The sequence below is a fragment of the Erpetoichthys calabaricus genome, chromosome 5 (genome assembly GCF_900747795.2).
Source record: "Erpetoichthys calabaricus chromosome 5, fErpCal1.3, whole genome shotgun sequence".
Lineage (NCBI taxonomy): Eukaryota > Metazoa > Chordata > Cladistia > Polypteriformes > Polypteridae > Erpetoichthys > Erpetoichthys calabaricus.
The window spans coordinates 84,951,493-85,023,581 of record NC_041398.2 but is presented as its reverse complement, the minus strand read 5'-3'; the positions used below and the strand labels follow the sequence as shown (position 1 = coordinate 85,023,581).

At 36.0% G+C, this 72,089-nt stretch overlaps 1 protein-coding gene across 2 annotated transcripts; it reads left to right on the top strand.

The window, feature by feature from the left end:
* Window positions 1-16,046: 16,046 nt before the first annotated feature.
* On the top strand, window positions 16,047-51,214 carry cpz (carboxypeptidase Z). Of its 2 annotated transcripts, none has more exons than XM_028801726.2 (11): window positions 16,047-16,245; window positions 18,222-18,266; window positions 20,930-21,304; window positions 24,791-25,006; window positions 28,266-28,492; window positions 30,555-30,716; window positions 35,013-35,171; window positions 37,918-38,053; window positions 40,779-40,918; window positions 50,024-50,123; window positions 50,791-51,214. In XM_028801726.2, exons 1-11 carry the CDS (start codon window positions 16,158-16,160, stop codon window positions 51,141-51,143), a joined length of 2,001 nt encoding a protein of 666 aa, XP_028657559.1. In that variant the 5' UTR covers window positions 16,047-16,157; the 3' UTR covers window positions 51,144-51,214. The 2 variants fall into 2 exon arrangements, with proteins under 2 accessions (XP_028657559.1, XP_051784626.1); XM_051928666.1 differs by having other exon boundaries at window positions 16,051-16,245; window positions 28,266-28,462.
* Window positions 51,215-72,089: the final 20,875 nt, after the last annotated feature.

Here is a 72,089-nt window from a genome sequence, read left to right as displayed (position 1 = left end):
AAGGTAGGAATATGGGACATTCTAAAAATGTGTGTCCTAGTGTGGGAGTTTTCTGACAAAACCATTCACAATTAGAGTCTTGACCTGGCTACATTTTGGAGCTGAGATAAATGCATACAATTTTGAATTAAATTATACCATGTTTTGCACAAATTATTGAGGAAGTTATTTGATGGTAGCTGTCTGGGAAAGTCAGAAGAAACCAGCTATATACAGTATATCCATCATTGCTTGACAGTATACTTTGCATAGCAAAGGGAAGGTTTGGAAAGTCAATCAGATTTTATTCACAAAACCTCTGACTTGGTTGTAGTAATAGAGAATAACATCACAAGGCTGCAAGACTGCAGACGTTGGGGAGAGTCTTGTTGTTAACAAAGCATGAGCTTCACTGATCATTCACTAAGCAGATGCAGAATAAAAATAAAGTATAATTTAAATACCCTGTTTAAACACTCAAAAAGAGAAAGTCAAGCAATATTAATTGACAGATGTTATTACTACCGAGCACCTGTTTTTTTTTTCCTTCGTAATTTCCCTCTTCTTGGATCCCACAAAAATAAAGATTTATCTATTAAAATTATTTTGTGACTCACTTATTCCTGACCAGGAGTGTTAAAGATGGAGTCTATCCTGGCAGCATCAGTTAATTTTTTATATATGAATGTGTTGGTCCTGTTCAATGTGTTAGTTGTAAAAAGTTAGAAGTATACATTACAACATTTTGCATTTGATGCCAAATTATTAAAAGCACATGGATATTAGCTTATTTCTAACCTGGTGATATACAAAACATTATATAAAATATTTCCATCTCCACCTGCTGGCTGTAAAAATTCTGTTGTCAGATTAGACAGCCCAGCACAGAGTGTACTGTACAATGACCTGGGTGGACAGTTGGCTGAGGTCTCCAGGACTCGGAATGTGTCTGACTGTGACTTTGTCTGTTATACTGTAACTAACCACAGACCATCCAGAGGTTTATTTTGTCCAGGGAGGCTGCTGACTGGAGTTTTTGTTATGTCAACTGTCCATAGTTCAACAATGTATATTAATAGATATTGCTGGGTTCTGTTTATGTGAGTCAGTTTTGAACCATTTGTTTCCTGTCTGTTTAAATAAATCTAGGTCTTTTTGTATACTTATTTTATAATTAGTAATTTATAAAGTTTCTATTTGTGTCTACCTGTAAGCTTGTCACAGCACTCTGCACTTGCACCTAGAGCAGTATACAAAATAAACTGAATTGAATTGAATGGAACAGAACAGCAGCGGCACGGTGGTGCAGCGGTAGCGCTGCTGCCTCACAGTAAGGAGATCTGGGTTCACTTCCTGGGTCCTCCCTGCGTGGAGTTTGCATGTTCTCCCTGTGTCTGCGTGGAGGTGCTCCGGTTTCCTCCCACAGTCCAAAGACATGCAGGTTAGGTGCATTGATGATCCTAAATTATCCCTAGTGTGTGCTTGGTGTGTGTGCCCTGTGGTGGGCTGGCACCCTGCCTGGGGATTTGTTCCTGCCTTGTGCCCTGTGCTGGCTGGGATTGGCTCCAGCAGACCCCCCGTGACCCTGTGTTAGGATATAGCGGGTTGGATAATGACTGACTGGAACAGAACAGCATTTTCTGAACAGCAATCAATACTTTTCTAACTTCTTTTCTGCACTACTCAGTTAAACAGTTGCCATATTGTAAGCCATGTTCACCTATTGTGACAGTGTACAAGATGACATTGGCTGCAGGGAATTATAACCATAATAAATAATGAAACTGTTTGAAGAAACAATTACCACTTTTATAAAAGTTTAGGGAAATAAAAAAGGAAAAACAGATTTCTGTTGTACTTTTACAGGATGTTTTAATAAATATGCTGATTTATGAAAAGTTGTTACGCTTAGGCCTAGAGTTATTATTAGTCAATGATATCCTAATAAGATATTTCATTACATATCACAGAAACAAAGTGTCATCCTGTAGGATAACAGCATACTGTGCATTCTCTAAAGACTTCAAAGCATTCAATCCTAAAACCGTAGTGTACCTGAAGCCTCTCATACTAAGAGGATCAGCTCAGTTGAAAAAATGTGTAAATAATCAAAGTCTGTATTTAAAAACTTTTGGGATAGTATTCACCTTGAAAGACAGCATACAGTATACAATATTCCTAGTGTGCAACTTTTAAGGGCATTTTATAAATCAGAAATACTATTTTGTATAGGAATATATGATTTAAACAAATGCTCAGAATATTGGCATTTAGGAATACCTATGAACATGTTTTCCACTTACTTGTTCTCTGATACTTTTTTTGTTATCTAGACACTAATAAAAACTAACTTCAAATATGTAAATAGTTTCTGAGTAAAGTCTAGCCATACTCTTTTATGAACTTGAATGAATTTAAAACACAAACCTATATGTCTATCATTCTTTTTGGCTGGCACGGCTAAAAATATGTGCTTTTGCAACTGATGCTTTTGGGGAGCACAGCTTGGAAATAACAAAATAATAGAAAACATAACTGTCAAGCTACTTTTACTCATTCTTTAACAGTGACAAAATAGTTTCACTTGAAACTAAGATGTACCTATGCACAGTAACGCCAATCTGTCCATTCTGTAACCCTCTTTATTGAAACAAACTTTATGAAATATACAATATTATACAATAGTTTCACCCCCACCTGACATCATTGCAAAAGAAATCTGCATCTTATTCAAAAAGCAACATATTAAAAATGCTGCAGGCCAGACCTTATTTCCCCTTCCACACAAGTTGTCTACAATATTTGCAGACATTTTGCATGGTGCACTGTTCCTGTCTGCTTCAATACCCCCATCATCATTCCAGTAGCAAAAAAATGCAATCCCAGCAATCACACAACACGAGATAAAATCATTGATCATAAAAATATAATGCACACATTTAGAGACTACTATAAATCCTTATATTCTACTGAGTTTAAAGAAGACAACACACAATCTAATGCATTTCTGGATACATTACAGATACCATAAATAGATACTTTTATTGCAGAGGAATTGGATAAACCTCTGGCGCTATCAGAATTACTAGATGCTATAAAGTCACTTCAGAGCGGGAAAGTAGCAGGCCCTGATGGCTACCCTGTTGAATTATATAAGAAATTCTCCACTCAGCTAGCTCCCCTCTTATTAGCAACATTTACATAAGCTAGAGACAATCAAATTCTACCTCAAACTTTTCGCCAAGCATTAATCACCATCTTTCCTAAACAAAATAAGGAGTTATTACAATGCGCATCATACAGACCAATTTCACTGCTGAATAATGATGTTAAGATACTCTCCAACATCCTAGCTAGAAGGCGAAAGTGCTGCCTTCGGTAATATCACAAGATCAAACTGGATTTATTAAAGGGCGACACTTAGCTTCCAATCTTCGACGCCTGTTTAATGTAATATATTCACCTGCAAAGTCAAAACACCCCGGAGATATTATTATCATTGGATGCAGAAAAAGTATTTGATATGATTGAATGGAACTACCTTTTCACTACCTTAGAGAAATTTGGGTTTGGCCTGAACATTTGTGCATGGATCAAACTACTGTATACCAATCCAGAAGCTTCAGTTTGTATTAACAACATTTGTTCAGACTACTTTAAACTAGAACGTGGTACCAGACAAGGATGCTCCTTGTCACCACTGCTGTTTGCAATCGCCATTGAACCACTGGCAGTTCACTGTCAAAATGCTTATCAGATAAAGGGGATTATCATAGAAGGACTTGAACAGAAAATTTCTCTATATGCAGATGATATGGTTTTGTATATATCAGACCCACAAAATACTGTGCCTGCAGTCTTAACAGAACTTACAGAATTTCAAAAGATCTCTGGTCTCAGAATTAATTTGAATAAAAGTATGCTCTTTCCAGTGAATTCTCAAGCATACAATATTAGATTGTACACCTTCCCTTTTACTATTGCAGATCAGTTTAAATACCTAGGGGTAAATATCACATGTAAACTGTTTATCAACAAAATTTCGCCATCTGTATGGAAAAAATTAAGCAAGACTTGCAAAGATGGTCAACCCTTCATCTCATTCTAGCTGGAAGAATTAACGTTGTTAAGATGAATATCCTTCCTAAGCTTCTCTTTTTATTTCAAATCATTCCAATATACATCAATAAATTATTCTTTAAGCAATTAGATTCAACCATAACCTCATTTATTTGGATCTAAAAACATCCACGTATCCAAAGAGTGACTGTACAAAGACCTAAGGCAGAAGGTGGCATGGCTCTTCCTAACTTTCAGTTTTAATACTGGGCAGCAAACATACAAGCTATAAAAACCTGGACACAAATAGATGAACATACACAGGCTTGGTCTGCAATAGAAATAAAATCCTGCAGTACTTCTTTATATTATCTGCTTTGTGCCCCTATTAATGCAAGTTATTGCCAATATACTAACAACCCAATAGTGCTTCACTCACTCAGAATATGGAACCAATGTAGGAAGCATTTTAAGATGGAGAATCTTTTATCCGTGGCACCTCTAAATGAGAATCACCTTTTTCAACCCTCGCAAACATATGCAGTCTTTAATATCTGGAAAACATTTGGGATTAAATTGCTTAGAGATCTTTATATAGACAACATCTTTGCATCCTATGAACAATTACATTCCAAATTTAATTTTCCAGCAACACACTATCTTCAAATTAGAAACTTTGTTAAACAGAGCCTGCCCGATTTTCCCCATCTCCCACCTTCCTCTATGATGGAAAAAATATTGCTCAGTTTCGAGGACTCAGACAGCATTTCTGCAATATATAAAATTATTGTACATTCCCTCCTTTTCAAAGATCTAAGAGGACAATGGGAAAAGGATCTCTCACTCAACATATCAGAAAAGGAGTGGAAGATAGCAATGCAGAGAATTCATTCGAGCTCCATATGCGCAAAGCATACAATTATTCAACACAAAATTATATATCAAGCACATCTTTTTCGCTTAAAATTGTCCAAAATGTTTCCAGGAGCCAGATCCAACTTGTGAATGCTGTAATCAAGCTCCATCCTCACTGGGTCACATGTTTTGGGCCTGCACCAAATTAACATCATTCTGGACAAAAATCTTTAAGTGCCTTTCAGACAGCCTTGGTGTCACAACCCATTAACAGTTGTGTTTGGTGTTCTTCCAGATGGGCTTAAAGTGGAGAAGGACAAACAAACTGTGATTGCCTTCACTACACTATTGTCACACAGACTTATTTTGCTAAACTGGAAGAATTCTAACTCTCCTCTTTTAAGTCAGTGGGTAATTGATGTTTTATATTATTTGAAATTGGAAAAAATCAAATTATCAGTTAGAGGATCTGTGCAGAACTTTTTTCAAAACCTGGCAGGATCTAATCAATAATATTTTAGAATAAGCTCTTAAAACACTGAGGAAGTAGATTCTCTTCCTTTATCTGCCTATTAAACTCAATTTTTTTATTTTTACTAGTTTTAAGTTTTATTCCGTTGGTCATGCTCTCTTTCTCAGGGGTGGGGGTTGATTTGTTTTCAATCCTATTTATTGTAAAAATTGATCTATTTGTATGGAATGATCACAATAAAATCAGTAAAATTAAAAAAAAATGAAAGGTCACAGTTTAGGGAAATAAATGACTACAAGCAGCTTTAACTTTTGTGGTAATGAAGAAGTTGGCATGACAGAATAATTTAAGTTTCTGGGTACTGTGCTGTCACAAAACTGTAATTGGGACAATAACATCATATGCATTATTAAGGAAGCCAATCAGAGAATGTTATTTTTGTGTCAGCTAAGGAAATTCAATCTCCCTCAAGTAATATCGGTCCAGTTCTGCACAACCATCTTTAAGTCCATTCTGACCTGTAAATGTTTGCTTTGTGCTACCTCAGTTCAGGCTATGGACAATCTGCAATGCATTATCAAAGCCTGTGGAATGGTCATAGGCTGTAACTTACCACATACTCAAGTTCTATATGAGTCCAGGGTAGGGAAGAGGGCCGCAAAGATCATTGCTGATCGACTCAACCAGGGCATCACCTGTTCCAAAGACTTACCTCCAGCAAAGGTTTTCATGCAGTGAAAGCTAAAACAACATGTCACCTAAACAGTTACTTTTTTCCACACGCAGTTATTCTTACTAATGAGGTCTGAGCTTCTACTCACTATCTATCTATACCTGCACATTAGACTACCTGGACATTTTATTCCAACTATCTTTTCATTTTTCTTTGTATTGCCTTTGTATGCTGCATCACATTTATCATTTTATATTTTATCATTTTTTATTTTTATCTTCTTAAATTTTTTGTATTATGTGTTGTCCTTGTATGTTGAACCAATAGTATCAAGACAAATTCCTAGTACACATTAGTGTACCTATTACTATAGGTGAATTCTGAATCTGGTTAGAAAAAGTCATTGCCTATTCAAATGATTCTGTTCTTTTTAAAAAAAAAAAACAGAGGGAATATTTTACACACTTGACACTTACACAGTTTCAAGTATTTTAAATGCTACTTTTGGCCTAAAGAACAATATAGGAAGTAGTCAACTATAACAAGTGGAGAGATGGGAAGAAAACTCTTCATTAGCCACTAATATAAATGTGTTATAAGTGTAAGATGCTGATATGAAAAAAAGGAACTCGGACTGCAGTCCAACTGATGAGGAGAGCTCTGAGCAGTATTCTAGTGTAAAGAAAAATCAGCAACAATTTAGAATAGGGACTGCCTATAATGGAGCTTATTAGTCCCCTATACTGTTACGTAATAAGTCCTTAAGAAAGGCTTCTTTTGGTAATAGTAACACTGCACAGCATCAGTAAAGTGTTACTTTTTTGTTGTGCAGTGTGGTATACTGGCAAAATTACTTGTCTTCAATTGGTCTAATTAAGCATTAGTTAAGGATTCACAACCCTTATCATGAAGTATACTGAGAGATATGTTATCATCCATTTAAGCAACCAAAGTACAGTTTTTTAATATGCCACACTGCATACATATAAATAACCACTTTATTAAGGCTTTGCAAACGTTACTAAGACCAAAAGAACCTGTTGTTAATGCCTTGTTACATAACAGTATGTGACTAATAGATGCATTACAAGGAATACCTACTGCACTGAATATATGAATATTCATATTCATACTATAGTTGTAAACCTAATTATTCTATACATTATTGATATTCTGTTTATTGCCTAGCTGTTATGCCATGCGTAAAGGCGATAAGCTTTCCTATTATTTAAATTTCCCCTTATCAGTCAAAAAACTGTTTGATTGATGATCTATTGTAAGCATGTGCCTTTATGCCTGAATGTGTAATGAAGATGACTGGAGTTCCATACTACTGTTCTTATTATAGAGAAAGCTTCAAATGCTTAGTTATATAAATCACACTTCTGCATCAAAAAATATTGAAAGACTGCTTGTTAAGCAGTGAGCGGGTTCTGCACTGACAGGTGAAGACCTAATAAATCACATTCTATGACTATAATGTTTAATCTAAATGAAAACAGTGAAGATAGCTATCTTTGCACATTAGTTACTTTGAAGAATTGCATTTCTAGAAAATATTGGTTTATGTATATGAAGCAAAAATCACTCTTATCTGAAATGCTCACATGCTGGTATCGATTATACCATACATATATTTATTGGCAAACTGGTTCAATCCACTTCAGGGTTGTTGAACCTGCAGTCATTTAAATGAGTAACATTTCATCATATAGACGTTTTATGCATCAGCATATTCTTAAATTGAATATGCAGGCTGTTAAATTTTTTTTATTTACATTGATGCATTTTAAAATTGATATTAATATACTTTGGAAATTGTGGTATGGTTTTCAACAAATTCATAAATTAGACTTTTCAATGCAATTCTTATTTTGTAATATTTACAGTGTTTAAAACATGTTTGAAAACATTTTGGAACAAACAGTCAACAGGCTTGCCTTGTACAAATGGGGTACCTTTTTAAATTTGATAGAGACTGGTTCAGCATTGTGCACTTGCATAACAGACAAACGCATGCTACGCTTTATATATTAGAAAAATATCCAAATAGGATGTTATTTCTGTGCCAATAATGATGCACATATTCCATCATCATGTTATAAGCATTAATAAAATGTAAAATATGGCACATCCCATATCATCAGTTTTTGGTTAAATAGATCTATAGTTTCAGAGCAAAAGCCACTAAAATGACTTTGATATCTTTTATCAAATATATAATATTTTATTATTTTTTTATTTTTATTTTATTTTATATTTGATATTGTCACCCCAAACCCGACACAGACAGACAAAAACACAAGTTCAGCAACATGCAAAGGTTTTTTATTATGGGAAACTCTTGCCAAAATTTTTTCCACAGCACAAATACAACAGTAAAGTACAAAACAACCCACTGCAATACTTTGTCTTCTTTCTCTTTCCATCTCTCTCGTCTCTCTCTCTGCCTCCTCCTTCCTCCAACAATTTTCATCCCCCTTCCTCCCGACTCTGGCTCCTCAAGCAGTGGCAGCTGGCTCGTTTTATATTTCACCCTGGAGCACTTCCGGTGTTCCATAAGACTGGTCTGAAAGCACTTCTGGGTGGCGTGTAAGCCTGACAAGGGCTCTACAGTGCCTGCAGTGTCCCCTGGTGGCAACCCCTGGAACCCAGCCACCAAACTCCAGCTTCCATGAATCCCTGAGGGCCACAATACTCCAGGAATGCTGCCTTCTAGCGATTCGGGGGACATAATGCCCTGAGCACACTTTTTCCTATGATCCTTCAATAAGACAGGCATCCTGGCAGATTTAGGGTGCCAGCCGTCTGCTTACATATATATAATTTAATAGTGTCTGCTTCCCCTCAAGGCAAGGTAAGAGGTAATCTTGACAAATGTGCTGCTGTGTATTAATAGCAAATATACAGTACTAACTGCCTTTTCAGAACTGCAGTACTGACACCAAGAGGATGTGTTTTTTGGTTGTTAAGAGACTTTTGATTTAATTGTACAGTTCATGAGACTGTTACCTGATGTTAATGTCAATCTTTCCCTGCAGTTGTGCACTCTGAATTATTAAAATAACAGTATTTAATTGCAAAAGAAAGAACAATAGCTGTTTTTTTTTTACTGTATGACATTGGAGCACTTCATGCATGCTATACAGTAAGGTATTTGTATCTTTCTACTGTAGTATAAATTGTACTCTAGCTATTAACATTAGTATTTCACTTGTGAGAAACAAGCTATTAGACAGTAGGGAAAGCCACTATATACTGTAAATAAAATATATTATTATTATTATTATTATTATTAAGTATCTTGATCCATCAGTATTTCAGTGTGGTTTCTTCTGGAAGTGACAGTACTAATAGAGGTAGCTTTTTTTTCTGGTTACTTTGATGTTTCTCCTTTGTCCCCCAAAATATGTGTTATGTTAATTGATGATTTTAAACTGACTAGGATCCCATCTTGGGTGGATAATGTGTTACACCTAATACTGCCAAGAGGATAGCCTTCAGTACCATATTACCACGCATCTATAAAAGGAAAAAGTAATTGAAAGTATGTTTAAAGCCAAAAGACAAATAAAATAAAAAGAATAAATATTGTCTTTTAAACCTTCACATTTAGAAGAAGATGATAATATGCATCTACAATTTCTTATTTGTCTGTCAGAATTAACTATAATTTAGTTCATTTTTTGCTTCATAAAATACACAATTTAGTTATAACAAACATATAAGGATTAAAAACTGTAGAAAAATTTTGATTTAATGAAGATCATTTAATTTCATCCATCCAGCCATCCATTATCCAACACGCTATATCCCAATTTCAGGGTCATGGGGGTCTGCTGGAGCCAATCCCAGAAAACACAGGGCGCAAGGCTGGAGACAAACCCCGGGCAGGGCACCAGCCCACTGCAGGGCGCGCACACACACACACACACACACACACACACACACACCAAGCACACACTAGGGACAATTTAGGATCGCCAATGCACCTAACCTGCATGTTTTTGGACTGTGGGAGGAAACCGGAGTACCCAGAGGAAACCCAATGATGACATGGGGAGAACATGCAAACTCCACGCGGAAGGACCCGGGAAGCCAACCCAGGTCTCCTAACTGCGAGGCAGCAGCGCTACCACTGTGCCACCGTGCCACCCTCATTTAATTTCAGTTCAAAATAATTGTTCACACATTTGCAAATATAAGATAATAACAGTAAAATATAATGGTACTCTATCATACAGACCTTACATATGAATACACATACAGAATGTACAGCATAGTAGGTTATTATACTTAAATTCTTCAAAGTCTGAAAAATAAGGCTACTTAAAAAGACACAATAAGCTGAGCCTAGTTGGCAATGATGTAAAAGAGAAACATAGTCAATAAAGAAATTTAAGAAAAAAAAAATTTCAGGTGCTTATATAGTCTTTGAAATTTTAGCTCATCTAAACCAACTGTCAGATCAGGTCATGTTGGGTAGCATGCATTTGTACAGCACATTGCCGCACCCACCACATGATGAAACAGCACGTGATCCTGATTAGCAACCACGCGGTCCAGTCCCACCCTGCAGAAATGACCATCTATCTGCCACAGCCAGGTGATACGTGGGCATCCCCTTGGCCTGGTCCAGCCACTTGGCTCCTCAACAATGAGGATCCTGCAAATCACGGTTGCTGTGCTGTAACTGGCAAATTTGGCAAACTGACACTTCTTCAGAATGCAGGTAATGTTCCTCATTTGGGACTCCATGAGCAACTGCTCATTCAACACAAACTCAAACCAGCAGTATTCAAGGATTTTCTAAAGAGACACAGTACTGAAGGAGTCTAGTCTTCGTCTCAGGTTACTGGATAGCGTCCATGTCTCGCAAACATATAGCAAGAACAGGAAGCACTCTAAAGACTTGGACCTTCCAACTCTAAAGACTTGGACCTTCATCCTTTTGCAAAGATATTGGGAGCACCACACACCCATTTCCAGCAAACTCATGGCCCCCCATGCTCTCCCAATCTGTCTACTGACTTCACAGGTGGAGTCACCACAGACATGAAAGTCACGGCTGAGGTAAGTAAACCTCTTGACAAGGTTGACACTCATCACACTACTGATGACTGTGCCCAAGAGGTCATTAAAGGCCTGGATCTTGGTTTTTATCAGGACACTCGCAAGCCCAGACTCCTCGCTCAGTCTCTCGAGTGCCCTGATCAGAGCCTCCATTGACTCCATGAAGATCATAGCATTTGTCGGCAAAGTCAAGATCAGTGAATCTTTCTTCACCAACAGATGTCCCACAGCCGCTGGACCCCATGACCTTGCCCAATACCCAGTCCATGCAAGCTTTGAACAGAGTAGGAGCAAGAACACACCCCTGACGAATCCCAGAATTAATGGGAAAATCGCAGAGGTTCTACCTCCACTCTGCACAGCACTCACAGTACCAGGGTACAGGTAAGCCATGATATCCAGCAACTTTGAAGGGATCCTGTGACATCTCAGGATGTCCCACAGAGCGGCATGATCAACTGAGTTGAATGCTTTATGAAAATCGACAAAAGCTGCAAAGACACTCTGCCGATATTTGCATCCAGTGCAAACACTGAAAATATAGTAGGGGTAGGAGGGTAAATAAAGATGAAGAAATATCTAGACACTTATTCACTTGCAAGGGTGTAATCAAAGTTGCAGAAAGTATTTCTAAGCTAAAATGTATAAACCCTACTTAACCATGTTAGGCTTCGAAAATCCTCTGACACCAGCTGTCCTAAAATCTACCTATATAATTCTCACTGAATGTTTTGTCAATCTCTTTCTCTCTCAGAGATGATTTACTGATTATAACATTTAAACCAAGGCTAAACACTCACAGTTTTACTTCCTTTATTTAAAAACTATTTTAAAAGCGATTTTACCATACTTTATACTGTATATAATATCTTCAACGACTTCACACTGTTATATAAATTCTTGTGTAAAATAAATTTTCTTTGTACATACATTTGTGTCATAACCTTAAGAATGTCTGAACTTTACCAAGCTCCTAATTTCATATATAAATATTGTACTAATTTTTCCTACTTTCAATTCATTGTTTTTAAAAATGTTATTTTGTGGATTATACATACATACAGTCTTGATTCTTATTGTACATATGCATATTTTTGATCTGATTCAAATTCATGAGGGGCCAGAGCCTATCCTAGCAGCACTACGCAAAAAGCAAGAAATAACTTAAAATAATGTCCTTTTACATTGCTGGATACACTCATACTGGGCTTTTAGGAATTACCAATTACCCTAACATGTACGTATGCTTTTAGGATATAGGAGAAAAACCTATGCTGACAATGGGCAAGCGTGAAAATGCCACAGAGACAAAAAACATGTATGGCACCTGAAACCAAGATGCTGGTTGGGTGAGGTAAAAACACTAAACCAAAGTGATAATCCACAATGATAAAGAACTTCTCCAATTTTTATAAGTGTATACAGTCACAATTATGTGACTTTAAAAAGTGTTGCAGTATTTAAGGCTATTGTGAAATTTGTTAACGTAATAAATAGACCACAACATACTGTGGAAGGGGCTGGTGGACAACCTAGCATCCTAACCAAATCAGCATCTCGGAGAACATGTTTATCACGATAACCACCTTAAACCCTTGAAGATTTAGACACAGCCTGACCCCTTCCAGGGGCAGGAGAAGCACTTTTCATTTTGGAGAAACCATCAGCAGAAACGTGAGCTAGGAGAGCCCACCACTTCTGTCCCAGAGTGGTGGATGTCAAGCCAGTTCAGATGACACTGATCCACCATGATATAGTGACCGAGTGATTAATTTGGGAATGGCCATATCGCCTCCTGAAAGTAAAGCAGGCTGACGTAGAACTGGAGAATCCTGGACTTGGGAATTATTGAGGAGAGTCATGGCACCTGGTGTAGTCCTAATATTTTGGTGCCTAAGTCTGACAGGAGTTGGTGCTTTTGCAATGACTTCCATCGGCTGAACCTAGTCTTCCATTTAGATGCCTATACCATGACTGGAGTGGATGATCTTCTGAAGTGGCTGTGTAATGCCCAGTACCTGTCCACCTTGGATATGATGAAAGACTATTGACAAATTCCCCTGACCAACTTGGTCAAGGAGAAAACTGTGTTTAAAATGCCTAGTGGACACTGGCAGTGTTGTTTCCTACCCTTTGGGCTACACAAAACTCTGGCCATCTTCCAGCATCTGGTGGACAGACTTCTCCAGCCCCATAATGCCTATAGTGCAGCCAATCTAAATTATGTTGTTCTCTGTTTGAGGACCCGAGTAGAACATGTACAGCATGTCTTAGCCATCCTCCATACCATCTATGACGTAGGTGAATAAATCAGTCAAAAAGTGTTATTTCAGGTTTACAGAGGCCAAATATCTGGACTATGGTGAGCGGTGGATGTGTTAAGCCACAGTGCCCCAAGGTTGCTGCCATTAAAAATAAAAAGGCAAGTGCAGGCCTTTTTTGGGTTTGACTGGATACTATTGAAGGTTTGTTCCTCACTTCGCAGAAAGGGGTGCACATCTGATGAACTCTACACGAAAGAAGGCACCTAGCAAAGTGCCACGGACTCCCCAGATGGATCTGCTTTTAATTCTCCAGACCCAGCCTAGGTGATGTGTTGAAAAAGATTTATGAAGGGGTCAAACACCCCATCATGTGCCCATGCCAGAAACTGCTGGACAGGGAGACCAGATATGTGACAGATTAGCATGAGACCCTTGTCATCAATTAGGCAGTGACACAATTCCAATACTACCAGCTAGGTCAGAAGTTCATTTTGGTTACTGACCTCTAACCTCTGCAGTGGTTCCATTCCCATTTGAACACCAACCCTTGGGTGATGCATTGCTTTTTGAGTCTACAGCTCTACATGTTCATATACAACATTGATGAAGGTCGTTCCAGTCTAAAATTTAAAGACATCTTCAAGAGGAGTTTGGTAGGTTAGTAGCAGAAGAAAAATGAGGAATGATTACCCCCTTCCTCAAAGTGTTCCCAAAATAAATGTAAGGAAATAATAATTACATTTACTTGTTTACCTGTTGTACTTTTCAACATCATAAAATAATACACACATCTTACATGAGTATACATACAGTGAATTCAGAAAATATTCAGACCTCTTCCCTTTTTGTACACTTTATTGTGTTGTAGATTTAACTTTAAATGGTTAAATTTGCCATTTTTTTGCTCATCAATTTACACTCAGTAACTGAAAATGTGAAAATAAAAAATGTTTTCTGTAAAGTTTGCAAATTTATTAAAAATCAAAAATTGAAATCTCACATGTAAGAATTCAGACCCATTGCTGTGGTACTCCATATTGTAGCCAGGTGCATCCTGGTTGCTTTAACTATCCTCAAGATGTGACTAGAACTTGACTGGAGTCCTCCAGTTCCAAACTGAATAGACTGGATATGACTTAGAAAAGCATACACCTATGTACAAAGGACGTTCAAAAAGTGTTCGCACTTTTATATTTTCGTTGAAAATGGTGAAGGGGCGAGGAGTATTAGAGCATTAAAAAGTTGGTACAACACTGGGAAATTTGCATCACAAAGGAAGGTGACTATGTGGAATAGTTCTCGTAATTTGTTTTTGAGATTCTAAATAAATAGAGTTAAAAAATGTGCAGAAACCTTTTGAGCGTCACTTGTATATATGATCCCACAACTCACACTGCATGTCAGGACAAAACCCAGGCCATGAAGTTCAATGAGCTCTCTATTGATTTGCACAATAAAATTGTGGTGAAGCAATAGATCAGGACAAGGGTATAAACCACTTCTAAAGCTTTATGTGTTTTCAGGAATGCAGTGGCCTCAATAATTATGAAATGGAAGAAGTTTGCAACTACCAGGGCTTTTACTAGAGGTCGTCGTCTGGCTAAACTGAGTAACCAAGCAAGAAAGGCATTGGTTAGGGAGATTTTTCGTTTTTGATTTTTAATGTATTTGCAAACATTTCTGAAAACATGTTTTCACTTTTTCATTATTGGTTATTAAGTGTAGATTGATGGGCAAAAATGGCAAACCATTTAAAATTAAGTCTACAACACAAAATGTTCAGAAAGTGAAGGGATCTAAATACTTCCTAAATCCACTATGTAAGTGCAGACAACATAGAGTTATTATTTGTGGAAATTAACATTTATGTGTATTGCATATTAAGCATGATAAATACCCCCTTCTTTTGACACCCACTGCATGCCCAACCTACCTGGAAAGAGGTCTCTCTTTGAACTGCCTTTCCCAAGGTTCTTCCATTTTTCCCTGCAAGGTTTTTTTTGGGAGTTTTTCCCTGTCTTCTTAGAGAGTCAAAGCTGGGGGGCTGTCAAGAGGCAGGGCCTGTTAAAGCCCATTGCGGCACTTCTTGTGTGATTTTGAGATATACAAAAATAAATTGTATTGTATTATAGTGTATAAATACATTACAATTTTTTTGATAGCCTGCACATAAACCATAACAAAATGATTTGCCAGAAAATAAGTTGTGCATACCATTTAACATTTTACAAGCACAAAGTTACCACAGAGAGACTGTTATGTGGTTTACTGAAATACTTGTTGATAAAGTGATGGGGTCCTTCCTGCTACTGAGATAACATAAAAATTACGGTCGCAGGGAAACTAATTTTGACTTTAGATAGCGTGGAGGTTCATCGATAGGACACAATAGGCAACACTGTCTCAGTAAAATTTGTATTAAATGTAATGGAATGAAAAAATGTACATTCAGAAGAATATACTGTTTAATTTCTTTCCAAGGCGTTTACATTAAATTTATAGTGACGTACCATTAGCATTTGGATTACTTTATTACAGTTTAAAAAATAGCCCTGCATGTTAAGAAAGAAAGAAAGAAAGAAAGAAAGAAAGAAAGAAAGAAAGAAAGAAAGAAGTCAGCAGTTAATGTAACCTGATCTTGGGCCGTATATCACAGAAGACTCGGGCAGCTCCACAGCGCTGGCATGTCTGAGCGGATAGTTGACTTTCTCCATTAAGTTACTTCAGAGCAAACCGGCTCGAGTGCCACATCACAAAGCGCACTGAATACAGACGAAACGAGATGATGTCCTTTGTGTTGGTGGTTCTTGTTCTTTCCTCGATTGTTTGGTGTGCTCCGCCACCTTGTCACCCGGAAGACGAAGCCTTAGGTAAGAAGTTTAAGTGCCATACTCTAAACTTTTCAGTCGCTTATACTCGAATTCCGAAACAAAGACGCAAACATCAGTGTTGCCGCATCACAAATTGCGCCTGTGTATAGGGGATGCTACAGGATGTCCCGCCATAAGAAAGCAAACACTATAGGAGATGGTGAATATAATATAAACGTAAAATATTTTAGAATTAATTAAGCTTCGAGAAAAGTAACCAAAGTTGACCTTCACGCAGTTGTGTGTCGAAACTTGCAAGTTAGGCGTGTAGCTGGTCATCCATGCCTAGCAAATTTAATTTTCTCTCAGTTAAGCATTCCCGTCGCAAATGAGTAGGCTAGAGATAACTTTAGCTATTTACGATACTTACAATGCCATTATGGGCACGCAACAGCGGAACTAAACGGGCGGTGCAGACACAACTGCATATATAAAACCCCATCCTTCCAAATCGCGATTTTCTTCCTAAGAACAATAAAGTAAAACGACTATACGTGAAGTAAGCATATCATGTTTATTTATTAAAATTAAATTCCAGCAACAGTACCATAGCACGGGATACAGCTGCTCCTTAAAAATGACATAAAGAAAAAATATTTAAAATAATGAAATATAATATTTTATAATAAACAATAAATATTGAAGAATTAATTGAAATCATGTGATTGTGTTTCCGTTAGAAATGCGTTGAAATGTTATATTTATTTTATATTTATATATATAAAAATATTACCAGTAGTTTTACTATTACTATTGAATTTTCCACCGTCTAATTAGTGTCAATGTAAAAAGCGTACTTCAAAATAAATTGGGACTTGAATTTAACAGCGATGTCTTAATTCAGACCAGATCAACGTTTAACAAGTTATCTGACAACAATAAAATTTACGACCGATAAACCCAAGCCGTAGGAACAAGTACGTCTTCAAGTTTAAATTCTTCTTAGCTAACAAAGCATGCAGTCTTTGAACCATTAATCCACATCACGGCGAAGATTTCATTATAAGTACCTCGATTTTATCCAGTCATCAAAGTCGATTTTAATCATACATTATATTTGGTTGTAGGTTCATGTTATGTATTGTATATTCATTATTTAAACCGCTGATTAACATACCGTTTATATATGAGCTCATGTTATGAATCTTGATCGGCTGCAAAGCTTGTCAATTAGCTTAAACTGTCCATTCTGGTTAATGAAAATATGAGCGTTTGCAATATCTTTTACTGCCATCTAGTGTCAAAGTTAAATGCAGCGCCTGAACTTGAAGGCAATTCAATTCAAATCGTTTTAAGCGTGCATTCAGACGAGAGAATCAAATATAAAGTTTTCCCAACTTTTCAGACAGTTAAAACCAAGCTGTTGAATATCCAATGAAATCTGTCGTACTTATTTTTTTTTTCAGACCTTAAATTTTGGGTGTATGAAATTGCCAAGATGATAATACATTATTTTCGAATCTTAGTGGTGCCCTTTCGTTTTATAAACGAGAAATGCACAGGTTAACTTAGAACCAAACTGATGAGTGTTTGCTAAAGAGGTTTACCAAAAGTGTAAACTTTGGGAGACTAAGTTTGATGCCACAAAACAAAATCCTTTTAAAGTTCTAGTAACATTAGTGTTTATGATCAGTTGGTCCAAGAAATGGCAGGAGCTATCCAGATAAAATGCTGAATAGGCCATAATGAAGGTGTTCCCTCAGCTGCCAACTCAGAAGGAAAAAGGAAATGACAAGCTTCAATATATATCTTAACCTTTGGAGGTCTGAGCATGGGGTGATTCTTTTTATTTTATATTATAACTTCTGGGTCCTTAAATTGGATTAAGTGGGCTTGGCAATATTCTGTTATTTTGAGTTAACTAACAGATGCAATACATGTACTGTAAAAAGAACAATTGCTAAAGCTACATTAAATTTTTAGGAAAGATTGCCACTTTAACTATATGGTATCTTACACATTTATTCCCCATATAGGACTGTGTCCGGATAGAGAAGTTCAAGTTCCAGTTCAAGAAAAAGGTACCGTGTTTGCTGTGTACTAATTATATTAACTAACACTGCAAAAGATTAAAAAATACAAATAAAATAAAGTAATCCCTTGTAACAAAAATAGGCACCATATGTTACTCTTTTTGGTTTGTTATTTTAAATTTGTTTGATTTTGTTGAGTAAAATATACAACAACATAATGAAAACATTCTGCAATTAAAAGTCAAGTTCATGTTTTGTTGAATATCTAATTTAAATATATATTTCTTCAAATGTTGTATTAGAATCCTGTATTTGTTTATAGAGTCTGAATTCTAGACTTTGTGGCCAGTGTAAATTTCTGCTATAATTTCCAAAACATTTAATATATACCTCTAACAAATAAAAAATATATACCTGTATATATATATATATATATATATATATATATATATATATATGAGCAAGAACAAAAGCAATGGGAGATGTATGACAACATTTTGGATAATTTAGGTGAAAATGATTAGTGAGCTTGTTGGGCTGAATGGCCTGTTCTCATCATAATTCTTCTAATGTTCTATTATTGCTCTCAGAATTTTCCTTAGTATTTCCTTCCCACCCCATATTGACCATTGAAAAATGTCTGGAGATAAAAGAGTAAACTTTTCTCAGCTCTATTCTAGTGTGAATGCAATTGGTAAAATCTTATTATATTTTGAATGTCAGCTCCATTAAAGGACAATAAATCCCTGGAAACAGACTTTAAGCACACAACAACTCTTTTTCTTTAAATTGGTAATATTTTTACCTGAAATGGTTAAGTATAATCTCATATAATGCCACATTACACACTGCATTTGCACATTCCATTCTTCTCCAAGCAGGTCTTTACCATACAACTTTACTACAATGAAGGCCTTCCTCCCAGCATTATATCTTAAATAAAACATGTTGCTGAGAGTCCTCTTTTCTTAATAAGATACAGTTGTTATACATAGAGTGAAGTTTATTTCAGTCTAGTTAGAAATGATTTGCTAAGAAAAGGGTATCCATTTTTAAATACTGAATCAGGCAGCAACAAGTGTTGGACATCTACATTCAACTATGGTGCAGGCTCCTCCATTATATCTAGGTACTGTTTGACACTAGAACCAATACAAGAGACAGCACCACTCCTGCTCTTTTCCAACTCCAAGTTTAGCTGCTTGTTGTTATCTGCTTCTCGTTGTACCTCAATCTATAGTGTCTCATTGCTTTGCAGATTCCATGGTCACTGCTATGCCATGATTTCTCTGGATAGGAAACCTCCTGTTGTAAGGGATCCTTCCCTTGCATCCCTTTAGTCTCTTAAACCATAGCCAGTGATTTGCCAATATAACCTTCATGAAGCAATGTATCTTACTGGTCAGTCCACTTCTCCACAGTGGTTTTCTCAGCTAAATGTACAACTTCATTTTCCATCAGCTGCAGCCTCTAGTTCTTTTCTTCTGTCAGAAGTGCATCCTTATGTTTTCTCACCTGTCACAAAATTCACTCATCTGTTCTTAAATATACTGCTCCGCTTCCCTTTAGTTATTCCATATCACTTTCCTTCTCAGCAATCACATTATATATTCTGATTTAGGGAAGATTTCTATATTTTGTTTATAGACATAGACATCTTACCTTTATTGAAAAAAGAAATATTAAGACATTTAGAGTATTATTTCCTTTTTTATTTCTGTATTGAGGTTATTTATAGTGATGGAGGTGGAAGCCAAAGAAGAGTATGCATGAATACTATGGGAGGTCTTGTACTTGATTATCTTGTGTTGATTGTAAATAGTAAAGTTAAGATACTAAAGAATAAGATAGTGAAGTGATAATCTAGTCATGGCCATACCAGATGTGACAGACATGTTGGAAAAGACTTGATTTATGGACAAGTTGCCTGAATGTGGGTGCATAAAACATAAATTGTGTGAAGGTTATTCCACAGGGGAAAATGCAAACTTTGTAGAAAGTGCATGAAGAAGCTTTACAATGATGATGTAGTAAGCATAAATTTAGATATTGTCAAAAGAGCTGTTTTGGAGAAAATACAGAAATTGAACTTCTTATGTCACATGTTGAGTGCAGACATAGGTGCAGGCACTGCTATGACAGAGAAGGTGAGAGAAGCATTAACAGAATTACAAGAGCTGTCCCTTTTTTGATTTCTAAAGGAGAGCTTGACATTGAAGGAAAAAGATTATGAAAGCTTTATAAGTAGTAGTGTGCTCAATGGGAGTAAAACCATGGCAGGTAAAGGTGGAACATTAACTAAAGCTAGAAGGAACAAAGATATTACGAATAATCAGATAACATGTAGAGTTTTGGAGAATGACAGAAAGACACACACTGTATTAAGATAAACACTTGATGTGGAGGGGATTGGTGTTGTGCTGTGTAAAAACAGTCTAAGTGGTTTCGGGCATGCCACATGAAAGGTGGAGAAAAGCTGGCTAAAGAGGCACATAATAATGTAGGTGGTGGGAATGAGACTCAGAATGAGGCCAAAGAAGATGTGGTTGAATGTGATGAATCAGGAACAAGTTTTGGAGCAACCAGCTAACTTGGCTAAACTTGGAAAACTGCTGTTAAGTCAATGATAATACATGATAGTTATGTTCTAATGAAGATTATGAATGAGAAACTGATATTAAATCAATTTTTTTTATTACTTTTTTAAACAGCATCTTGTACAGACATTCTGCTGGGTTATTGTGATGACATGTCCTACACGAAGACCATGTTTCCCAATTTGCTGGATAATAAAAACAGAGAAGAAGTGGAACTTAGTGCAGAGTATGTACTTCTAAGTGTTGTACACACTTTGTTACAAGGAGAATGCACCCCTGACATCAGAATGATGGGATGTTCCATTATTGCCCCTCGTTGTGAAAATGATAAAATCCTCAAACCTTGCCGCAGCAGCTGTGAGACACTGCGTAAAAACTGCATGCATGCGTTTGAAGCTATTGATATGTCATGGCCCTATTTTTTGGACTGTGACCGATTTTTTGTTGGTGAAGAGGAAGGATGCTATGACCCGCTGGAAAAACTGAGGGGTAGGTCTTTTTTAGTTAATCCTATGGTGTAAAATTTACTTTAATATAGTTAAGAAAATCATTATATAGTCTAAAATGAAGTACATAATACTATTTTAAGTATTAGAGTTAAAGCCCTTATAGTTAAAAGGATTAATACATTGAAGTCTGTCACAGCAAGAACAGGTTCAACACAAGAAACATTCTAAATGGGTTTTCGCATTTGAAAAATAGTGAGAGCTGCATAGAGATTCGTGATGTTAATGAAAATTCATTTAATATGGCCATATGGCATGGCTAAGTGTATGCCTTGTGTCACCTCTGAATTTCAGAATTACTGTAAATGCACAGACTTCAAAAAACACCTTAAGAGAAATACAAACAGTTAGGCTGCTTTTTGTCCTTATTTCACCGTGATCTTTGGAGTGTACTGCTCACAGCCAAGTATGAAGAAAGTAGGATAAAACTCAGTTTCTGTTGTTTCAGTATCTAGTGAGGATGCCCCAGGATGACTCCCATGGTAAGTGTACCAGGCTTATTGTTAGAGCACATCTTGCTTGCAGGGATTACATTTCTCAGCTGCCTCTGCACTACCGGCTATTTCCAAATAATGCTGTTCAGGCTGTTACAGGGGATTGACAAGGCATGTGTTTTCTGTCCATACTTTAACCACTGCATCCTTCAGCAGGTAAAGGAGGTACACTGGGTGATGAAACAGACCACTGTATGGAGTACTGTGTCCATCACTGTTCATGCAAAGGCATTCTTTCTTCCTGAGGTAGTGTTATTAGTAGTTTCACCGTTTTTTCTTGCTTTTTCCATTTCAGTTGAAAGATGTTAAATTTTTTGCTTTAACCATTGCTATAGTCAGTGTTCTGTGATATTTCCAGAACTACAGTATGACTTTGTGATTGACTTTGAGAGGTTGATGAGTGAAGAGAATGAGTTAGAGAGAGAAGGTTGGATGATGTGGAGCTAGTGAACCAGAAGATGCCATGGATTAACAAGAAGTAGGGGCAGCTATGAAGAGGATGTAGAATGGGAAGGCTCTTGGTCCTCAGAGCATACCCGTAGAAGCATGGGGTTGTTTATAGGAGATGACAGTGGAGTTTGTAACCAGATTGTTTAATGCAGTCTTGGAAAGTGAGATGATTCCTGAGGATTAGAGAAGTGTACTGGTATTGATGAGCTACACTATGAAGTTTTGGGAAAGAATAGTGGAAGCTAGTTTAAGAGAGCTGCACCATGAAGTTTTGGGAAACAGTAGTGGAAGCTAGTTTAAGAAGACAGGTGATCATTAGTGAGCAGCAGTATGGTTTCATGTCAGGAAAGAGCACTACAGATGCAATATTTGCTCTGAAGGTGTTGATGGTGAAGTATAGAGAAGGCCAAAAGGAGTTACATTATGTCTTTGTGGACCTAGAGAAAGCATATGACATGGTGCCTAGAGAGGAGTTGTGGTATTGTAGTAGGAAGTCAGGAGTGGCAGAGAAGTATGTAAGAGTCATCCAGGATATATATGAGGGAAGTGCGACAATGGTGAGGTGCAGGGAGTAGAGCTGGTGGAGAAGGATGAGTTTAAATACTTGGGATCAATAGTACAGAGCAATGAACATTGTGATCTGTAGCAACAGTAGGGAGCATGTTGAGGAGACCCTGGAGAGCTGAAGATATGCTCTAGAGAGGAAAGGAATGAAGGACAGTAGGAACAAGACAGAGTACATGTGTGTAAATGAGAGGGAGGTCAGTGGAATGGTAAGGATGCAGGGAGTAGAGTTGGTGAAGGTGGATAAGTTTCAATACTTGGGATCAACAGTACAGAGTAATGAGGAATATTTGGCGACAGTGGCACTGACAAAAAGACAGGAGATAGCCCTGGCGGTGGCAGAGTTAAAGATGCTAAGATTTGCATTAGGTGTGACAAGGATGGACAGGATTAGGAAAGAGTACATTAGAGGGTCAGCTGAGGTTGGATGGTTTGGAGACAAAGCCAGAGAGGCAAGATTGCGTTGGTTTGGACATGTACAGAGGAAGGATGCTGGGTATATTGGGAGAAAGATGCTAGGGATGGAGCTGCAGGGAAGAGGAAAAGAGGAAGACCTAAGAAGAAGTTTATGGGTGTAGTGAGAGAGAACAATGAAGGTGGTGGGTGTGACAGAGCAAGATGCAGAGGACTGAAGATATGGAAACAGATGATCTGGTGTGTCAACCCTTAATGAGAACAACTAAAAGAAGAAGACATGTTGTGTTCTTTAGAGCAGATTGTTCATAGGTGTGTATAGGTGTGTTTTTAAAATTCCCCATTTTATAAGCACTATATTTTATAGAGCATTGGTTGTCAAGTTCATTCCTGGGAGCTACTGTTGCTTCAAGTTTTTTATTTGAACCAGTTTTCAAAAATCAGTGGGTCAAGCTTGCATTTAATTGATCTAATTCCTGTGTAAACTAACATTTTTCATCTATTATTTAGTGTTCAGAAACATGTGCTAGTATGGTATTTATATTTAGAAGAAATTCTGAAATTTCATGTTTTTTGCAATAGCTTAACTGTCTTTTAGCATTTGTTTTTAATTTCATGGAGTTTGCACCATAATTATATCTAAGTACTGATAAGCAGTACAGACACATGTACAAATGACACTAAATGATATTTCAATGTCTTGTCTATTTGTGTGCTAATTAGTCAGAAAATGATTAAATCCGTGATTACCAAGTTCAGTCTTAGGGACCACCGTAAAAACAAGTGTTCATCCCAACTGACCTCATCTTTTAACTGGGCTTCTGCCTTCATTTAGCAAACTTCTTTGTGTCAATTCAGAAATTGCTGCAGTTTTGCTGGAATGTACAAGCACATGTGTGTGTTACATTGAGGTTAATTATTTTTTTCTTTTTCTTGCCTTTTAAGATCTTGAAGTGTTTTGTTATTGTTTTAGTTATTTAATCCAAAATTAGCAAGAAGAAAACATAGCTAATTATACAGTTAGGTAAATCTTAAGTTAGATTAACATATAATTTATGGAACTAGTTGGAAAGGAAAACCTGCAGCTAAAGTGATACCCGAGGACTGAACATGAGAATTCCTGTTATAGAAAATATCTAGTAATAGTTGCAAGGTTTTTATTGATAAAATTTGACACAGTTACATTATTAGAGTCAAAGAATGTAAAGTTCATAAAGTATTTTTGAAATCTTAATTAGCCTTTCAAATGTTATTAATCTTTACTTTGTTTTGAACTCTTCTTGGTGAGCAGTGTTACTACCTGCAGCAATGTAACAAAAGAGTACATTATTATTCTTTACAGAAAAATGCATCCCTACTTAAAAAAAATCAGGTATAAATATAGACTGGAAAGGAAAGACCGATTCTTTAATTCCCATCAGATTCAGTCTGTGTGGTATTTTCTTTCGCATCCTTAAAACATGTGTATTAGGAACTGCGCCTGGCATTGAGATGGACTTAGTTTGCTATTTTGAAAATCAAGACATTGCTCTGTTTCTTTCTCTTAGGAGGAAATGAGTTTACTGTTGATAACACAACGCCTGGACAGCCTTCCACAATTATACAATTTACTTATCATTCTCATTCACAAATGATGAATGTTTTAAAGAAGACTGCAGCCAGATGCTCTGATATTTCAAGAACATACAGTATTGGTCGTAGTTTTGAAGGGAAAGACCTTTTGGTTATTGAATTCTCTGACAACCCTGGTCAACATGAATTATGTAAGTATTTAATATTAAGGAGCTTGAGTAGAATTAATACTGTATGTTTGTCATTAAAATATTGCTAGGTAAACTATTTATTTTAGACAGAAAATTTACACAATGCATTTTCCTAGACTAAGACTTAGGTTTTATACATCCCTATAAGTCCCAGTAGACATCACTTTTATTTTATTAATTCAGTAATGTCATTGGCTAATGTATGAGTAATTAAATAACTGTCCTCTGAGTGACATATCATGTTATTTTAACATTTTTCTAATTGGAAGACTCCGTGCAACATGGTATTTTGTCAACTAATTTTTTCCTAATAAAACCTCTGTGACTCATAATTCTGATTATTCAAGGAGTAGCACTTGAGTGAAACCTGTTTAGCTTTTTGGCTTATTTTTGTGGAAGTGCTTTATATTAAACAATCTTAAAATGTACTGTATATATAGTTATTGCAGTCATAAATTAAGAAAACTGTTGATAACAATATTCAAAGAGTAAGTACACTCAGGTTCATAAATTTTGGACAGTGACACAATATTCATAATTTTGGCTCTGTACACCACTACAATGGATATGAAATTAAGCAATCATTATGTGATTGAAATGTAGACTTTCAGCTTTAATTTAAGGGGTTTACCAAAAATATTGTATTAGCCATTTAGGAATGTCAGGCATTTTTCTGCATAGCTTCCCCATTTCTAGGGGCTCAAAACCATATGGACATTTGAGTGAAAAGCTATTCCATAGCCAGGTGGGAACAGTTCCCTCATTATTTCATTAAGCAGGTAAAATGTCTGGAATTGATTAAAAGTATGGAATCCGCATTTGGTAGCTGTCACTGTGAACCCTCAATATGAGGTCCAAAAAGCTCCCCATTCAAGTTAAAACAGTCCATCAATAGGTTGAGAAACCAAAACAAAACATTCCAGGAGTGGTCAGATCAACCATTTGGTACATTCTTTAAAGAAGGAACACACTGGTGAAATCATCAACACCAGAATGTCTGGAAAACCACAGAAACCTGCTGTACTGGATGACTGCAGAATTCTGTCCTTGCTGAAGAAGAACCCCTTCATGACATTTAGCCAAACCAAGAACTCTCTCCAGGAGGTAGACCTGTCATTTTCAAAATCTGCAATCAAGAGAAGACTTTGTGAAAGTAAAGACAGAAGGTTTACCACAAGGAGCACACCACTGGTAAACCTCAAGCATAGGATTTTGCCAGAAAACATTTTTAAAACTCTGTCCAGTTCTGGAACAATTTTCTTTGGACAATAGAAACTAAGATTAATATACCAGAATGTTGGAAAAAGAATGCAGAGAACAGAAGAAATGGCTCATGATGCAATGAATACAACATCATCTGTGAAACATGGTTGAGGCAGTTTTATGGCATGATTATGCATGGCTGTAAATGGAAGTCAGTCACTGGTGGTTATTGATGACATGATTGCTGACAGATGTAGCAGGATGAATTCTGAAGTGTATAGGGCTACACTATCTGCTCAGATTCAGCCAAATGCTGCAAAACCTATAGGATGATGCTTCAAAGTACAGATGGGCAATGAGCTAAAACATAGCGTGAAAACAAACCAAATGCTTTTCAAGGCAAAGACATGGAATATTCTTTAATGGATGGATGGATGGATGGTCAAGTCAGTCAACTGACCTCAGCCCAACTGGACATACATTTCACTTGTTGAAGACAAAACTGATAGCAGAAAGTCCAACAAACAAGCAGCACCTGAAGACAGCTGTAGTAAAGGCCTGAAGAAGTATCACTAGTGTGGAAACCTTGGACTTAGCGATGGTCATGGGTTCCAAACTTCAGACTGTAAAGGACTTTCAACCAAATATTGAAAATAAACATTATATTTATGATTATGTTAGTTTGTCCAAATACTTTTGCGTCCCTAAAAAGAGGGGGACCATGTATAAAAATGTCTGTCTTTTCTTAACACTTCATAAACAAAACCCCTTGTATAAAAGTTGAAAATACAGTATATACTTCAATCACATCGATTGCTTTCTTTCAAATCCACTGTGGTGGTGTACAGAGCCAAAATTATGAAATTTGTGTCACTGTCCAAATACTTATGGACCTGAAAGTATACATGAACCAATTCCTTGTTAAATTCTCTGGTACTTGTTACACATGGATACAACCTGCAATTTGCCTCTGTTTATTTATTTAAAGGACAAGTTTGGTATTTTTGACATCAAAATCTTGGTATGTATTCATTTGCCACATGAAATTGCGTTCTAAAGTAAAGTGAATTTTAAAACATTTTAAAAAATAACTAGCCTGCTCTTGTATTTTATAATGTTACTAATGGCTACTGAGGACCCGATGTAAAAATAAGCATTAAAACATACTAGAAAACATTCTTTTTGAAGTAGAAAAAAATTTTAATTAAGGAACTTCTGTTGCCCTCTGTATTTCTGAATTATGCTTGTGATAATAAAAAAAACTGGAAATAATACATTTTATTACAGATTCTCAGTACTGTTTTCTTATGACAAGGGTACATTTCTTGCTCATTTCTCTGCTTGCAGCAGGAGTAATTATTGGAGATATAACAACCCCACCTTCACCAACCTATATTCTGCCTATCATCCTACTTTTGCTTCTGCAATTATGTTTTTTTCAGTGGTTATGCTCTACCATGTAACATCAGATGCATCCTCGCATCATATGATTATTTTTTCTTTAATGCTGCTCACTTTTCACTCGTTACATTATGTGTTATTTTATGTAGCCTACAGGGGAAGATTCACACTGAGTGACAGTGCAATTAAAATAGCATATAAGAGTTTCATTGCACTTGTACACGTAGCAATACATCTGAATTTAACTGATCTGCTTCACTTTAGAACTCAGTTTCATGTGACAAAGTTATGTCACATATAACTTATTATTACATGATTATGAAGAAAGGACTTTGATTTGAAAAATGCCAAACTTATCCTTTAATTTTGCAAAACCATAAATCATATATAAACCACAACACATCCTAGGCTAGTTTTCTGATATGACAGCATCTTGATCTTCAAAATTTTAATTACTAATATGGAATTACACAAAGGCAGGTTAATGATAGTCATAATAAAATACCAGTAGGTGATGTACCTTTCTTTTCATACTTTTCTAACAAGCTGTATATTGAACTTTAAGTTATTAATGTTTTTTTACTGTAGTTTTAGCAGGTCTCAATGTAGCCGAATCCAAATCTGCAATCTATGTTACAGTTGTTTCTTTCCACAGTGGAGCCTGAATTTAAGTATATCGCGAACATGCATGGAAATGAGGTCCTTGGACGGGAGCTTTTGATTTATTTAGCACAGTATTTGTGTTCCGAGTATCTTTTGGGAAATGGTCGGATCAGGACCCTAATAGACAACACCAGAATTCATCTACTTGCCTCAATGAATCCAGATGGATATGAAATTGCCGCTGCAGAGGTAGAGGAGCCGAATGAACAGGAAACTGAAGTAAATATCAATCCCCAAGATACATTACGGATCCTCTCTTGGTATCTTCCTTTCCAGTTTACAGTAATCGCCCCACCACCAGATTATCATAATGAAATATCAAGTATAATATTTAAACAAAGTGAAAAAGTGTCAGTCTAAGAAAGTAAATTATTTTAATTAGCCTAATGGTTTGGTTTAAATTATAATAATTTAAATATTTGTTTGCAATAACAGACTATTTTCCTATTATTTGAAAAAGCATAATAATACATTAATATTAATTTTATACAGTATCTGGCAGTGGGGATATTCTTGGCCCTAAAATATTTTAATCTTACTAATATTTCAAACTTTTCTAATTATTTTACTAATTTTAACATAGAATGTAGTTTAAATTACCAAGCTACTAAAATATGTAGGCTTTTAGTTAAGGTTTAATTCTTTCAGATAAAGCTGGACACCACGGATAAAAGTAATATCAAGAAAATCGTATTTTTTACATCAAAATATGTTATTTAATCTAACATGCAAAAATATTAATGAAAGAGATACCATTGGGAAGGTATCATTTATTTTGCATTTAAATACCCATAAAGGCAATAATGATATAATTAGTTGTATTTATTTTATTATTCTTTTATTAAAATAACAAAAGTGGTTTATAATTAATATTTAGTTTTTGAGAGTTTTCTTTGTAAGAACCCAGGATAAGAAACTGGAATGTGAAAGTGTTAACTTAGAATGTGTTTTATTTTTGCTTCCAGCCATTCAGCCGCAAGTTGCTTGGCCTCTGACTGACATTTGGCTGAAATCAACCATCCATTTCTTTTTCAGAAGGGTGATTGGATGACATCTCTTTGGAGTAGTCAGCCGTGTTAAGTGAAATTAAACGTTTATTAATTGCCAAATGCAAAAAAAAAAAGATTGGTAGGCAAAATAAAAAATAATTTTAAAACTGTTAAAAGTTGAAGGTTCATATTTTGAAATTGGCCCCACTACCAGTATTATGAGAGTGATAACGTATTTTTGTATCTTGGGTGAAACAGATAATATTTTCCTTGAAGTATAATTGTTATCAACAAAAATTGTGTTGCATAGAAAATGCTAAACCGTGTTGATCCACAGATATGATGTGCAGTAATTGATTTTTTAAGTTATATTGTATTAAAATGTAAATTGTGTATTGAACAAGGAATCATGCAGTGAGTTAAAACAAAGTATATTGAAAGTAGCATTTTAAAACATTTTACTGTGCAAGTATAACTCAAAGCAAATTCCTCTTGGATAAAGGGAAGTGACAGGCAATTACATGCATTACATTGCACCAGAAAGTATTTACAGATTTCTTTGTTATATATTACATGCATTGATCTAATCTTTCTTTAGTGATCATATGACTTTCTTTATTCCCATTATATTTCACTCTTAGTCAACTCATGATCCTATGTCATGGAGTTATTTAGTATTTACTACATGCAATTTACTAATGCCATTAAAATAAAATATTTGTAAAAATAATACAAGAAATAGATAATTAGTAGACAATATGCAACTATTTATGCAGTTAAATTTAAATAACTGTCAATTTTAAGTACATAGTTATTTGCATTGTAAGTTTGTATTTATTTTAGTACACATAGTATAGCATATACATTTTGTAGACAGTTTTGTATAGTTTCATTTGAAAACAGTAATATACTCACATGTGTAGAAGTAAATCTCAGACATAGAAAGATCATTTTTAACTGTGCATGGTTTCATAATTATATAAGGTACTTAGTTTACATTTTTGCTAATATAACAAGAAATTTGTTGCTGTACATTAATACTATAGTTTGCATTTACTAAATCATCCCTGATGTGCCTGGGCATTTCAAAATCTGAGATGCTGGCCTCTTTGAGCACAATAGGTTTTCTCACTGTTTCTGTCTCTATAACACTGAACAACAAATACAGCGAACTGCTACAAAGCAGTTAACTTTATTTGTTACCATATCATACTGCATTTTAAAGCATGTTTTTAACTTTATTAAAAACTGTGCTTTTCATTTCCCTCATTAACATTCTAAGGTTATTCTAGGGTCATAGGTACAACGGATGGACAAGTGGGAGAGCAAATAGTCAAAATCTTGACCTGAATAGAAATTTCCCAGACCTCACATCCATTGTTTACCAGAGAAGAAGGAACAAGGGATATCGCACAGATCATATTCCCATTCCAGACTCTTACTGGTTTGGTAAGGTATGAATTCCAGATATACTTTGCACTATGTTTTTTACATGAGAACATAAGAAGAGGTTTAATGAAAACAGGTCATTCGGTCAATTTATACTCATTAAATTAACTGTCAAAATATGAAGGTCCCTTGGTGGTATTTTCAACTGCACTATGACATAACTTCAAAACCTGTTCTGTGACATTTGTGCAAAATATACACTTTATCATCTCTGTTCTTATTTTTCATAAGGTGTACATTAAAGCTCCAGACACCCTTTAGTGTTTAACCTTCAAATATTTGTATATACTTACATTAAACCTAATTTTAGCACAGTTGTGAGCACCGCTGCTCCACTGATTTATTGCCCTGAACTAGCATCCCTTTCCAGGTTGCTGTCTGTATGAAGTTTGTTTGCGCTCCCTGTATCTGCATTGGTTTTTCCCCGGTTACTTTGTTCCGTCTCCTGTATATTTTTTGCATAACAGCTCTTGTTAATTTCATTATCACAAAAGTCAATCAACTGCCTATCAACTGCCAGATCCAGTAAAGTATTATTTTTTTGCAGTAATAGTTGGAAGATGGGCTGCACGGTGGCGCAGTGGTAGCGCTGCTACCTTGCAGTAAGGAGACCCGGGTTCGCTTCCCAGGTCCTTCCTGTAGGGAGTTTGCATGTTCTCCCTGTGTCTGTGTGGGTTTCCTCCGGGTGCTCCAGTTTCCTCCCACAGTCGAAAGACATGCAGGCTAGGTGCATTGGCGATTCTAAATTGTCCTTGGTGTGTATGTGTGTGTGCCCTGCAGTGGGCTGGTGCCCTGCCAGGGGTTTGTTTCCTGCCTTGTGCCCTGTGGTGGCTGGGATTGGCTCCAGCAGACCCCTGTGACCCTGTGTTCGGATTCAGCAGGTTGGATAATGGATGGATGGATGGATGGATGGATAGTTGGAAGATTTGCTAGCTTCTAGTGGTTAATTTCATTACTTACCTGTTTTGAAAATACAGTACATAGTCTAAATGTACAGGTTTCTGCATATTATCTCAAGTGTCTGTGAGAGCTTGAAGGTAAAAGACTTTTTTTGCCTGAACATTTTTTTTTATTTAGTGTCATGTAACTGACTTGCACTACAGAAGCCTTTTCCTGCCACTTGAACAAAAATGTGCTGCATTAATTTGCAAAATAATTGTGTTATTTTGCAAAAGTATTACATTATTACCCAAAATATATTGCCTGGTGTGTTCGGTATCCTCATGCAAATGCGGTCTTCGTTATCTTTCCATATCCCATAAATGTGCATCTTAAGTTATCTACCAGACTTAAATAGGTCCATGTGCATGTGTGTAGGCCCTGCAATGGACTTGTACTCCATCTAGGCTTGTTTCATGTTTTGGGTCGGATGTCATTAGGTAGGTTCTGGTCCTCTGCAGTCCTAAAATGAGAAAGGTATGTTATGCTTAAAAGATCTCCAAATGTTTTATAATTAACCTTAATTTACTGTATACACACTGTATAATTTTGGAGTTTTTTTACTTAATATCTTTACAATTTGTAGTGTAAGTAAGCTTTATCTTTGCATATTCTAATCATGTTCTGTAAAATGTACTGTATAAAAGATCTGGAAAAAAGATAAAAATAATAGCTGAAAAAACATAGAAGAGAAAAAATGGAAGGGTAAAATTATAAAGATAAGCAAACTGGCTCATTTAAAGAACTTATTCTATTCTGAATGCAATTACAAGGTGATTTACAGATATAGCTAAACTGAATTATTCTATATATAATGTACATTTTTTATAATGGTAGCTCTACTGTACACTTACATAATTGAAATCACTTGATCAAGGTCATATGGCGTCAGCTTAACTAATTTAAACTAAAATGACTAAAATGTCATTAAGCTATGCTGTCTATGAAGTGTGAAGAGATTCAGATTTATTTTCTCCTCAGCATTCCTCACTTTCATATTATATACAATATTCATATATACTGTAGTGTTCAATGTATTTTCTCTTTATTTGCTTTGGTAAATGTGGTATAACACCCTTAATATTAGTTCAGTCTTGATAGTCCATTGACACACAATGGCAATCTTAATTTTTTAAATCTAAAAGTGGTTCAGCAATGTATTAAACCAGGGGTTCTCAAAGTCAGTCCTAGGAGCCCACTGTGGCTGCAGGTTTTTGTTTCAACCAGTTTCATAATTAGCTGGGTTTTTTTTTTTCTCTTCTCTTATTCTACATTCAGAAAAGCACAGCACATGATTTTTACATTTAGAAATATTTTTGCTTTTGCTGTTGATTTAAATGCTTAACTGTCTTTTGTTGATTTCATTATATTTTGCCCTTTCTCTGTGCAGTTTGCTCCCTTCATTGTATCTTAATAATGACAATTAAAAACGAGCAGAACAGACACCCAGACAAACAACACTGAATTATTAAAGGCTGCAACTACTTTAGTGTCAGACCCACTAATTAATAAATAATGGATTAAATTAACAATTAGAACACCTGGAAAAAAAGAATAAAAATCAAGAAAATATAGTTAAAAAGAAAAACTTACAAAACTTAGTTTCCTAATTTCTATATTGTTCTCAAATCACAGAATCTGGGAAATAACAGTTTATTTAATTAGCCCAGGAGTCTAATTAAAAACAAGCTGGTTGGAACAAAAAAACTGCAGTAGCAGTGGGTCCCCAGGACCAAGGTTGAGAACTCCTGTATTCAAAAATCAATAATAACAGATATACAATCTTTGTTGTGCAGAAAATTTAAACTACACAATAGGATTGTTAACATCAGAAAAAAACAATCATTAGGAATATACTGTACTGTATATACGGCTTTCTTTTGTTTCATGGAGGTGTGCAAGTCCTGAATGGTGTCCTGTGGCATATCCAACTCCTATTTGAAAGGGCAAGGTGTCAGATGGACCATATTAAGCATATGCCTCATATTCTTTACGTATTTGTGAAAGAACAAATAGCAGGAAAAAGTGGTGTGTAAAAGGAACAACCACAGACTTGACATTTGCTTAAAATATATTTATTCACATGTGGACAGAACACCAACTTTCACTTTCAGTGACTATTTGCCAGCTAATGCTTACAGTACCCTTTTTTACCTGGTAACATGGGTAGGAGGGGAGGCTGCCACTGCTGCAAAAAGTCTCTGAAACTGTCTCTTCACTTTGAGTGAAGAGCTGATTAAACCTAAGTCTTCAGTTGGCATCAGGATTTCACAGAAATATGGAGTATCTTATATGGCCATAACCTATAAATTTCATAAGAGGAAGCTGCAGTGTGCTGTAGCAGGGACTTCTAGGCAATTGCAGCTGTATGCGGTAGGATTGTCTGATGGAAAATGGAATCAGGCATATGATGTACAGTAAAAGATGTAGTGGTACAATAGATGACACAATGTCCTTGATGAAGGATCACCTGATCATACTTCATCAAACAAGCAGCTGTGTCAATCTGTTTACATAAGAAGAAGCAAATCATTCTATGACACAATTTTAGAAGTGTACCATAAAAAAATCTTTTCTGATTTGTAGTGTTGGACATATTTCATCAGACACTGTTAAAAATGAAAGTCAACATTACAGGTAAACCACGCTGGTCCACTTTCACCTTTTGATCTTTGGAGATACTACTTTATAGTAGAAATTACAAAAACAATGGTAGTTAACCGCTATGATGTCCTCTTATCACAGCTAACATTTATGGTGTTTGGCTCCTAATACAAACTTATTTGTTGGTTCTTTAAACTTTGATTATCTTTCTTGAAAAGTGTGAAAGGCTTCCTGCAGCCATCATTGCTAGTATTATGTAAGAATTGGATTTGAATGGCCATTTACTGTGATACCCATTAGGATTTACAAATATCCACAATTTCGCAGCTCATTTGTTTTTCAGAGTAAGTAAATAAAATCAATGACTCAGGCCTGTCTTGTTATCACTCTTTTGTCAATCATCAGCGTAAAAGTAAACCTAATCATTTGCACTGTTCTCCATATTCATGTACATAGCAAGACATTTAAAAATACCTAATTTTGCACTTACTGGTTTTCCTGACATGGTGAAATACTTGTTTTTATTTGTAGACAGTTCTGTTAATGCCATTATTCATTTTGGTGCAAATGCTAATTCACATTCTTAACAAAAAACTTTTTTATTTCTTAATTGAATTTTATTTTATTTATGCATAACAAATAATCATGACCTATAGTATGTCATCAAAATATTTTGAAAGTTAGAGTGGCAAAGCACTTTCAGATAAGTGTGTTCAATATTCTTGCTGACAGTGTTATTTCACATATGTGCTATGCAGGTGGCTCCTGAGACTTATGCTGTAATGAAATGGATAAGATCAATCCCATTTGTGTTGTCTGGAAGTTTACATGGTGGAGAATTAGTTGTGTCCTATCCCTATGACTTTTCAAGGCACCCAGAGGAAGAAAAAATGTTTTCACCTACTCCTGATGAACAGGTAAAAGATTATTTTAGTTCTAAGGTTTTTATAAGTAGACATCAGACCAACATACATTAAATTTTATTCCATAAATACAGTACATTATTCACTTAGTGAAATGGTCAAATGATTTCATTTTCATTTTCATGATCCACATCAATAAAATTCTCTGAAATTAACATAATAATGTTGATCAGAAAATCCATGATACAAGAATAGGATGCAAGAATCATAATAAAAAAGATGCTGCAGGGTAACATTGCACATGTATATTTGAAAAAATATTTGATAGTTTTTAGAGACATTGTTTAACATTTTATCAATAAATCTGTTCCCAAACCATCTTAATATCATTATAGGATGACAGAGACAGCAGGCATAAGGTAACATTCAACTTTGTAAATTACTGCAGTATACAATCATACAGTAAGTATTACTGGTCGATATCCAGGATCTACCTGGTTCCCATGCCAATGAACTAGGCAGAAAAACCCTAGAACCTGTTTTCCATCCACCACCATAGGTCGAAGTGGAGGAGTGCATTTAATATTGGGACTAGTATGAATGGGCTTTAGACAGGAAAAATGAAAAGTGGGATGGATTTTAAAATGAGCAATCAAGGCCATTTGGTAAGTTACTATCCAAATCTGTTTAAGGGTGGTATCAGATCATATAAATTTCAGTTTCTGGATTCTACGCTGAGGTGGATGTCCCCTGTAGCGAGCTAAGCTTTCTGCCTCACCCTCAACTCTGGAGTTAAAAGAAGTTTATATTTTTCAAACCATTTGACAGAGGCTCCTTCTCCTGAAGTAGTCTCCAGACCACCTTAAGATGAGACAAGTATTTCTCTAAACTAAGAATGGAAGGGCCCACATTAGGTAAACTAAGTAGTGAGGGCTTAAAGCCAGACAGGCACTGAAATGAGGACATTTTGATAGATTAGGAAAACAAGACATTTCTTAAAAATTTGGCCAAGTGCTGAAAGCTATTTAATGTATATATCAAAAAGGATTCTAGTTCTCTGTTAACTTATTCTGTTTGTCCATTGCTCTTAAGATGATACTCTGACTTTAGATTCTGAGTAGTTCCCAATTAGGAGGCAAAATATGGTCAGAGTTGTAAGATAAATTGTGGTCTGCTGTCTGAAAGATACATTTTGGAATTTAAATGCACAATAAAATCATTTAACAGTTCTTCCCTTGAGCGAGTAGAAGGAGGAATCAGCCCCATGGGAATCCATGACTGTATTTAACCTTATTACAGATCGCTCAAACTAGTGCAAACTGTTTTATAATTATTTTATACTTCAAGACTTATTCTCCTACCACAATTGGTATTGTATGAGCTCCATGATTTGGGTGATCCTAGGATTGTGTGTGCCTTCATCCAATTTTCCTTCAGCTTCAGCTTGGGTACTTCTCAATGAAGGACTGCAGTCTGGCATAGAACTGGTCTTTGTATGCCTCCTCACTGTCATTGGTAGGCGCATAGCACTGTGTGATGTTCATGTTGATCTTCTTCTTCTTGGATGCTGTGATGATCCTTTGGCCATAGGCTTCCTGTCCTATAAGTGGTCTCTGATCTACTTTAGACAACATCAGAACTACTCCTTGAGTGTGTGTCAGGCATTATTCATTTCATGTCTGGAGTATAATATCATCTCTCCTGAGACTAGTCGTTTCTGTCTGGACTGGTCTCACTGACTCCAACCAAGGTGAGGTTATAGTTTTTCATCTCTGCTGCTATTTGAAAAGTCTTCCCTGTCTCATATATGGTTGTCACGTTCCATGTTCAAATGTTGGCTGCCCCAGTAGAAAGAAAGGTTGTTGGTCTTGTGGCTTCCAGAGTCTTCCAGCTTTCATCACATGGTATCATAAATCTTCTTATCGAAGACCCATCTCTTCCCAGGGGTCTGTATCGAAGGAGTGACACTTCACAGGAGTGACATAAATACCATATTAAAGAAGTGACATTTTATTGGAGTCACCTACCACACACAACTGAAAGTATGCTTGCCAAAAAAATCGTTGTCACCTCACTTACCACACACAACTGAAAGTACGCTCGCCAAAAAAAATCATTGCTACCATTTAGATGGTTGGTCGGATGGTTGTCACTCCTTTGAAATTTATATCTGAGGTTTCACTCCTTTGTTATGTCACTCCAATGACATGTCACTCCTTTGAATAGGACCGCTTCCCAGGGCTGAGTCCTGTTGATCTCTTGTTGCCATTTTCGTAGCTAGTTTTTGTTTTAACAGGGTGGAGTAGCTAGCCCCACACCCAACCTTCCTCTTTTCACAATCATGGTTGCTAAACAAAGCCAAAGGTCATTGTCAAGAAATATTTTGCTTATTACAATGAGAGTGAAAAATCAATGTCATGGACAAGTAATAGCAAAAACCAAGTGATGCATAACCACATTTTATAGAGATACCTGATAGTCACAGTTTTTTTTTTGGAAAAGCATAAGAAGAATTCTGCTTTTTTAAGAACAATTTATAAAACACAAATGAGAAAAAGAAATGAGCAAGAAATGGAACAAGAAATGAAAAGCCTTTGTATAGTTCAAATTATACCATTTTTTTGCTTCCCTTCTACTGCAGTGCTCTAGTGTGAATTGTGAAAGAGTAAATACATACTGTTACATACTATATACAATTTAATTTATGTAATGTGTTGTTTTTTGAACAAATGCATCTTTATATAAGTTTTAAATCTGAACTTTCAAGTTCTCACTTTATTCTCCAATTTCTTTTGATAAGGTGTTCAAGCTTCTAGCCCAGTCATATGCTGATGCACACCCAGTTATGTCACAGAAGTCAATAGACAGATGTGGTGGATCCTTTGCTGATAAAAATGGCATTATAAATGGTGCCTTGTGGTACAGTTTCCCGGGAGGTAACCGACTTGCAATTTTTATATTTTACATTAAACACACTGTAGTAACTCTTCTATGTTGATGATTACTTTCCAAAAATACAGTTTTCATAAATATATGTACAAGATAGATAGGGTATATTATCATGTATCTGCCCTAATATGCAGTCTTAACAAATGAGATCAGTGATAGAAGTAGATCTAAAAACATTTATCTTATGCACAGAGCAGACATATTCAAAATCCCTAGATATTTTAAAAAGTTAAATTAAAAACAAATACAACAGTATATGGTTTTATCGTAACCCTCCATGCATTAAATATAAATTCCAAAGTACTACTTATTAAACAGAACATAATTCTGTTTACTTACACAAATAAACACAAATATACTTGATTAGATGTATATCTAAGCATTTACTTATTAATACTGAATCAGTCGACAACAATAAACTGACTAAATAAAATATTTTAAAATAATAAAAAGTTAAAATCATAATTATAGAATATAACTTACTGTAGCTTTCTGAAACATGAAAATAGGAAAATAAACTGTTTTTCCATTTCTCATTGCTTTCCTACGTGAGACAATCAGCAATAATATGCATTTTGTCCATGGTATGTTTAAACGTACTAATACATTACTAGTTGGGTTTTTATTTAGAATACCTTAGAGAACATGGATGGTTTCATGGTTTTTCTGACCCTCTCCAGAGCCATGCTTGTCAGGCAGCTTGTAATGTCTGTGATCCAGCAGCTTATTGGGGTCTCTAATGGAAGAACCCTCATTCTTTGAGCATTCTGAAAAAAATTCTCTTCCAATTTTTCTATTGTTTCATTTTTTTCATTTTAGCTGGCATATTGCTCTCCATACTTAAGCTTTGGACTTAAAGAGATGATGGGTTGTGGAATGTCCATGGGCACTCATTTTCACTATCTCTCATCCATAGGTACACTAATTCCTTTAATATCAGTATTGCAGCTTTAAAGCTTTTCCCCTTTATGAAAGTTTTATGAAAATACATTTATTTTCACTCTTTACCAAGGTTGAGCATCCCTAATCCGAAATGCCCAAGACCAGAAGTATTTCAGATATTTGCATAATGCATAATGAGTTACCTTGGGGATGGGATCCATCCATCCATCCATTATTCAACCCACTATATCCTAACCACAGGGTCACGGGGGTCTGCTGGAGCCAATCCCACCCAACACAGGGCGCAAGGCAGGAAACAAACCCCGGGCAGGGCGCCAACCCACCACATGGGATCCAAGGCTAGACATGAAATTCATTTATGTTTCACATACACCTTATACACATTGCCTGAAGGTAATCTTATACAATAATTTTGTACAAGGAACTGTACTGTAGCAGCATACCTGGAACAGCTGATATACAACAGCAACACCAAACAGTGAGAGGCTTGCAGTCTCCACCTATGATGCTTTTGTTTGATTAAAAGGTTACTGTACATAAAGAATATACAAAAAACACCCTGAGTAATGCACACAGGCCTGGCAGTGACGATGGTTGATAGTAAACTGGTGCCAACAAAGTGTCAGAGACAATGTTCCCTCTTAGCAGTGGGGGTACTGCACAGCACTTTTGAATTGTGCCACTAATCTCCCTCCTGAACAGCAGTTTAGAAGTGCCACACAGATGTTATCATGTGTGTAATTTTCCAATTGTGGCATTATGTTGGTACTCAAAAAAAATTTACCAATTTTTGAGCATTTCAGATTTTGGAATTTTCGGATACTCAGTCTATATCTTAATATAACTTTACCATTTATCAGTATGATATTGTGATTGCAGGTAAATTATGTCATTTTTGAGCGCAAATGTCTTTATATAGAATACAATTATTGAAAAATGTAATATTATGAAGACATTTTGTTGTATATTAATGAGTTATTTATGTGCATTAATAAATTTGATCTTTGCTGAGTTTCCTTACACTATGTTCACGTAACTACAGTACATGTTCATTTAAACACAAAGACATTAGCCTCCATTTTCAGCAAAATGGAAACTGAAAATGCTGTCTGGAGCCATATACTTTTGAAAATGCCATCTCTAATTAGATCACAATTTGTTTCAGCTTATTACATAGCCCGTCCTTGATTGGATCCTGCTCATTACAAGGTCTGATTCCCAGACTGGTCACCCTTCACAAAAGAAAACCATATCCCAACATAGCAGAAATAGAGAAATTTGCTTACCCATATGCATCTAAATTGCATTTTGTATAGCTTGAATGAAACATATTTGTGCAAAAGGCAAGTAATATAATGGTTGATAATATTCTGTAATAAATTCTGTGGCCGGCGGCATTACCATGCTTTCAAAGTTTTTTCAATGTGGACATGCCCAGTGTAGACAAACATCTACATCATATGTGTTTTCAGTTATTTTAGTGTAAATGCAGATACTTTTGTGAACAATGTGAAAATACTATTGTGTAACAAAATTGGTTTTCATTACAAAAAAATAGTTTTTAATTGAAAATGTAATATTGTGGATAGCCTTAATCCTGAATTGAAATTTATACACAAAGTGAGTATGTGTGTCCTCATATGTGCTATAATGTTGGATAAACATTTTTGATTCTGTTCCACCCTCAGTTCTTTTGTAATAAAATTTATTTTAGTTCAGTTACAAATCTGACAGTTTGTCAATATCTTTTCAAGAATATGTGTTATTGTTGCAAGCAATGAACTAAACATACTTCTTTTGCATAAACAGGAATGTCAGATTTCAACTATTTGCACACCAACTGTCTTGAGATAACTGTGGAACTTGGCTGTGACAAATTTCCGGGAGAAGAGGAACTTTACACAGGCTGGCAGGAAAATAAGGAATCACTTTTAACATTTATGGAAATGGTATGTTATGTTAATGGCAGACAATAATATTTTGCTTTAATTTTCTGTTAGTCATTAATTTATACTTGGCCTATGCTTTTATAGTTTTATAGATAATTACAGTACTCATTAAATGCATTATATTAGCAGGATAGTTCCCTAAATACTATGAAAAACACTGCTGGTAAAGTAAATCTTGATTATTATAAAGTTTTAATAGCCAAAATGTTTGTCATGCCCTCCATTCTGTAAAACCTAGTAAACTAATCTCACCAGAATTTTTCTGCAAAGTTTGCAAATTCAGAGAAAGCAGCCCCTATTATACTTGCACATGGCAAATCCTAATTTACTTTTAAATGAACTTAATTTATGATTACACAACAGAGCGGCCTTACAGAATTGAACAGGTGCATTATTGAGAAGGACAGTGTCAAAGAAAATGTACAATTTCAGACTACATAACCGCTTTCAATGTTTATTTTTTCAAAGTTGGCCTTTAGCTAGCTGCAGTGCATACAGTCCTCTCTATGTTAGATTTTCAACATCTGAAGTGCTGCCCTCAGATGCTTTTTTTAATAGTTGAAAATGCTTCTATTCAGTAGTACAGGGCCACTGCATGCAGAACATGTGGAAAGATCAGTGAGTTTTCTTGAAGAAGCTTTTTCATTTGCTGAATCTAAATTCATTCCCAGTTAATCTGTGTAGGGGTGAATGAAGATGTGTGTTATTTAGTATGCTCGATTGTTTTATTGTTGTTAGGAACATTATGAAACCAGGGATACTACAAATGCACATGCCAAATCTTAAATACAGTATTTGTTAGAACTGAAATGATCTTGGTTTAAAGATACACAGGTTATTAATTTAACTTACACAGGTTAGAATTTGCATATATACAATATAACAAATAAACATTAAAAGCAATAAGTCCACACAATGTTTATTTTTTGTCAAGCTGTTAATTATATTTTTCTAATTTAACCAAATATGTACAGTAAATTGTTGCACTTAAGAAATATTTCTAGCAATGTGACCATTCAATACTGTGACATCAAGTTGCAAAGATGTAAAAAAGAGAGTTGTGAAAAATGACACATTTAAGTAGCACAATGTTTCAGAATATTTTTATACTAGAATACAGGTAGCAAATGTTTTTAAAAACTGGATATGTTACAGATCACATTTGAGGTATCATACAATAGACCCAAGTGGTTGCTTTGCAGATGCTTCACTGACTTGGCCATGTAAGAGCAACTGTAACCTTTCACCTAAAGAGCAAATTCAGTTTGTCAGCTACAAATTTTGCCTAAAAAGACAATGACAATTGGAATAAAAATAATGTTCACAACAAAAAGAATTTGAACTACAAAATTGTTTATGTAAAATGCAAAAATAATATTTCAAGATCTTATTACTTTACTTTTGTGAAGGACGTAGCTCAATACCATAATAAAAATGATCAAAATATCGACATGACAACATTTGATCAAAGCTGCACTAAACATTTGATTGAATTGAAAACTTTTTGTACAGCAAGTATTATGAAAGTGGTTTTCATTTGTGTCCTGCACTCTTTTAGAATAAACTAATCTTAAATATTTCTAAGTGTAAAAGGATAAATTAAGTTTTGAGTTTGATAACTTACAAGTGATATTTTTTTGGAATAATGTCTGAGCCATTACAATCAAATACTTGCCCTTATCTATTTTATTGTTTGTGTTTCGTGACTAAATTTCTAAAGCACAGAAAAAGCGAAACCTGCTCTTGTAGTCAGGTCAGAGGTTACTCCAAGCAGTAAACATCAGACTAGCCTTTTAATCCTTCTCCTTATATTTCCTAATTGTTCTTTTTTGGTTCCACATTTGCCACCCTTTTCATGGTCTTTAAGATTTGCAGCCTATTCCGCCATCCTTATTTTACTTGTTTATAATGTCTTCTTTATTCTGTGTCAGTCCATTTCCTACACACTGTGTCTCAAATAACCAAAATATCTGGTCTTTCAGCATTTCTTTTTTTAGCATGGTATCACACTTTATTTACTTTTTGTTCTTCCTTTTTTGGAAATACATTCTGACACAGCCTTCTCTAATCTTTACTTTTTACATAGAGCACACAGTCAGAAGAATTATGTGATTGAATTGCTGGACATGGGTGCAATGGTTGCTGTACCAATCCAGCTCTACTCCATTTAATTAGTATTTTTTAAAGCAAAAGTCCAAAAACAAACAAATTTGCCCATGCTATGTTGGCAAAAAATTTCTCATTTTTACACAAAACTTGACTGTAGATAGCTCTGTCTTTTTCCTTCTATGGGTCAAAGGATAACCTCCTGACTTTGTTTGCCTGCCTTTATGGGTCCGACCCTGGGAGACTGGAACTGACACTGCCCTTTGGGAGTGAGGCTTACTGTGGAGCAAACAGGAGATATCAGTAGCAACTTTAGCAACTTACCAGAGCCATCCAAACAATCCCAGTGCACACATGCAAGACACTTCATTGCCATTAGCTTCGAGCCTCTCTCGGTCTTGGAATTCTATGTAAAAATGGTTAACCCCAAAGTGTCTCTCGCAACAAGCTGTCATAATCCAATTTACAGCATTAAGCTCAAATAATGCAAGGGAAAGAATTCTGCTGCCATCTAGTGGATAAACTTTTGCTGCAAAAGAATTATGGATATTTCTATGCCTTTTGCCATTCTGTGGTAACTTATCAATATTAATGAATGGGGTGGGGCCTTCAACCAAAACACACAATGATGTGTAATTGAAAAGCTTCAAAGCCAGTTTTAGAACAAACAGAAGCTCAACCAATATTTGAATCATGCAATAGTGATGACAATGTGACTTGGTCATTAGACGTTGATAGTGAAACTGAAGCATACAGCACTGTACAACCAAACTGCCATGATATGTCTTGTAAATTTGGTTTTTTGAAGGTTCACAAGGCAAAATAATTGATATCAAGTGGAAAGACAAGAAAGTCGTTAGCCTCTTAAGCACTGTTCATAAAGCAGCAACTATCAATGTTCAGGTTAGGGGAAATGTAGAAGTCATTATGCCTTGCACTGTGGTAGCCTACAATAATACAATTGTGGCATCAATCATGCAGATCAGGCACTGAGATTCTGCCTTCTCATATGCAAGAAACTGAAAAAATGTTACAAGTAAATTGTGCAAAAAAACATGCTTCTAATGTCTAGATAATCAACTTTGGGCTGTGTGTTAGTGACTGTTTCAAAACATGTCACACAGAGAACAGTATCAAATCTGCATCAGTACAGCAGTGGACACTAGACATACCTTTCCTACTGTATTTATATTGATGTTTTGGTATTTACATGTTTCTATTATACATATTGACATTTTTCTTGTTGAAAAAAAAAAATCAGCGTTTTTGGCTTGATTTTCTATGGGTAAACATAACGCTAAGGAGGATGAAGTACATTGAAAACAATTAATATTAACTGATTCATTTGTGTTATCTTAAATGACCAGGTCACTTCAATTTAAAGTCTTGTGGTGAAAAATGGGCTGAGATAATTGGTTACAGTGCTGCATTATTAAAATATGATTTCAGGCCTACTAATATTAAAGGCAAGATTTACGTGTTGTGAATTTTTCAGAGAGCCACTAGCACTTTATGCACAATAATGTTGACCACTACAGAGTATAACCCTGATAAAGATAAAATCAAGGCAGAGTCGTCCTATACAAAGACCTTGGTCATTATAACCTTGAGCATGGGAAAGGTGCTATATAAATAAATTGTATCATTATTATTATTATTATTAAATACAAGTCTGAAGTGGTGCAGTGGTAGAGCTGCTGCCTCGCAGTAAGGGACCTGGGTTCCTTTCCTGCGTCCTCCCTGCGTGGCATTTGCATGCTCTCCCCATGTCTGCGTGGGTTTCCTCCAGGCGCTCCGGCAGTCCAAAGACATGCAGGTTAGGTGCATTGGTGATCCTAAATTGTCCCTAGTGTGTGTGTGTGTGTGCCCTGAGGTGGGCTGGCATTCTGCCTGGGTTTGTTCCTGCCTTGCGCCCTGTGCTGGCTGGGATTGGCTCCAGCAGACCCCCGTGACCCTGTGGTTAGGATATAGCGGGTTGGAAAATGACTGACAAGTCTGAAGTGTGAATGAATACCTGTTGCTAAGTCTTGCATTTTCTAACTTAATCTGTGATTAGATGTGGAATTTCCACCCACCCTTTCAAAGCCAAGAAAACTAGCAATATTTATAACTGATTGGAAGATGATATAATTTATTATTCTGTAGCAAAACTATAGTGCTGACATAAACACAATATATGAGGGGGTACTCAAAAGTAACCAGAATTGAAAAAAAATTGTAATAATTTTTACTTACTGAAACTTTAGTATCCTTCAAAGTACTCTCCATGTGAATGAATCCACTTGTCCCAACGGTTTTCCCACTGCTGGAAACATTCTTGGAATTTCTGAAGAGGAATGTTGTCCAATGCTTGCAGCAATTTTTCTTTGGATTCCACCATGGTGCAAAAATGTTTTCCTTTGAGTTATTTTCTCATATGCAGGAACAAGAAAAATTTGCACGGAGCAAGATCAGGCGAGTAAGGAAGGTGATAAGAACTCCAAGACACACAGGTCAATTCAGAAATCTCTTCAATAGTCTGATAATGATCTTCATAAATTGCACTGCGAAAGTTTTCAAGATTTTTGTCATTTCTAATTGCGGAAGGTCGGCCAGATCTTGGTTGGTCTTCAAGTGACATTTCCCCTTGTTGGAAACACTAAAACCACTTGTAGACCTGTGTTTTACTTAAAGCTTCCTATTTAAAAGCAGTTTCAAGCATCACTACAGTTTCAGCAGCTGTTTTCCCTAAGAGAAATAAAAAATTAACGTAGGCTTGCTGTTCTTTATAATCAACCATCAAAAAAATCGCAGAACACATTTAATAAGCACCAAGAAAAAGCGACACGGAATACCGTATGAACAATACAGTGCAACGCCACTTGGCAGACTGCCACAGAATACTTTAAGTATGCTACACCTAGCGGCAAAATTAGCAACTAAGTCTAGATTGTGCATCAGGTACAGATTCCAGTTATTTTTGTGTACCTCCTCATATATTTGGATTGATTTTATTATTATTATTAAGTTTAAGTAACTGAAGAAGTATTTGTATTTGAATGTTTTTCTCTTGTTTGAATGTATTTTTCCTGGCTGAACCACTGTTCACTGCCATCTATCGATAAGTTTGCAGGTACATTATTGGCCAGTGTAGGGAATGTGTGGAACCAAATGCCTTACAAGCACACCAGAACAAAATTATATTACTGCTGCCACTGCTTAGTTGTCTCAGTGCACACTGTGTAACCAAAACAGATTAAGTGGTGATCATAAAATACAAAGCTGTTTAGTTTTTAAAAACACAGTACATTGCAGAATTCACATTTATTCATTCAAAAAACTTAGTCTCACTGCAAAATCTCAGCCACATCTGTCCTTATGCATACTTGACTAGGTAGAGTCATACATCAAAAGGAAGGTAATACGCTTTGCCCTGTTTAAAATAAAAAAGGAGTTAATAAAACTTTTCTAAAAAAACATTGAAGCTGGAAGATCACAAAAAGACTAAACTTTACTACATTTCATAAAGTAATATTCACTTTTTTTCTAAAAACTTTAAGGGGTCATTTCATATCCATGCAGAACAGCTACATTTTGAGGAGTACAAATGCCCATTGTGGTGAGTTTGCAAAAGTAACAAATTTCAAATATTTTACAGCCTTCCTTGTAATAACTATAGTTTGATTAATGTCCTTGCTAACAACAAATTAATGAATAGGCTTACCAGGGCCCATGTATTGCAGGATTGTGCCGATAGTGACGAGAAAAAAGAAAAGATGAGGAAGTTAGATCATCATTTTCTAAGCACAGTTATCTGTCTCATGCTTTATTGTAACTAAATCACAGCACTCAGTCTCTGCCTACAAGGTGAGGGCAGTAGTTTCCTACTTTGTCATCATCAAGTGACTGCAAATTGAAAAAAGACTTTTTTGGCCACAACAGCCAAATAACTGCTTTTGCTAGAAGATCATTTTAGGTATGGACTGTTAATGTTGATCTCAAATCAGACTCATTTCAGCCTTTCTATGTAAAGAAAGAGAAGGCCCAGATTTGTAAAAAACAAATATAAATGCTGGTAGGATATAATAGTTCAGCGTTTGATTGCCAGCTTACAGTGCCTGGCATAAAGAAATTTGTAGTTGCATTTTTTCACCGTTATTTTTCATGAGCTTGTCACAGATCTAAATTGCAGATATGTTTAAGACACTCCCATTCTAAATTATTAGTTATTGTTGACTTGTAACTTTAACAGTTGATTCAAGCACACATTTTTTTGCTACTCACATACTTGTGTAAACATTACTGATATTACTTCGGTGTGACTATGTATTTAAATTATATACTTCTATTTAGTAGGCCTATTTAGCTTGTACATACAGTATGTAACCATTAACACTTGTGTGCCATGTGCCATGTCTAAATGGCTATTTACAATAAATGTAATAAACTGGCCACAGTTGATTGTTGCGTATGTTGTTATGAGGATTTATGGTTCAGATATAATGAGTCAATTGCATTTTTCACGGATGGGATGATCCTGAGATGATCCTGATCCTCTTTAGAATGTATTTATGGTAACCATACTACTTCTTGAGTTTAGCATTGTTTCAGTGGGCATGTCAGTTGAGAATTAACAAAGGATCAACACTAGCTGTGTACTAATACTAAGAGCCTCTGCTGTGTGAATGTTGGAGTCAGTTTCGTGGAAAAAAGGTATGTACTAAACTTAAATTACCCCTAATGGACTTACTGTTGAAGTTCATGAAATAAATACCTCACACATCATACAGAATGTTATAGACATAAAAAAGACACATTGATTCTTCAAACCAATTACATAAACTGGACCCAATTCAAAAGAAGTAAAAACTTATGACAGACACTATATGGTGACTGTTCTGATTTGGACTGAAGTGTATCGTGGTAATTAATCAATCTCAGTTAACTCTGTGTAAGAGAGTGGTAAAGTGATGCTTGTAAAATCTATTATTAATCAGTTTAATGTGTGCTGCTGCTTAATAAAAAAATAAGGGTGCCTTATACATTGACCATTATATTCTTCAACATTGGCAATAAAAGACGATGCTAGTTTCTTCCATGCTGCCTTCCTTCTAAGCACAGTTGAAGTATCTTTTCCAGTGTCCATCAAGTCTGATATTAAATTTTCCATGTACCAAAATGACCAGGGACTTGGCAGCTACTTATTTGAGCAGATTTTCTGTATTATCTACTAAATTGAAGTCAAACAAAGGGCACAATAAGGTAATTCTAGCAGTGCGCAACTGTTTGAATTCTTGTCATGTTATTATTACTTTCCACATATTCCCTTTTTCATTTCTTGTAATTGGGTCCTTACAGAAGACAGGATTTCTTGATAATTGTGCCTTTTTCAGTGAAGCAACAATACAATATTTTGACTCTTGATCTACTGGTTAATGCTACTCATTATTAAGGGTCAGCATACTGTAAATTTACAGACAGCTCAAAGATTACAGCAATTCCACAAATAGAAACAAAGAAGCTAATATAAGGATTTACATATTAAAATGTACGAGAGAAGAAACTAGTTTAGCAGAAGCAGAAGGAAAGATGGAGAATGGAAGGAGAAGATACTTTGGAACAAAGCAGTTTATTAGAAAGTAAAAAAAAAGTAAGAAGAGGCAGGAATGTTGTAAACCTCACAAAGGTCACAAAATAACCTTCCAGACATTAATGAAGATGGCAAACTGCATATGTAGTTTTAAAACTGAGACCAGAACGGGCAAGGTATTTTTTTTTTTAATTTATAGAATACACTTAACTTTAGAACACAGTTTTGCGCGGCAAATGCATATATACTGTACTATGTTAGTGAAAAAAAAACTTTGACTTGAAAAATAGAGAAGTTATCCTTTCCATCTTAATCTCATAAGTGTAAGTGTCTCACAGGTGTAAGGTCCCAAGAATATAAAAAAACTAGGGGGCTCTGCCCCCTGCTCACTTCACTCACCCACACCCGGGTTTGGTTTACCGAATATACAATTTAAAGAGATTGTTATTTTCATGGGAATTGTTACATATGCATTATTTTCACTTTTACTTTAAAACTTTTGTAAAAAATAATACTTGTCCTTTATTTTCGGCCCCGGGCATGGTTAAATCTTTCTCGCAGGATGTATAATGCTGCTTGTGTTGTGAAGGGGGGGGTGGCGGCTGAACACACGCTAAGGTAATGCCATTGGATCATCTGTTGTGTTTCTGCTGCTGCTGTTGGCGAGCTGCGTTTTCTGCTTGTTGCTTGTGATTGTTTTAAGAGCTGGGAGCACATGATGTCTGTCTGCCAAAAGCATTCCAACAACTGCTTAGTTAGATGTCTGTGAACTTGTTCTAAATGTTGTCTCACTGCCTTGTCTTGCGTGACATTAAAGTGTCTCTCACGGGACGTCAAATTGTCTTCCAAGAACATCACGTCTCGTCTCCCTAGTCTCCCTCCCAGGATTTTTTTTTATAATACAGAGATGTATGTATTATAATTATTTAGGTCCCTTATCATATAGCATTTACTGGAAAGGACAGTAGCTGATCAGGAGTGTGAGTTGTTAGTATTGCTGCCTCTCCACTATACAATCCATGGTTCAAATTAATGCCCAGTCAGTACCTATGTAGACTTTGCACTTTCTTGAGTTTTAAGTTCAGCTCTCTCTGACTCTATACTGCAATAAACTAGTTGGGAAAATCAATGAAAGCAGCCAGTCAAAAATAGATACATAAGGATCAGCAATACTTATATTACCTGTGTAATTATAATATTACATCATTATGAACCTTTCACAATTTGGAAAACTCTTACAAGCAGAGCAGAGGAGTGACAAATGACAAAATGTGTATTTTGAGTTTTAGTAAGGGTATATAAGCAGGCAAACGTGAAAAAGAAGACATAAAAACAATAGTGCTGAAAAGAAGAAACACACTTCTCAAAAGAAATTTTGCATTTATTTTCTGAGTAATTTATGTGGTAATTCATTGTTTTTTTTATTTAAGGTTCATAAAGGAATAAAAGGAATAGTAAAGGATGAAGCAGGAATAGGTATTAAAGGGGCACGTATTTCAGTTAGAGGAATCAGACATGATGTCGCAACAGGTAACTTCTATGATTTTCTACTCTAAAGTATCATTTGAAACATTTAATTTTTAACTACACATTAGAAAATAATCAGCTACTTTTAGTTAATTTATACCAGATGCTCCCAGAATGGAGTATTAACTTAAACAATTAAAGTAATGCTCTAAATATAATGTAGTTAAATATGTATGCCTAATGCATGCATTTACGACATGTTTAAAAAACATAGTAAAACCAACTGTAGAAACCATTTAGATAAAATATTTTTAAAATGCACAGTATAACACGTATTTACTGTAATGATAGTTGTTTTACAATTAGCTTTTGAACAACTGACAGTGTTCACTACGAATAGTTTTGTAAAAGACATCATTGGTGGATTCATTCACTTTCTTGTATCCTTGTCTAGTATACTGTAATTCTTTAAAATAGATAATGAATAACTGATTTAATGCTTAAAAACATACGAAAACACCTAGCCAGCACTTAGTTTATTTAGCGAAAACTATATACACACTGAATGTATTGCAATTGCAACATAATTGGCACTTACCGTATATACTCAGAATTTAAGATGAAAAATTATCTGGTATCAAACTACATACAAACATAATCTTTTATGTTATTGTGCAAAGGGAATAAGTTATTGATGCTGTAATATTTAAAGTCTTTGTACCTATTTTAGCTGAAGATGGAGATTATTGGAGGATGTTGCCAGCAGGTGTCCACATAATTACAGCTTCTGCAACAGGATATTCAAAGGTGATGAAGAAAGTTAATTTGCCAGCAAGGCTTAAGAAAGCAGGGCGTGTGGATTTTATTCTAAAAGCTGACGTGGATGAACCAGGATTATTTGTTAAAAACTTACCCCAGGATACGTATGATCGATTTGATCCTTACAATCAGTTTGACCATTATGAACGTGGTGCAAATCAAGAACCTGGAGAAGATGAAGAAAGAGAACAAAAGCCATGGTGGTGGTCCTATTTTGCCTTTTTAGGCAATAATGCTCCAACTTGGCTTCTAAAGAACTTTTAATCCATAAGATTATTTTTTTGGTTTATTGTCCTTCAAAATTTTAATAAAGAATACTGGCAAGTATGAATAAATCGTTTACTACTTAAAAATGTACATCTGAAAAGCATGGCATTTGCAGGTCAAAACTTTGACAGATACCAGGCCTTGGCTCATTTTCTAAATACAGAGTTCTCCAGAGTTGGTAACTGTAACATTTCACAGTGTGCCTTGCAGTTTCAATTTATATTTTTGTACAAATGTAACAAAATTAATAAAGAAGAAAATTAAAAAAGTTTGTTTTTGAGATACCATTTTTAAAACATCGCCATTGTGTTGTAGTCTACTGTAGTGGTCAGGTAAAAGTAAACAAAATTCAGGAGACTTGTTCATTCACTTTTGCTTTTGTACCTCCATGCTGATGAAAATTCTGATATATATAGCCTGCAAAATCTTATAAACTAAAAGTGAGTGTCCAGGTACCTCGCATACCCAGTATTCCCTGTGACTCTGACATGCAGCTGTACCCATTAAGCACCTTCTCTTTTCAGCTGCTCCCCATTTTCCATTTGTTCTTTTCTCATCAGACACTAACATTCTCCCTGGAAGCCTTAGCACTGTATATGATGACTTAGAAATGTTTCTTTTTTTGTGTGATCTAGCAATTAGAAAATATTTATTGTATATATAAAAACATAACAACACAATATATATCAATCAAATAAAAATAACCTAGCAGTGGTATGTTCTGTAAAAGTCTATGAAACTCTACACTCAAATCCTGCTTGATGAAGAGAGCTATATGACTGGAAGGCCCTGTCTAAAATGGTTCATTATTGGAATAAAACAACTGAAAATTAGCCAGTGTCTCCTTCACCCTTAGGTCTCTGTAGAGTCACCTTTTAGATGTGAGGCCATTTTTAATTATAGGTAAACTCATGAATGTACTCTTTTACTTAAAACCATAACACAGACTTGTCAGGATGAGCACATTTTCATGCTATTTTGTTTTTGTTAGTATTTAGTTTGTCCTTTCTTTCTCTTTGATTTGTTTACATCTTGGTGCCCTTGGCATTATGTGCTAAAGACATCATATCAAGCACCAATTACTATGCAATGGGAGTGTTTGCCATGTGGGTTCTTGCACATGAGCACAATTTTACATAAAGTCTATGGCAATCAAACCTTATTTGTTTGATGTTGGCTCACTGAAAGTATACTTTTGGGCTTAGGACATATAGTCCTGGAGAGGAGGGGCATTCTGTATGTTTCAGAACTGAATGGATCTGAACTTGTAACTCAGAAGGTTGCTGGTTCGAATCCTAGCAGTGACAGAAGGAATGCTACTCCATTAGGCCCTTGAGCAAGGCCCTTAATCTGCAATTGCTCCAGGGCTGCCATACAAATAGCTGACCCTGCGCTCTGACCCTAAAACTCTGTGGAGATTAAGTTGGGGTATCTGAAAAATGACAAATTCCTTATACTAGAAACTGACAGCTGTGTAAAGAGAGACTTGAACAGCCTGAACGTAATGAATTGCAGTAGCAAATCCTACTAGAAATAAATGCATAAATTAATTTCTCAGTGGGGCAGTGGTAGTGCTGCTATCTCGCAGTTAGGAAATCTGGGTTTGTTTCCTGGGTCCTCCCTGCGTGGAGTTTGCATGTTCTCCCCACATCTGCATTGGTTTCCTCCCACAGTCCAAAGACATGCAGGTTAAGTGTATTGGCTATCCTAAATTGTCCATGGTGTGTGTGTGTGCCCTGCAGTGGGCTGTTCTTGCCTTGCGCCCTGTGTTGGCTGGGATTGGCTCCAGCAGACCCCCGTGACCCTGTGTTGGAAAATGACTGACTGACTGACTGACAGTAAAGCAAACATTATTTTATTTGTACAGAATCCATTATTACCATGCTGCCATCTTTTAAAGGAGGCAGGTGGTAATGTCTCATCAAAATATCAGCAATAATAATTTAGCAAAAGGCATCACTGGCATATACAACATGGCAACAGAGATGCAGAATGGTCACAAAATGGCAGAACCCCTGAAAGACAAATGTCTCAAAACGGGACTGTAATAACATGACTGTCATAAAAATAAAAAATTCAAACCTCCCATAAAACTGAGACACGACACTTATTAGCCAGAACGTGCCATCACAGATGTACAAAAACAGGTCAAATAAAAAAAAAAAAAACAAATTCTAGCTTATAACAATGCTAATTTCCCAATCTATCAAAAGTCAGGATTAAAATAAGAATTTTAAACATTGAATCAAAGCATATTATCTGTCATCGATAGACAAATGACTAGACAGAGGACAAGGCAACCTTTGCCTAGATCAAACAGGCTGATTAAAGTTATTTTCACACCTATTTAGATGATCTTTTTATGAATTCTGGAGCAATTGCCCCTGTTGTCCTGTTTGTTTAGGTAGATGTGAACACGCTAAATCGCACTCTGGTGCAGACCAAAACAATCATACTGAGGTCCACTGGACATAGAGGTCTTTCTGAGGTACCAAGCGAGCCTTGGAGCCATTCATGTGAGGTATGAATATGATCTGACATGGGACCAGTCTAACTACAGGAAATACTGTGGATTATGGGAAACATTTCTACTGGTAATTAAGTAATTCTTGGGTAAACATAAATCCTCATATGTATACATGTTCGCATAAAACAACTCGTTCAAGTACTAGGCCATTAGACCAATCCTAACACCTCATTCAGCTTCAGAGTCTCTTATCTGTCACAATTGGACCATGTAGCAGTTAACCATGTAAAAAAGATGCAGATTCACCTGTGATCAGGTTGGTCACACAAACTACATGCAGAGTTGGTGAGAAATGAATGCTTTTTATAATCGATGATCAAACCTTCTAATCTTATACTGTCAGAGTGACACACACTGGTAGATTGTTCTCTCAATGTGATTGAACTTCTGGCACTATGAGGACAAAGGAGAGCATGTTAACTTTGATACTATGTAGTAAATGTAAAATCAAACATTCCCAACTGAGCATTGCTAACATATGTATACAGGCCTAGAGACAGCAGACGTGATTTGAAGTAAAATAAATATAGGTGACATTCAGGATATTGGAGAGTAAATGCGCAACATCACACAGAGAAATTAAATTCACCCGCTACGTCTACTAAATAAAAAAAAAAAAAAAAGTATCAGTGTACATTATTGTATGTTCTCAGCAGAGTTTGCCAAGAAGTTGCCCAGATGAAATGTGTAGCATGCAAAATAACATATTTTCATATTCTCTTGTTATGAAGTAAGACATTCTGCTCACAAAGATGTGTTTGGCAAACAAGCCACATAATCATTGCAAACGTGCCAATGCACAAGTGTAGTTCTTGTCAAGTCTTTACTATGATTTTTCTTGTGAGAAAGCTGTTTCTGCCATATGAATGAAGTCCACAACACTTAAACATTGTTTTGTGTAAAGGGTTTTTTTTTTGAAAATGCAACCAGACTAACTGGAGATTGAAATAAAGTAAACAATCATGTCTTGATTTAGCACAATGCAAATGAATTATGAGTGAAATGCCTTCAACTGGCAAAATAAGGTCAAAATTGTCTTAAGACTAATTATTAGTTTCTGTCTGTACAGAGAAGGATTGCTGCCCCCTATGTAATGTACAGTATTATCCTGCTGACCATAATCAAAACAGGACAGGCCAACATACAAAATTAAAAAGAAGCTGTGTAGCTGTCAGACTTTAAAAATACCAAACAGCAGTAACCTATAGTCAGCTTACCTTTTGTTGAGGAAAACTCAACAAAACAGATTATTTGGGAGAGTCCTTCTCAGTCAGGAGTTTCAGGCACCCAACACAAAAGAAAACAAACAATCTAAAGATTTTGTCCCAACACAAATACAAACTGCTCAATTTTTTTTTTCAATGGAGAAAAACACACAAATCATGCTCAAAACATGAAACATGAAAACAAGAAAAATCTTGTCACTATGTCACTGAAGAAGGTAAATTAGTATGAAGCAGCCATTAAAGAAAATTCGAGAACAACATGTGCAGGCAAAAGAAAACACCCAAAATGCAATACATATACAAGACATGCCCTAAAGAGCCCTAATCATTGAATTATTTCTTTCCAAAGCTCCGAATTGCTTTAATGTGCTTCATTTTCATGCACTATTCTGATTACTCTGGACATTTTAATACAGAAATCAGATAATACGGACCCGTTTGGGACAATGTGGGTCCATGACAAAAACAGTAAGGGAAATTTTTGATCAAAGAAAACATTTAATGCAGTGGTTGTGAATCAAATTAGCATCAACTGCTTAAAAGACAAGTACATTCTCCATTGGACAGCATAACGTTTCCTGACACTTCTCCTGAAATATTCTTTATTTTATTTGAAACGGCATTCTGCTAACCACTTCAAGTAAAGATTTACCGAATTTTAAGTTACCAAAAAGAACAAAAAATGTTACATTCAGTATTCTATTGAATGGCTAAAAATGCCAAGTGTTTTGTCCAAATGTGCAGCATTATTTAAACAAACTTAATAAACAATGTGTATCCATATGATTTACCAGTCAAGGAATGTATAAAGCACCCTGACAAATTAACTCATTATTTTAATTCATTAATTTATACATTTTCAGTCCAGTTTTTTGAATAGTCCTCCTTGAAAAGACTGACTTAAAATGATTCTTCATTAACTTGAAGTTTTGTAACTCAATTTAACTGAAAGGCATAAATCAAACTTGAAACTGATTTATTTTAGGCATTATGTAAATAGAACAAAACAAATGCGCAAAAAATAATTTAAAAAAATTTATTTGGTATTCAGCACAGCATTTCTAAAACTGAGGTTCAGCTTTGGTAAAGAATTTTCATTTTTTGCAACAATAACTGAAAGTAGACATCCGCTACTCCACTGAAGCTTTAAACTTCATTATCACTCCTAGACCATCAACTCAAAAATGACTTAAAAAAGTGGCATTTCTAACCGTTTAATTATTTCATGATGTAATTTATACCCTCAACAATATTGTGTAATGCGGTGTGATAGGTAATGAACTCTCTGTGATCAAACTCATGATTTTAATGGGATGAGTCAAAAAAGAATCCATATTTATAATGTGGATTCCACTGTTCCAGGCAAATTGTTCCTTCTAGTTCTAGTGGTTGCAATTTCCTGTGACTCTGTGTTCTTGCCATGAAAATAAATAAGTTGAGAATTCAAGTTTGATCCTGTTTGAACATCCTTCATATTTGTGCACTATGATTTTGAGGAAGTATTTATTTAACAAGGGTGGCCTGCATTTCCATACTTTATCAAAGGTGCTGTAATTTCCAAGTTTTTCATTACATATGTATAGATCAGAGTTGCTATACATATATACAAGCTTCTCAATTACATTTTCTTTTCTAAATTCTGATGCTTGTGTGGAAGATGCATACCGACGTTTCAAGCCTGTTTCTGCCCATATGCAGACTCTATAAGTGAAGCCCTGGCCTTTAAACATTAGAACTTTTATGTTTTTTTTAATACTATAACTGTTAAAGCTATGCCAAGTGGTGTTTGAATCCTTTTGTTTTTCCATCACCTTAGTATTGTAATAGCACATACCTATGTCCCTACTCACAAAAATAATTGATAGCCTAAAACAGCTTGAGTGAACATAACAATATAAAATGTCTAGGCCCACAGTTTCTTGTTTGCATACACTTTGAATACACTTTCAATTAAAAATATAAAAACTTTCCAAAGCTGCACAGAAAATGGATTCTGTATTTGTCTTAATATTTATTATTGGAAAGCAAATTGTAGATTTTTTTTTCCTTTCATAGAAACAGTTAAAAAATCTACAATTATAATATTTATGTGAATACTTAAATATTTGTAAACAGCAAGTAACATGTCGGCTTATTACAAAACAGTTTGCATCAGTGATCAGCACAAATTCTCAGTGTCTTTCGTAAAAATTTCCTGCATACAAAACAGTGACACTTGACACAGTTTTCTTTATTGTGTTTTAGTTTGTTTTTTTAGGCTTCTTTTAAGGCATCTTTACACCTTGCGTTGTGGTGTTCTACCACAACTGAATGGTATGTGAAGAGATGCTGTGACACGAGTGGTTTTCTAAAGTTCCGGTGCTGACAGACATAAAAGTTTCTATATTTAATCATTAAAGCAAAACAATAGTTTTCTATCAAATGGAAACATAAAATAAATAAAGCAAACACGTGTTTTTTTATTTCTAAATAAATTGGATTTATTGTGAAAATAATACAATTGGAAGATGATCGTCTGAAAAATGAGAGTGTCAAACAGGTAGAGGTCAGGTACTGAGAAAGCATAATTTAAACTGTGTGGCAAAACAATAGGGATATCCCAAACAGTACTTTTAATAGGAAAGTAAGGTGTAAGAGCGAAAAAAAACCTCACTACTTGAATTTAATGAAACTAAACTTCCCCAAGAACACAAAAAAGGGTTTATTTATCTAAGCTATAGATAATTTAGTGTCAAATGGAATCCTGGTTATAGACAACAGAAGTTACATCAACAATATTACAGTGTAATTATATGATACTAGCCACCTTAAGTAAACACAGGATGTTTCAAATGAGTTTTCAGATCTGTCTATTGTTTTCTTCATAATTTTAAGTGTGAGACTTATTTGTTAAGTATTTTCTAGTTGTATGCAGAACAGAGACAACAATTTACATCTGGGCATCGATGTTCAGTAATGTAGTATTGATAGCAGTGGCAGGAGAGGATTTAAAGAGTTAAAAAGGCTACACAAATGTGGTCAACTGCGAACCAAAGGAGAGAGACAAACTTGGTTATGAGTATTCAGTATCATTAGTTTCATTTTCTGAACAAAATTTCAGAATTACAGCATGGCCATTTACAGTGCAGCGATTTAGAAAAACTCAGAAACATGACATGCACACTGACGAAGTAATTAAATATTTAAAAACACAAATATTGTTGGCTATAACTTTCCTAGTGTTAAAGATTACTCAAGTTAGTACTAGTACCTCAGAACTGTCGAAGCAGGTGCATATTGTCAGCCTAAGCAAAATCAAGAGTATAAGAAGACAATACAGAAGTGTTTGATATTGTGAAAGGAAATTTTAATGTAAAATATAACCCATTGTTATGAAGTATTTTTTCAACCAAAATATTGTAGATACATAGGCAAAGTTTTAGAGAAATGTATTTTATTTGAGAGTAGTGTAGTAAATTTTGACTTGATAATAGTGTATATTGTCAATATTCACAAGCTACACTGAACCAATTCTTATTCATATTTCTTTAGAATCTTTTTATTATGGGTTTGAATCACTAATCGACTACATGCACCATTTTTTATAAAGCCCCATAGTTAAAACTGCAAAAGAAAACTTTATAAACATAAAACAAGTGTTGGCAGGTGAGACATTCTTCACAACATATGTGTCCCCAGATATTAGAATATTCTGTGTAAAAAAATGAACTAAAAATGAACAAATTAACTTAAATTAATCCTTTCTTTTTGATAGGTGTATGTTTTATATATTTACCCATCTACAGCTACACTCGTGCATATGTTAATTTGCCTCACATGCACATATTTGCAAAGTAGAAGGCAGAACACCCACTTGGACACCTGGAAAACACAAAACCTTCATGTAAACAGTGACATGAAGAGAATTCAAACAACAGTTGTATGGCTGCATTGCAAGCCACATACTCAAATCACTGTAGTGCCACCCTGATTGATTTTATTTAGCTTTAATTGCAAAAAAATGTTAGAAAATGCAATTAACAATGGTGAAAATATTTACTTTTCTTCAGTTGCATTCTCTTAGATGTTTGATGTAAATTGCTAGCAATATTAGGCAGAATGAGGGATGTGAAGGGGTAACTTTCTACCATAATTTCTCCTTCAATCCATTTAAGCACAAGTACAGGTTAGTCCTACCCATTTCAAAGCTTATAATGTATTTACAGATACACTTGATAGTTACTTAATACTCTTTTATAAAGGGTACCAACACAAAATTATTAAAGCATACAGTGAAAACTAATGTACAGGCAACACATCACAAAGAAAATCTTTCATGTGTATTTTGTAAAATGAAAACTAAATATTTTTTCTGTTTCCAAGCATAGTATCTTCCTTAGATAAATCATGCAGAGACTTCACTTCGAAGCTGCAGTATCTTAAATTGTGCACTGCATAAACACAAGGGGGCAGTCCTGTGCCAGTAAATGTATTTTAACAGTTCATTCATTCAGTTTTTCTTAGGTACAGTAGCCTAATTTCACTAGACTCCACACAGTATATTCCATATTCTATTATGATTCAACACATAGGGCTTACAGTTTGAGAAAACAAAATATGTTACTATTAGTTTATGATAGTATTATCTTGATAGCAGTCTTAAAGAAAAGTAATACTCTGAACATTAAATTATTTTAACATGTAAAATGTCAACAATGTAATATTAAGATAATAAACAACTTGACATAGTAAATGCATGTTTAATGCTTTGGACACCAAATTATTATTATTTAGGATTATTTAGTAAAATCATGTTAATATACTGAAGCAAAGAAAGAGATTAATAATTTTTCATCTTCAAAGTGTAAATTAAGAATTGTCCATAGTAAACCATCACAAGTACACTAAAACATAAGACTGACTGAGATTGTAATTTTGTATTACGTTTAAAATTTTTATTTGAGTATTTTATATAATTTTTATCTTATAATGTTTTGAACGTTAGAAAACATATTACCTTTAAAAAACAAATACATTTTCTTAGCATTGTTTAATGTGAACAGCCTGTTGGGGGCACTATAATCTTAGGAACAGGCCAGAATAAAAACTGTACAGTAAACACAAGTGCTACACTTAGCATGCCTATACTGCATAGTATATAAACATTTCATCTATCAGTATCTAACAGTATATATTATTGTGGAATTTTTTTTAATGAATTAGTCTAATACTGATCAAAGTAAATATAATATGGATCATTAGGTTAAAAGCAAATTTTAAAAGAAATTATTTCTTGTTACTAACTTATTTTAAAAATTAATAAAAATAAGTTGTCATCATTTATGATTGTTCTCTGATTTTATAAAATATGCCAATTTTTACTTTTTTTTAAGGAAATGCATTAATTTACCCTGTTATGAACAGAGAATTTCTGTTTAATTCCAAAGTAAAAAAAAAAGTGGAATATACTACATAATGAACTAAAGGTTGAATGCCCAATTGAGGTGCTTTCTATTTGGAGTTTGCATGTTCTCCCTGTGTTTTCACAAACGTCCTCCCTTAGTCCAAGTACATTTTCAGAAGTTAGCTGGCCGTCCTTAACTAGTCTTTTGTGCCTGTGTAGCTTGTGCCCTCTACTGTACTGATTGAGATTTCCCCAAACGTCATTCCAGATTTGTAATCACAATGGCAGTGTAGTCTCTGCCTCCAGTGACCCTGAACATGATCAAAGAGGTATCAAAACGAACAGATAGGCAAATATGAGGAAGCATTAAAGATGTGTTGAATTACAATATACTTCTGCTTCTTAATGGATGTAAATTTTAATATTTAGAATTCTTTTTCCTTATAACTAAACCAGCAAATTGTGCCTGCAATTCAAATGCCATTCGTTCACAGCATTAAAATCACACACATACTTTATTGTAAACAAATGTGTTCAACTTCAAGCAATTTATACTTTTATTCATGTTTATTTCTTTACAATTATATTGTACCAAAAGGCCTGCTTGAAATCAGAATTGCAGGGAGTTTACTATAGTTTAGACTAGGTGCTGAGCCATAAGGCGCCCTAGTGGTGTGTGCACTGTCGATGACATATTTTGTGGTCTTGCTAGTGACACTCAACTGCCTCCAACAAGAACATTATGCATCCTCATTCTGTTAGAAATCCCAAAGTTTGTTGATCTGGATATAATTATATGATGAAAACACACTGGGTACACCAGGTAGTGGAATCTTCCACCATATTGAAGCAAGGAGGACTATTAATGTACAGGTGGATCTCTGCTACCTACTCAATGAACAGGTGACTTGGTGGTGATCCTAGCCCTTGGGTTAGGAGCTGGGGCAGGAGCTTTAAGAGGATGGAAACTCCAGAGGACAACCATTATACCCCCAGTTACCCCTGGGTTCTTTTGATAGTAATTCTTTGCTGGGATATAAAAGCCCCATCCAGTCATTCAATTTATGAGGTTGGAGTTGAGAGTTCTAAATGGGAAGGAGCTCTACTAGAGAAATAAAAGCAAGAGAATGTAGTTTGAGAGAGGCAGAGATTTGCAAGAGAAGGCCTAACCAAGATACATGTTGGTACACAAATGGGCCAGGCACCCTACTACCATCCCACCCATGCCATGAAGGCCCAGTGAAGCTGTATTCTTTAATTCATTTTTATTTTCTCTTTTTTCTATTGTTTCTATTTCAAACTGTTATTATTTTTTATAACAAGATCTTTTGGTTTGGTTATTTTGATCTATTTGTCTTTATTTGGTTTAGGGATGACTCAAGAGTGAAATCCCCGTATCTAGCACCCTTAAGATAGATCAAAATTATGGGAATTTTAGTCCTTTATTCTAAAAAGCATGATATAAAGTGACTGAATTATCTGTAAATGTTTCCCTCCATTTGTATTGTTAAATAAAACCACTTACAAAGGTAATCTACTTCTGTTATATATAGCTTTTTCTTATTTCCTTATTTAAACTAATGCAAAGCCTTAAAGTGTGGTAAAAATAGGAATACAGGCCCTTACAATTGTATGGATTTATTTAGACATATTTAATTTTCAGTAGTATGTTCAAATCCTTATGGTAGTTTCACATAACGTTATTTGACAAATAATGCTAAAGGTCACCTGCATCTTTATTAAAATGCAAATAAACAACATTGCTGTAAAATCACACCCTTTGTTTCCTTAACATTAACTTTTTATTGTCTTGCTTGTTTTTGTTTGTTATTGACATTTGCTTGCTTGTTTAGTTTTGTATTGCTTCATTGTTGTTTGGTTCAATCAAACATCAAATTATTTATTTGATTTGGTTGAACTGTTTATTTTGCGGCGGCACGGTGGCGCCGTGGTAGCGCTGCTGCCTCGCAGTTAGGAGACCCAGGTTCACTTCCCGGGTCCACCCTGCGTGGAGTTTGCATGTTCTCCCCGTGTCTGCGTGGGTTTCCTCCGGGCGCTCCGGTTTCCTCCCACAGTCCAAAGACATGCAGGTTAGGTGGATTGGTGATTCTAAATTGGCCCTAGTGTGTGCTTGGTGTGTGGGTGTGTTTGTGTGTGTCCTGCGGTGGGTTGGCACCCTGCACGGGATTGGTTCCCTGCCTTGTGCCCTGTGTTGGCTGGGATTGGCTCCAGCAGACCCCCCGTGACCCTGTGTTCGGATTCAGCGGGTTAGAAAATGGATGGATGGATGTTTATTTTGCTATTTATTCTTATTAAATTGAAGTGGTTTGAGTAATTAAATTAATTCAATTTTATTCTCCTAAATGAATTATTTCTTTAAAAAATAAATTTCTTAACTGATGTTTCTTGTCATGTTTTGGGAGGTTTCTTTTGGGCTTTGGTCTTCTTCCAGTTATCTCTGCTACTGTGTTGGTTTGGTTCTCGAAGTTTCCTATGTGCACCATATGCTTCATACACTCAGATGGTCCCCAAAATCCATTTATTGAGCCTCCTTATTTGTGCACATACAACACCCTGGATTAGAACCAAAAGTAAATTCTTGCAGGCATTATCTCCCCTCTAAATATTTTTTAGTTGTCATGTCTCATAAGAATTTTTTTTCTTAAGATTCTAAAGTGCTGTTGTTAGCTGCAATAAATTTCCTTCAGAATTATTAAATTTTCAGAAAAACATTAAACTGGGTCCAGAGAGCAGACTACACATTATTACAGTATATCTCATCAAAGACAAAACGTTTTAATTCTCATTCTAGAAACAACCTAATAATGTCATCAAAAAGTGACACTGCAATGGACATTAAAGCTTAAACAACATTAAGACATAGAAGTAATCAAGCATATACATGAAAAAATATTTGGCTGAAAACAATTCAGAAATTATCAAAGATTGTTAAGATCCTTTATTTTTGTGTTATTTTCCTTAGTATGTTTAGTTCATAGATATTTGGAAGTGACATTGTACTGTAACTCTTCCCAGACAGTACAGCAGTGCCATTTTTTTCTCAGAATCTGATAGATTTCTTTTGACATGCTACCACAAACCTCAATGCCTAAGACCAAACTGACGAAGTTTCTGATTTTATGTACATGCGGAATCACTTCCTGATTATCACCTAATCATTTGCACATGTCTTGGTACACCTGATTCTAATTACCCTTTTTAAACAGATAATGTAGTAATGGTGTGCCTACTTTTTAACACAAAGTTAGTGAATTTTTGCTATCTTCTTTTTGCTGAACACATAAATGATCAGTTCACTCTTGTGTGTTAGTTGTCAGATGAACTTAAGTTAATCTTTTTATATGACCTTCCTGAGAAGATGGTGAATTTCATTTAAGCCAGCATATGAGAAACCTTAAAATATTAAGAGGCTGTACTCACTTTTGGAGTAAAATAAAGATTTTTTCTTACACTATAGTTAGCATGTTATTCTTGGACAAGAATAAACCTTTTTGTACATAGTGATTTTTTTCCTTATGATTATTGTAATGAACTAGCAGAACACAGCTACAATTTCCGCATTAAGGAAAAGATAAGAAAAAATATGTCTATAAAATCAAATTTTAATCCTTAAAAGAATGACAGAACCAAACATCTCAAACACAACAAAACATGCAAAATAATCCACAGTGTCCTTAATCCATTTTTAGCTAAAGGTCCCTAATATTAGGAAACAAAACAAATCAAGAAAAGAAAAGATTTGATGTTTTTAATTATTTTTATTAAAAGGAAAAACATGTAAATTATTGACTGGGATCATTTGGAATTAAATTTAAGTAGGCATATGTTGAAAAGGATCTCATGGTCTTTCACCTAGAACTCAGAAACAACTTCATGGAACCTGTCCAGAATTGCAGAGTAAATAAGGGATTCACTTTCCAAGGAGATCCACATACACATTTATAACCATGCATACATGACCTTTCTTAATGTTTACTAATGAGATAATTCAGTTTGAGGTTCTTATGGGCAAAATGCCACTGGGTATTTTATATGTGATACATAAGAAGCTTTGTTGAAATCAATCAGGTAAAATTCAGTTATTGATCAACAAAAACATACTTGGTGCTGGGCAAATTAAGAACTACTGTACACTAAATTATTCACATTTCTTCCTTCCTTTTCTTTATATAGTATTGGTTAAAACTTTTGGCAGTGACACAAATATTGTGTTTTGCAAATTTGTTGCTTCAGCATTTTTAGATTTTTTTTACATGTTTCTGTAGTATACTGAAGGACAATTTCATACGTTTCAAAGGCTTTAATTGGCACATATATCAAACGTATGCAAAGAGTCAATATTTACAGTGTTGACCCTTCTTCTTCATAACTTCTGCAGTTTGCTCTGGCATGGTGGATATATGCTTCTGGGCCAAATCCTGACTGATGGTGAGCCCTTCTTGCCTTGTTAGTGTTTGCCTTGCCTTGTGGGCTTTTATTTGTCCATCCGCTTTTTGAGAATTGACCACAGGTTCCCAATGGGATTAAGATCTGGGGAGTTCCCTGGCCACTAGCCTAAACTTTCAGTGTTATGATGTTTGAGCCACTTCGCTATCATTTTTGCCTTTTGACATGATGCTCCATCATGCTGGAAAACACACAGATCACCACCTGGATTGTTGGGAGAAGTTGTTCTTGGAGGACATTTTTATACCATTCTTTATTCATGGCAGTGTTCTTTGGCAGAACTGTGAGTGGGCCCACTCCCTTAGATGAGAAGCAACCCTCCAAATGCATTGCCTCAGGATGCTTCACTGTTGGCAAGACACAGGACCCATGGTAGTGTTCACCTTTTTTTCTCTGGACAATTGATTTTCCAGATGTCCCAATCAGTTGGAAGGAGGATTCATCCGAGAAAATAACTTTGCACCAGTCTTCCGCTGTCCAATCCTTGTACTTCCTGCAGAATTTCAGTCTGTCCTTGATTTTTTTCTTGGGAAGAAGTGGCTTCTTTGCTGCTGTTCTTGAAACAAGGCCGTTGTCCAAAAGTCTTCGCCTCATTGTGCGTGCAGATGCACTCACACAGATCTATTCCCCAGCTCCCCACTTCAGAGCACAGTACACAGTAAACAACAACAATGCTCAGTCCCTTCTCTTTCTTCTTCTTTCATTCTTTCTTTCATCTTGCAAGCTTTGTCCTCCATCTCCCGACTCTGACTCCTGGAGTAGTGGCTGCTGGCTCCTTTTATAAGGCACTCGGAAGTGCTCCAGGTGGTCATTAACCCAGTTCTGGCAGCACTTCTGGGTGTGACGGAAGAGCTGCATTCAGGGGCTCAGAAGTAGCTGCAGCACCGCTTGGCAGTGCTCACGGAACCCAACAGAGCTACACCAAACACCCATGGGGACTGCCACCTAGCATTTCCAGCGTGGCGGCCTCCCAGCCATATCCCACTATATATATATATATATATATATATATATATATATATATATATATATATGGTACAACTCCATTTGTACAGTGTAATTTAAAAAGTAGTAAATAAAGAAAATTGTTATTGATTTGTCAGGTTACCATTAGTACAGGGGGGTATTTTTCGTATGTGGATTACTCATTTAGCCGGATGTAATTGTTGACGATTTGGCATGATCCTGGATCTGTAGGTTTTTCGAAACTCTTGCTGGATGTGTTGTCATAGCAACACATCTAAATCCTTAAACCTGCTTGGAGCAGGTTTGTTCGATGTAAACAAGGATTAGCTCACACACTTAACTCTTTTAGGGCGGATGTCGACTTTTGTCGACAGGAGGGGTTGAAGGCTAATGTCGACAAAAGTCGACATCCAGGGATAGGGGGCGACAATCAGCTGTTAATGGCGACAAATCTCACTGTCACGTCACAGGCATTCCCTCTGTGCTTGGAGGAATGCTAGACTCGTTGACTCGGCAAATAAACATTGCAAGATGGCACCGACATGTGAAAAGGCAGCGAAGCAAGTGCAGAAAAGAAAACACTCGGCAGACGATGTTTTGCGCATTATCGCGGAGTCGGACTCTTGATTTTTCAGAATCGGATTTTATTGGCAGTGATCAGGAGATCGAGCAAGACAGTGAAAAGCAGGCATCAGCTGATCAGACACCAGCCGATGCCGCGCCAGCGGATCTGCTGCCAGTTGAGTGCCTTCGCGCAGCCGATGCATCTACGGCAAGGTTCGCATGGGATAAATACACAAACATTGATCCGTTGAGAGCCGATCTGGCTACCAGAGTTTACAAGACGGCATGGCTTGCTGTTGGACACGACAGATCACCAGCTGCTGTACTTCAGGCTGCTCTCTCCTGATGCTGCTTTTCAGCTACTGTCAGACGAGACAAACAGATAGGCAGAGATTTTTTTTGAATCGCGGGCTGCGTTTGCATCGCATTCTCGTTTTTCAAAGTGGAAACCCACAACGAAAGACGAGATGAAGCGCGCTGTGGCATTACAAATAGAGATGGGACAGAACTGGTGATATAACTTCAGGGAGCACTGGTCCAAATGTGTTTTGTCCCCCTGGTGGCTTAGGTACGTGCTGCTACAAAGTTTTATTCACTTCTGTAATAAACAGAAGCAAATCGCATGGGGTGAGCCAGGCTATAATGCCATACATAAAGTTCATAAAGTTTCAGAAGATGAAAAGAGGTGACAATACGGTTTTCATGCAGGCAGAAAACTTGGTGGCAGTGGCATGGCACGATGGCAAATGGGTGACTTGTCTCTCTACAGTACACACTAACAATATATGTGAGAAAGTGCAGCAACAGACAATTGAAAAATAGGCACCAAAGCAACACATATTGTAAGGAGTGCAATGTGGCAATGACTGAAATTGGCTGCTTTGAGCGAGATCAGACTTTGCTGTGTAAAGTGTATGTGATATGTATGTGAAATCATAGAGTATGCAGGCTCATACAACATGCAAGACAGTAACATTTGTCAAAAGTAAATATTTTTTGTTGATTTGATATGTTAAACAATTGCTTTGTGTTCTTTTTTAAAAAATGTTAGTTTTTGGAAAAATATTCAGCCCTGGGAGAAAAGAAACAAAAAAAAAAATTAGCCCTAAAAGAGTTAATCAGTGTCCATGCATGGAGTTCATTGAGTCACTGCTTCGCCGTTCACGAATGAGTGACCAATTGATATCGGTGTGCAAATTATAAGAAGAGAATTTCATATAGAGAGGGTTTTGCGTGATCGGCAAGATCCTTTATTGCTCCCGGAGGAAATTCTTTTTGAAAGATACCGCTTTAGCCGAGGGGGAATATTGTACCTCAAAGATTTATTAGCTCCTTATATTCCAAGTCAAACTAGGTGAAGTCGGGCTCTCACAACCACACAGACAGTATGCATTGCTTTGAGGTTTCTTGCAAATGGCACTTTTTTATATACTGTAGGCGATGGAGAAAATCTATCTAAAAGTGCAGTTTGCCAGGCAATTCGTAAAGTTTGTTTGGCTCTGAAACATTTCCTTCGGGTTTTCATAGTGTTTCCTGGACACCTGCGTGTGCAGACAATAACAGAAGCGTTTCATGTCATTGCAGGTAGGTAATACACAGGCAATAATACCCACAGTTCCATAAAGAATCTCACAATCAGCCTAACATTCTCATTACCCAGGATTTCCAAATGTGATTGGGGCACTGGATTGTACGCATATCCGAAGAAAGGCCCCATCAGGTCCAAATGAGCCAGATTACGTGCACAGAAAAGGATTCCAGGTAATGTAACTTTTTGTAAGAGTTGAAAATAGCCAATAGGCATGTTGACAGTAAAATTGTTTGACCTACATGCTATCAATTTTCAGATGATCTGTGCTGCATCCTACCTTGTATCAAATGTGGAGGCTAAATGGCTAGGGTCTGTTCATGACTCAAGAATTTTTAAGGAGTTACACCTGTATCAGACATTTGAACAAGGTAATAATCTAATTATAAATCATGGTGATGTCTGTATTGAATTCACAATTTTTACATATTCCACAGGTCATCATGATGGAATCCTGCTTAGGGACAGGGGATATGCCTGTAGGAATTTTCTAATGACCCCTTTCTTGACCCCAACCCTGGGCCACAAACTCGATATAATGCAGCTCTGTCTAGGACAAGGGCACAAATTGAAATGACCTTTGGCTACCTGAAGGAGAGCTTTCAATGTCTAAAAAGGCTGAGGGTTGCACCTGACAGAGCATGTGACATAATTGTTGCATGCTCTCTCTTACACAACATAGCGACCATCAGAAAAGAGAGAGTCCCTGAGGTTTTGGTGCAGCCTGATGATGATCTTGACCCAGTGCACCTTGAGCAAACCAGTGGCAGAGCTGCCAGAGACAGAATTGTGGCCCAATATTTTCAAAGAAAAAGACAACAGTGGTTTCACACAAAACTTATTTATTGTATATCATGGACCTTCAGCCTGTAAAGAGGAGAACATAAATTAAGAATACACTCACGCATACACATATGGGAAAGAGATAAGAGAATTTTGTTACCAATTGTTTTTCTAGTATTTTTATCTGCAACTTCATTTTGGTTGTCCTCAGTTCATGAAGTTCCATGTCCTGCTGTATTTTTCTCATTTTTAGTTTCCTGTATGTGATTTTCTGTTGAAGATATCTCTTGTATAGAGCCTTCACATTTTTCTGCAAATAAATACACAATTACAAATGCTTTTTTACCTCTATATTGTATACACAGTATATCATTTTGATTCATTTTGTATCAAGTACAACAAATGGCTCAACCAACCTTACCATCTCCTTTTTTTGATGTGGACTTTGTTCCAAAAGGGACATGTGTGCTGGCTACAGGCTCCTGCAAAACAGTTATATCATGATTAGCACATGGGACTGATCAGAGTGGAGTTTGTTCAAACATTTGGAAAATTTACCTCTCCTCCTGATGAATAATCAGACACAGTGTCTTCATCAAATATTTGACCTTCATCAATATCTCAGTGATCAGACACAGGTTCTAGGGATATGACATTCCCTGCAACTGACCCAACAAAAATAAAAAAAGAGGGCTAAATGGGACATACCTATGGCACACATTGAGGACAAAATATATGCAGTGACCATCCTTTACCTGAAACATAGTGACCACGGCATCCTGCCACTGGTTCTGAGGAGGAGCCTCCCCCTGGAATGCCCTCAGAAACTGGGTGATGGGCATTTTGCTGGAGAGCCAACTCTTCTGCAGGGGTTAGATCTGGACCGCGTGAACCTCCATCTGTTTTTTGCTTGTATGCCTTCTTCTTATTATCTTTCAAATTAATGTTTTTTATATTCTATACGATTCTTTATGTCAACAATTCTTTAAATAGTTATATACCAATATTTACCAGTTTGAAGTATATTCTTGTACTTCACTATAACCAGTTCCCATGTTCTCCTTGTGCTCATGTTTGATCTGGAATTATGACATATCAAATAATAATTAATCTGACACATAGGAAATGAAACGCTGCATTCAGTAAATACAATGCACACTACTTACGCGTTTAATATGTCGGCCACTTTTTGCCAGCCATCTTTTCTGGTTTGGGCTTCTTTTGCAGTGTTACCCCTTGTACATATTAACTCTTGAAATTCTTCATATCCTTCGCATAACAGGTCCTGCTCCGCTTGTGTGAAAGAAAGCGCCCGTTCTTTTGTCATTTTATTGCTGCCTATCAAAAACTTGCTCTCTCTCATTCTTCCTAGGGCACGAAGCGGAAGCAGAAGCAGAAGCAGACAATGGCCGACAGTGAGATGAATCGTGTTGCCGTGGTCGTAGAAGAACTCCAGGCACTCGACGAACAGATTCAGAAACTCCTGTCCAAACGAAGATACCTTAGAGATCTGAAGGCTTGGCTGCTGGATAAACCATCCTCGCCATCTGTAATCGGCGTAACATCAACCCCGCGTTGTACCGCTCAAGTGAACTCCACCCCTGTGCTTCGAAGGAGCGACACTGATGATGACCTCGGCGTATTTCAGCTATGCAGGTGGGGGTTCAAGGCCACAGCACCTCCATCGGCACAGGCAAGCATCTTGACTCAGAACCGGTTCGACCCTCTCCGCGTCCCTAGTTTGCCTTCAGCCCCTGGTGATGTAATAGTGGTAGGTGATTCTATTGTTAGAAACCTCAATATCGCATTCCCTAATTGAAAATCGTTTGTTTCTTGCTTTCCCGGTGCTTGTGATGAGACGTGCGCCGGCAATCTATGAGAAGCACAAGAAGAGGGCAGTTGGAGCAATTGTTTTGCATGCTGGTGTAAACGATATAAGGCACCGACAATCGGAAATCCTCAAGGCTGACTTCACAGCATTAATTAAACACATGAAGGAGAGGACCCCATCAGCAAAGATCTTCATTTCGGGTCCACTACTTCTCGTCAGACGATCAAACGAGTACTACAGTCGTCTGCTAGGATTAAACAACTGGCTGCAGGGCTTCTTCAAGAATCAAGACATCGGATTCATCAACAACTGGGACCTCTTTTGGGAAAGGCCGTGTTTCTTCAAGAGAGATGGCCTGCATCCGAACAGTTTCGGCGCCCAGGTCCTCTCCGAAAACATATCTAAGGTAATTTATTTATCTTGACTATCTATCTCTATTCTTAACCCCTTCCGAAATGCTACTGCTGTGCTAGGACATGATAATTGTTAAATAAAATCTTCCGTAAAAGTGCACAACGTTAATACTGTAATAACCAATCTCAATGCACGTAGAAAATCTAGGCAATACGGCATAAACACCAATAATTTAATTAAAATTACTATTTTAGATGAACAATGTATTAAAACTATAAAAACAGACTAGATTAAACAAAAAATACATACAGAGTGGCACTAATAAAAATAACTTAGTTCCTGTTCCAAATATCAATGACGCACATAGTATTCATCTCTGCTCCTCCGAAACATTAAATATGGCACTATTAAATGTTAGAGCTTTAACTAAAAAGACGTTTTTAATCAACAATCTTATTAGTGATAGAAAAATAGATTTTATTGCACTAAGTGAAATGTGGCTTAGCTCAGATGGTGCGGCTGTTTTAATCGAATCGCCGCCTTCGGATTACAGTTTTACTCGTGTGGATCGCCAAGGAAAGAGAGGCGGCGGCTTGGCAAATATTTACTCAAGCCGGTTGAAATGTAAAGATGTCAGTTTTGGTAAATTCAAGTCCTTTGAGTATCTTGCCGTTGTTATCCATGGAGATTCTCACGTTCTAGTATTATCCGTGTATAGACCTCCTAAATTCAACGCATCTTTTTTTGAGGAATACTCTGACTTAATGTCAATTTTAATTACGAACTATGACACACTCTTAATAGTCGGCGACTTTAATTTTCATATACAGTGATCCCTCGCTATATCGCGCTTCGCCTTTCGCGGCTTCACTCTATCGCGGATTTTATATGTAAGCATATTTAAATATATATCGCAGATTTTTTGCTGGTTCGCGGATTTCTGAGGACAATGGGTCTTTTAATTTCTGGTACATGCTTCCTCAGTTGGTTTGCCCAGTTGATTTCATACAAGGGACGCTATTGGCACATGGCTGAGAAGCTACCCAACTTACTTTTGTTTCTCTCTCTCTCTCTCTCTTGCGCTGACTTTCTCTGATCCTGATGTAGGGGGTGTGAGCAGGGGGGCTGTTCGCACACCTAGACGCTACGGACGCTCGTCTAAAAATGCTGAAAGATTATCTTTACGTTGCTACCTTCTGTGTGCAGCTGCTTCCTGAAGCGACATGCTGCACGGTGCTTCGCATACTTAAAAGC

Excerpts from the sequence above, each read along its gene's own strand:
- cpz (XM_028801726.2), top strand. The coding sequence starts at position 16,158 with ATGATGTCCTTTGTGTTGGTGGTTCTTGTTCTTTCCTCGATTGTTTGG. Across the intron at positions 21,305-24,790 it reads CCCGCTGGAAAAACTGAGGG|GAGGAAATGAGTTTACTGTT; the intron begins GTAGGTCTTTTT and ends TCTTTCTCTTAG. Across the intron at positions 40,919-50,023 it reads TTTTAACATTTATGGAAATG|GTTCATAAAGGAATAAAAGG; the intron begins GTATGTTATGTT and ends TTTTTATTTAAG.